Source organism: Oncorhynchus nerka, linkage group LG2 (assembly GCF_034236695.1).
Source record: "Oncorhynchus nerka isolate Pitt River linkage group LG2, Oner_Uvic_2.0, whole genome shotgun sequence".
NCBI lineage: Eukaryota > Metazoa > Chordata > Actinopteri > Salmoniformes > Salmonidae > Oncorhynchus > Oncorhynchus nerka.
The window spans coordinates 70391436-70463524 of NC_088397.1; the positions used below are offsets into that span (position 1 = coordinate 70391436).

The window sequence follows — 72089 nt, forward strand, 5'->3', positions numbered from 1 at the left end:
GTATTCTAGGCTGCTTCTTTTAACTACAGCGCACACAATGTAAAACATTCCCCATCTGACCACACTATCACCCTCTTCCTCTCCCCCAGAGTCCTCTCTCTCACCCTGAGAGGTGCTTTAGTCACGGGAGGAGGTTATGTACAGAATTCCACACACCAAGAATGTTGTGAAGGGGGCACGACAATGCCTTTTTCCCCTCTGGAGAATGAAAAGATTTGTCATCGGTCTCCAGATTCTCAAAAAGTTATACAGCTGCACCATCGAGAGCATCCTTAACGGTTGCGTCACCGCCTGATATGGCAACTGCTCCGACTGTAAAGCACTACAGAGGATAGTGCGTACAGCCCAGTACATCACTGGGGCCAAGCTTCCTGCCATCCAGGACCTATATAAAAATACCAGGCGGTATCAGAGAAAAAGTTGTCAGACTCCAGTAATCCAAGTCATAGACTGATCTCTCTGCTACCACACTTACGGCAAGGGGTACCAGAGCGCCACGTCTAGGTCCAAAAGGCTCCTTAATTAACAGCATGGTCCCCAAGCCATATGACTGCTGAACAATTAATCAAATGGCTACCCGGACTATTTGCATTGACCCTAGTCTTTGTTTTTACACTGCTGCTACTCGTTGTTTATTATCTATGCATAGTCACTTTACTCCTACCTACATGTACAAATGACCTCGACTAACCTGTACCCACACACATTTACTCAGTACCGGTACCCCCTGTTTATAGCCTCATTATTGTTTTTTTGTTACTTTTTTATTTATAAATGTTTTTTTGTGTTTTTTTTACTGCATTGTTGGTTAAGGGCTTGTAAGCAAGCATTTCACGGTAAGGTCTACCTGTTGGTTAAGGGCTTGTAAGTAAGCATTTCACGGTAAGGTGCCTGTTGGTTAAGGGCTTGTAAAGTAAGCATTTCACGGTAAGGTGCCTGTTGTATTCGGCGCATGTGACAAATACAATTTGATGATCTTTTCCACCACAGGGAAGGAGATGGATAGAGGGTAGTCTAAGAACAGCCATGCTCGAAGACATTACTTTCCCTCCCCTTTCTAATCCCAACATGCCCCATAGACTGTAAATCAATGCAAAGATTCCAACCCAACCCTGCTGTCTGACAACAGGGCCAAAATAGGGTCACAGTAGAATAAATGGTCTTTTAAAAGAAATGTAATATCTTTATATGGGCGTGTATGGGAGTGGTTTGTCCGTGTGGTATGACCGGTTATGTGAAAGGTAGATTCCAAACATTGAGTGCTGTAGTAGAGTTGCAAATTCCCTATTTGACATAGTTCCTAGGGAGGAAGGGCAGTCATGTGGTTGTGACAGCAGCAGGGTGGGCCCAGGATTCAGGACCACATAGCATCAATGAATAACCAGCATTCCAGATATGTAATTAGGCTATAGTGGTGGGGGTTTGGTGTGGTGGGGGTTTGTTAGGCATGTTCCATGTTTAGGGGCTGGTGGTGATGTGGGTGTTCTCTTCCAGGCACTGACAGGCTGACAGTGTGTGGCTGTGACAGACAGACACACACACATACACACTAAGGTAAAGATGGTGACAGGTTGTAGCCTACAGCCTGCCACCATTTTTACCTTAAGTATGTAGTAGCCACCTGTCTTGGTGGGGAGGAAATGTGTCTCTACAACAGAACATGTCTCTACACCAGTCTAAATCCATCTCTGCACCCTCAGCGTATGGTCCATGGAAAAACATTCTGCGGCCGGTAGCTTATTCACCTTTCACCCCTCATCTATTTTTAACTGTTATTATATTTCGCAGCCGTATTTTAATAGATCTAAGGTTAAAGTAGCCTGGAGCTTGCTCAATAGATGAAAGACAGTTTAATCTACAATTGTAGAGTTTAGAAAACCTCCACTCTGTGGCCTCTCCCCTTCAGTTTATAATTCCTCTTATTCCTTACAGATTAAAAACAGAAATGTTACATTATCGATTCACATTTATGAGCGCTCCACTTCCGCATTCAAGTCATTGTGCGTGACTTTTATCAGACTGCAGCCTCTCCTTTTCAGGGGCTGGAAATGCTCTTAACTGGCAGCCCCCTGTCCCGCTCAACTCAAAATGTGTGGATGGAGCTGGGCGGATGTACACTACACTCCCCTCCCCAGGCTTTGTCTCTCATTGGCTGTCCCTCGCTTCATATCCGTCGCCAAACCCACTGGCTCCACGTCATCTAAGTCGCTGCTAGGTAAAGCCCCACCTTATCTCAGCTCACTGGTCACCTTAGCAGCACCCACCCGCAGTACGCACTCCAGCAGGTATATTTCACTGGTCACCCACAAAGCCAATTCCTCCTTCAGCCGCCTTTCCCTACAGTTCTCTGCTGCCAATGACTGGAACGAACTGCAAAAATGACTGAAGCTGGAGATTCATATCTCCCTTACTAACTTTAAGCACCAGCTGTCAGAGTAGCTCACAGATCACTGCACCTGTACATAGCCAATCTGTAAATATCCCATCCAACTACCCCATCCCCATATTGTTATTTATTTAGCTCCTTTGCACCCCAGTACCGCTACTTGAACACTCATCTTCTGGACATTTTATGACTCCACTGTTTAATTTGCCATACTGTAATTATTTAGCCACTATGGCCCATTTATTGCCTTTCCTCCCTTATCCTACCTCATTTGCACACACTGTATATAGACTTTCTCTATTGTATTATTGACTGTATGTTTGTTTATTCCATGTGTAACTCTGCCAGGTCGCAGTTGTAAATGAGAACTTGTTCTCAACTAGCCTACCTGGTTAAATAAAGGTAAAATACAATTGTCAATAGCTAACCCCCTTTTCTTTCTTTGACTTCCCCCTTCCCTACCTGCTCCCTCCCTCCCTGCTCCCCCCCAGCCAGCCAACAGTTAGAGTTAATTCTGGGCTCAAGGAGAGGAGGAGGAGCAGCACACAGGGGCTTGTAGTTGGCAGGGTTTGTCTGAGTGGAGGAGGGCCTCTCTCTCTCGCATGCTCTTATGTGCTTTAGCGCTGGTTAGTGTTCTCTCATGGCTAGGTCTCTGGAACAATGGCAGTCGCTACTGCAGACACCTACAATAGGGCAGCATTGCTACTGCTGCACTAGGATGCCCCTGACGTCTCAGCACTGAGCCTCAGTTGGAGAGATCTAGAAACAACACACGTCCCCTCCTCCTGCTCCTCCTCTCTGGGTGAGAACAGAGGGAGAGAGGCTGTCACTGCAGCACGAGGCTGGCCCAGCTGACACTGTGACTGGAGCAGTGGCTGCCTGGCAGAGGCATTCTGTGCTGTGGATATTATCTCATTCCTGTACGTAGGGTTTATTCCATATTGATCCCAGTCATTCCCCAGTGGAGGAACAGGAGCTCTGGAACGTCTAGTGACCTATGAGGTGATGATGGGGGAAGAGGGGCGATGAACTGGAAGAAAGGAGGGAGATATTAATTTTGTGTGTGAGTATTTTATAGTGTATTTTCAGAAGAGGATGGAATTGTGTACTTCTGTGTTAATGTGCATTTGTGTATGTGTTTATTAGATTGCTGTATACAATTTTTTTTCTAGAACACACAAAAATGTTTCCCTGTACTCTTATACATGAGTGCTTTTCTTTGCTTTGTTGTTTTTTCTCTCTGTGTGCATCTAATTTTGTCAGCGGGCTGCAAATCCGCGGGTTGGCAGGTTTTTGCCTGGGTTTTGTGTCGGGTGGGGATCAGAATCTCTGTACACGATGAGGGGGAGCAGGATGGTAGGCAGAACAGCTGGGCTGCTGTGGAGAGGGGCAGGCATGAGGGGTCACTCATTGGCATGGATCAGCTACTAGCCCCTAATACTCAATTTGGCGTAGTCATAACCAGACGCCCTCAGGGGGACTAATTCATCTTTGGGTCGGTGGAAAGGGGGCACTGCAGGCTACATTTGATATTGCTGCTCTACTTAGTCAGCAGTGTGATATTATACTGTGTGTAAGTAGTGTCAACAAAGCTTCAAGCAACTGTTTATAGAGTAGAGTTGGCTTGGGCATGCTTAGTGTACACTACAGGCACATGGTACATTATAAGTACAGCTCTATCACTGTACTTAGAGAAAATATGGGAAAAACAGTGAAAAAAATGAGGGTCCTATTCCAATTATTACCCCCATCACCATAAAGCATTGACTAGAGTCAGATTAACCTGGAGTTTGTGGTGAAACAGTGTCCTGCTCTAGCATTCTGTTTGTTTTACATGGTCAAGCTTTATATCATATTTCCATATTAATATTTAACTTTGGTTAAACAAACAATCCAGTGATTTTTAAGTGTTGTGGGTGCCTCCATACTGCTTAATTAACTGTCATAAGCACTGGGGAAGTGGTACTCTGGTGTATTGACACAAGGCTTAGCAATGAGAGTAGTGTTGTGTGCGTGTTTGTGCACACATAGTTAGTATGTGCCTCAGTGTTTTGAACACTGGATTTTCCTCTGTCCTCACTAGGTATTGAGTGTGCTGATTTTTACTATTATTGCTTGCTGTTTTCACATACTGAGAGAGGTTCACATTTAAAAACAGAGATTTTAATGGACAAACTCTGGTCTCGTCAAAGTGACCAGGAAGAGACATGGAGTTCTTGTTAACGTGTTTGTGTGAGAGCCAGTCCACAGTATTTGATCTTGTTTCAGGAGTCCTCTAAGCATGCGGTATTCATGCCAGTTGGCTGGCCAGTGTTGGTATATATGCCATGCATTTGGATGTGGTCAAAGAGCTAGACATCTTGCTCATTGACTTTGATGACAAGTCCGTGACTTTGAGTGTTGTCAGCAGAGTTTGATTCATGCCAACTAACTGTCATGTGCCTCAACGAATGGCCAACCAACCTTCACAGAGACCGAAGGGCTCAAAATAAAGTGAAAACCTAACACCATGATGAGAATGGTGAATTTACAAGACTCTCACAAAGCCTCTAAAATGTCCTGTATTTTAATGTCTCTTCTAGGACACAGTGAGTCCTCCACTAAAATGCAGACAGATGCTGTTTCTGTTGATAAGCCAGTTTGAAGTATGAGGTTATCTGTCTCCTTAATGACCGGCTGGGATTTTCTAGCTCCTCAGCAGCACCAGCCTAAGTTCTGTTCTGTTCCGCTACGCTCTGTCTGGTGACTTTGCTGACTACTGCAATGTCACAGCACTGAGTCAGTCAGAGATAGACTGTAACTCTCAGAAGAGATCAAACTCTTAGGAGTTTGAGGTAAAGTTGATCAAGATGGTTGCGCTTTAGACTTGGCTGGCTAGTTTGAGGATGCGTCCCAAATGGGACCCTATTCCCTATATAGTGCACTACTTTTGACCAGGGCCCATATGGGTCTGGTCTTAATGTGTGCACTATAAAGGGAATAGGGTGCTGCATCCTAAGTGAGTCTACTCTGTGTCTGGCTGAGGTCTGAGAAACATGGATGTGGGGGTTGTCTGTCTGTTCTGCCGAGTTGGCCAAAATGATTGCAAAGGGGGGTTGATGAGTGATGTCTGGCTCTTTGATAAGCTTGTAATTCTTTGTTAATGTTGGCATCTGTATTTTGTTTAACGATGGGAAAGATTTAGTGTACATGTTATCCAAACTTTGCAGTTCACCCTGTGACTTATAACAAACTGGCACAGCTCTTTTATTGGAGTAGTGATGCACAGTTTTCTTAAAACGCTTGCTTAGCTTTTTCTCTGTAGCTGTACCCTACGGACTCAGTTCCTCTATGCCCTTTCCACGAGTTTCTCCCATTGCCATGACCAATCAGTTTCAACAAATGGTGGTTTGTTTCGGAGAATGTGCAGATTCTTACTCTGCCATGTTCAAAGGGCCCTTGGATCAAATGTATTATTGTTTGACTGATTGATTGTTTCATCTGCTCTATTTTGAACCCCTATAAGCACCAGATTTTTTTTAGCACAGCTAAGATCACTCCCCCTCCCTTTCCACCCACCCGGCACTCGATTAATTAACATTTGCATATATTTGAGTTCTTTTGATGAGCTAATTATGGTGGAATGGGACTTATCATGCATGTGAGTGTGGATTAATATTCAAGTTTCTGTGATCGTACCCTAACCCAGTCTTTGGGGAAAGGAGAGATCCCAAACAGGGGTGGGTGGGGTAGGGGGATGGGGGCTCTTGGCAAGAGCATAGAAATGCCCCAAGGGTAGAATTCTTTTTGATTGCGTTCAGACGGGTAGACGATTCACCCCCACAACCTCCCCCTCCTTCTCCATCTCTATATGGGTCTGTCTCCCATCTTTCTTTCTCTCGTGCCACCTTTCTATCCACTCATCTAGGGCTGGGCGATATGGCCTAAACCTCATATCTACATTTTTTATAACTTATGGGCAATTCACGATATACATCAACATTTAAAAAAATATTTTCTTTAAATAAGCTTTGTTGAACAGTTAAAGGTCAAATACACTGTATTTAAAACAGTCAGCAATAATCTAATGAATTCCGAGCTCGTGGAATTATACCTAGGCTGGATATATGCCTTCCACAACCAAAAGACCCACTAATAATGTCATTATTTTATCAAAATTGTTGTGGCTGCTTTGTTGTGTGTGCAATAATCACTGATCTGGCTTTCAGGTCTGTTTTTATAAAAATGTCCTTTTTGTTATTATTTTTTTTATAGAAACATGCATAATGCACATCCAATAATAATGTAGCAGGCATTATAGAAAATGTATTTATAAAACAGAGTAAACTGCTAGTATAACAATCTTTATTTGACTTAAATGCAGCTAGCGATACGTGGTACCGTAATGTGATGAACTGCGCATACATTTTCCATAATGAATGTTCATTTGTACATCCGTTTTAGTAGTGTCTGCTCGGAATTTCAGGAGTTGAAACAAACTGGGTATTGTTCGAAAAGTTAACAGTCAAATAATGTCTCCATGTGTTTCGGTGTCCATATGACCGATGCTGTTGGACCAAACCTCAAATGCAAATAGCGAGTTGAAACCATTTGTCAGAGAGGATCCCGCCCATCCCTACTGTCATCCTCTCTGTGTATAACTCTTTCGCTTCCTCTATGCCTTATTTCTTTTTTGTGTGTCGACTCCACATACCGACTCTCTCCAAAAAACCTTCAAACCCACTGAGCCTCCAAATGTGAGGCCAACTCCTGGCAGACAATTACCCTCCCTGACACTCATCCTGAAAGAATGTCCCGCCTCCTGCCCGCCCGCCTGCCTTACCCCCCTTACCAGCCTCCAGGTGCACAGTGACAGAGTGGTTTTAGACTGTCTAGCCCAGTGTTGCTGAGGCTGCTGGTGAAGGCAGGCCTCATAGGTCTGGCCCCCATTCCCATGCATTGTCAGCTGATGCCTCAGGGCATATTATCATTGCAGTGATTCACAGGATCACAGCATTGGAATCAGCCCATACATAGTCTTGTTCAACAGCCGTGTGTGTTGGGGAAAAACTGGCACGTTAGGCTATAGCCCAACCCTCGTAATTGTTGTCTGTATTTGCCAGATGCAGACACACTGTAGACTTTACCTTGTAGATTAGAGATTAGATTAAATATATGTAGAGCCCACTGTAGATAGAACACTGTTATTAGGTAATCTACTGCAAGATAGCATTCTGCTGCATAGATATATCAATACTATTCAATTATGTTATTAGCACCTTTGCATTATCTATTTTGATATTGATGTGTTGGATTATCTCGATTAGGTTTGAAGGGAGACAGCCAGAGCTGTCTCCCTTCCTTATCTTTTTAGGCATTCCCCTAACATTTGACTGCTTAATTAACAGTACTGTATGCCGCTGCAGTCTTTTTGGTTTTTGGAGGCAGCAGCACCTGATGTCGAGTCTGAGACAAGTGAGGAGCTCCTCTGAAGCACCTGTTTGGTGGTGTGAACTTCCATCCCACCTGGCAGCCCTGCCTGTCTGTGCTGTCTATAGAGGGAAACCCTGGGTGGATATGGAAGATGCTCTCAAGTGCTAATGTAATTCTGGGAAGGGTTGACATGATTTAACAGGATTAAGTATTGGCCCCTGAAGGGGTCTGTGGGAGTCCAGGGGGGCTGGGATGGTGAACTGCCTGTCAGAAGTGATGTGGGACAGACAGTGAGAGGAACATGGTCTGGAGAGGGGGGAGTGGATAAAAATGCTTGACAAGCATCTTTCATTGCAGAGTTTTTTTTTTTTTGCCTTTGTTTCTCTCCTCGCTTTTCACACTCGCTTTTCACACTGGTCTATCAGCTTTCACTCTGTTGATGAATCAGCTTTTTGCTCTCAATCGGTAACATAAGCTTCCATATTTGGCAATGCTTTCTGTCCACAAATTCCTCTTTCCTGACGTGTGAACGCTATGCATTACATCGGGCCGAAACCGAAACATCTGATCCACTCCCAATGAGATCTCAGACCGCAACCACATCTTTGAACTTACCACCCCACATAATCATTAGTTCACTAACCACTTAGAATTTTGCCCTGCAGGTAAAGTGCAAACCCTGAGCTTTGAGTTAGGTACTGCTTTTACAGGGTTTGAGCTAATGTGAAACAATGCATTGTGGTGTCCTGCTTTACCATCTGCGGTACTATTAGCTTCACGCATACAAACCTGCTGTGATTTACGCTCTGCAGTGTGTCTGTTGTTCCACCGACCAAAACATAGTGGGAAATGGGCGGGAGCTTTTATTGCTATAAAGTTTTTATTTGGAGAAGGTTACTCAAACTAAACATTGGATAAAATAGTTAAAGATGTATCACTTATCTGGTGATTTGGAAATGCCAGAGAAGACCAGCATAACGGATGGATCAGTTAAGTGAACCTAATATCACATAGTGTCTCATGTCTGTAGCTTTATTTCAGTTATTTATCTGCCCGGTTGGATAGAGGATGTCGTGTATGTTTATATGGCTAATATAGGGCACTGTAAATGTCAATGACGTGGACTGGCTGTGATAGGCTGTTTTTGGTGTGTCTTGTTTCACATGTTAAATGCCACATGCTATGGCAAACACTCAACTAGGATCGCTGCGAAGATGGTGAAAATATTAGGGCTGTCCCTGAAAAGAAAATCTTGGTCGACCGTGTAATTTTCTATGTTTGAATAAATTCAACTATATGTAAGCTACTGAGCATGTCTGATTCTTTAAGCACTGAGATTTAACATTTAAGTCACAAATTACTAAAGAGGGAGCCAGAGATCAATATAGCCTAACCAGAAGGAAAAAACCTGTTCCCGACTCACCTCCCGCTGCTGCTGGCCTCTGCAGATTCTGCCGTTACATACACCTTAGCTAAATACATTTAAACTCCGTTTTTTTACAATTCCTGACATTTAATCAGAGTTAAAATTCCCTGTCTTAGGTCAGTTAGGATCACCACTTTATTTTAACAATTTGAAATGTCAGAATAATAGTAGAGAATTATTTATTTCAGCTTTTATTTCTTTCATCACATTCCCAGTGGGTCAGAAGTTTACATACACTCAATTAGTATTTGGTAGCATTGCCTTTAAATTGGGTCAAATATTTCAGGTAGTCTTCCACAATAAGTTGGGTGAATTTTGGCCCATTCCTCCTGACAGAGCTGGTGTAACTGAGTCAGGATTGTAGGCCTCCTTGCACACACACACTTTTTCAGTTCTGCCCACACATTTTCTATAGGATTGAGGTCAGGGCTTTGTGATGGCCACTCCAATACCCTGACTTTGTTATCCTTAAACCATTTTTCCACAACTTTGGAAGTATGCTTGGGGTCATTTTCCATTTGGAAGACCCATTTGTGACCAAGCTTTAACTTCCTGACTGATGTCTTGAGATGTTGCTTCAATATATCCACATAATTTTCCTTTCTTCATGATGCCATCTATTTTGTGAAGTGCACCAGTCCCCCCTGCAGCAAAGCACCCCCACAGCATGATGCTGCCACCCCCGTGCTTCACGGTTGGGATGGTGTCCTTCGGCTTGCAAGCCTCCCCCTTTTTCCTCCAAACATAACGATGGTCGTTATGGCCAAACAGTTCTATTTTTGTTTTATCAGGCCAGAGGACATTTCCTCTGTACGATCTTTGTCCCCATGTGCAGTTGCAAACTGTAGTCTGGCTTTTTATGGCAGTTTTGGAGCAGTGGCTTTTTCCTTGCTGAGCGGCCTTTTAGGTTATGTCGATATAGGACTCGTTTTACTGTGGATATAGATACTTTTGTACCGGTTTCCTCCAGCATCTTCACAGGGTCCTTTGATGTTGTTCTGGGGTTGATTTGCACTTTTCGCACCAAAGTACGTTCATCTCTAGGAGACAGAACACGTCTCCTTCCTGAGCGGTATGACGGCTGCGTGGTCCCATGGTGTTTATACTTGTGTTCTATTGTTTGTACAGATGAACATGGTACCTTCAGGCATTTGGAAATTGCTCCCAAGGATGAACCAGACTTGTGGAGGTCAAAAAAAAAAATCTGAGGTTTTGGCTGATTTCTTTTGATTTTCCCATGATGTCAAGCAAAGAGGCACTGAGTTTGAAGGTGGAAAAGAAATTCTAATGGGCTACATTGACAAACTTGTCATTCTCAATGGATGTAAAAACAGACTTTGTTTACTTGCTGTTTGAGGTGAAGAAACAATAACTTTGAGAAGCTCTGCAGTGATGGGGAGTTAAGACAATCAGAAATAGTATCAGATCCCCAACCGTGCACATTTATAGGCCAACATTTGCATGTAGGCCAGGTAGCTTATGCCTACATTTGCATGCAGGCCAGGTAGCTTATGCCTACTTCAATGCAGAATCAGGTGCGTGTCCTTACTCAAGATTGACAGGAGCGCTTCAAACAAAAGACCAATTAATAAATTGACAACTTCTAAATGGAATGAAATAAATCAAAACTGTTTACTCACAAGTGTAACCTAGGTTGTGTGCTCTGCAAAAAAATATGTCCACTCCTACAATGACAACGGTAAGACTGTAACAATAAAATATTGAATGCATTAACAGAAATTACCGTAACCAAACAAAAGTAGGTGAGAAATTATGGTAATTAAAGGTAAATGTACTACTGGTGATACTGGTGTGCCATCCCCACAGTGTCTGCAATGGATTAGTTCACTATTTTTGTATAGTTGTCACTGCTCTAGTAAAAGATCTGTCCACCAACAGCATATCTACCAAACAATCAACCAGTTGACTACATGGGATCAGCCCTAGAAAATAGTTTTAGCTTTTTTTGTGACACAAGTTAATGCAATTCTTGACCTTTGGGGAATTACACTGTTGTTTTGGTGTGTATTTTAGGTAAGATGTTAAACTAAATGATTTACCCTGGGAATACTGTGAGACTAACATTTTGTCTTTTTGTGTGTTTCTCAGGTAAATTGCGGAGCGGGGCTGAACGGCATCATTACTGACCTTTCTGCACATTGTTTAGCCAGCCTCACCGGTGGGTACCCCCTCCTACACACGTACACCAGTGGTGGTGGGTACCATTTAGGATTAGGGAGGAGGATTTTTTTTTTTAATGAGCATGGCCTTATTTCTATTACAGCATATTGGATGAATGTCATTCATATTCCGTCCACGCCGCTCAATATAACATTGATAGATTTCATTGTCCTATACCCGTCATGAGGTTGCTACAGCCTACGAATGAGTTTACATCGTAGGTGCACAGACAGTGACACATTCATTACACGCCTTACACAATCTTGCCTGCATCTAGCTGATCTAGGGTGTAATCATTAGTCCAACAGTTGCAAACGAGAGTTTCTATTAGACAAATTCAGGTATATTTATCCCAGTGGCGGTCAGTGCTGTTTAAGATGCGGGAGGAAGATAATTTTTTTAATGAGCATGGCCTTATTTCTATTACAGCATATTGGTTGAATGTCATTCATATTCCATTCACCCAGTTACATGTAACAGCAATAGGTTTAGGCTATTACATTTTCCCTATACCCATCATGAGGTTGCTACAACCTAGCCTATAAATGAAAGTTTACAACGTATGTGCGCACAGGTCGAGAGAAATTTGAGGTGATCGACACATGGACAACACCACCTTGCACACTCTTGCCTGCATCTAGCTAACATAGGGTGTAATCATAGTCCAACAGTTGCAAGCGAGAGTTTCTATTGGACAAATTCAGGTATGTTTATCCCCATTTGTTTCAGTTTAAGAAACATTTTAACAGAATCGGCAGGAATGAATACAACCCCTGATCACGCATAAACACAGTTCACTTTCATAACAGCCGCATTGTATTCCTTCTCGCAACTATGCTCTCTCCTCCTCATCTTTTCCCTTCATCATGTGTGGACGTCAATGCACAACACATCAGCTGTATGTGACCAGGCAAAAAAAACTTTCCAAGCCAAACCATATCAAAACTGCTACACACAGCCTACATCATTGTCATCATATTAGCTAAAGTAACATCATAGTCAACATAGCTAATAGAACTAAGGCATTAGTGAACCTGCTGCAATAATGCAGTAATGTTAGTGTACAGTCAGTAAGCCATTTTGCACCTAAACCCACGGGCCACAGTGGCAATACATTTGTAAAACCAAAAGCTTACCTTAACACTGCAAATCTTCCAAGTCGTGTTGGATAGTCATAGCCAGCTAGCTAACATAGCATCCCTCTGTCTGATCAGGGTGTTTGAGTAGGCTAAACTAGATAGCTGCATTTGCTAGCTATGTGGGGGAAAAAATAGACTCTATCTTGCTTCTCCTTCATTTTGGAAGAAATGAATTTAACTGTTCAACTATTGTCTTTCTCGCTGAGTCAACTACTCACCACATGTTATGCACTGCAGTGCTAGCTAGCTGTATCTTGTGCTTTCAGTACTAGATTCATGCTCTAATCTTTTGATTGGGTGGACATGTCAGTTCATGCTGCATGAGCTCATAATTACTGTGGAAGTCTGTGGAAGGGGATAACCATGTGCCTCCTAGGTTTTGTATTGAAGTCAATGTACCTATGGTGCTACCCTACAGTGATGTTGAGCCTACTGTAGACCTTCATTGCAAAATATTATGTTTTAATAGATTTTTTGGTGACATGATTATATTTAGTATAGTTTTATCTAAAAAGTATAACTAAGTGTTTTACCATTTTTTTTTAAATCACTGAGGATGGTCCTCCCCTTCCTCCTATGAGGAGCCACCAATGACGTGCACATGTTCATCACCATGAGTCTATTTGACTGAATCTACTAAGTCTATTTGAGTTATTCTTCTCTTATTTATATATATATTTTGTTGTTGTAGGTTTTATTTATTTTATTAAGATAGGAGAGATTGAGAGTCAGAAGGGTAGTGGGTCTGATACGAATCCATGACTACTCTGGTAGGATATACAATATATGTCTGCTGGGGTCCACGACACTAATCGCTGAACCACACCGGCCATATCGATTTATATTCTTAGCTGAATCAAAACCCGAAACCTAAGCTCTCTCAAGTCAGTCAGACATCCATCACAAAATAAGAAGGGAACAGCGCACTGATCTGCGGAAAGATAGGGAAAGACAGATAGGAAAGGTGAAGGATGGGAAAATGGGAAGGAACTGTAGCTGTTAGTAGAGCATGGTCTTGCAAAACCAGGATAGTGGGTTTGATTCCCGGGATCACCCATATATAACAAATGTATGCATGCAAATGGAATATATTACTAATTTATAAAATGTCAGTGTTCTCTTTTTACCTTTTTTATGTGGCTTGGTGAAAATAAGCCCCTACCTACCCAAGTCTGGATATACAACTGCCCTGTTTATTTTGGATTCTCAGAAAGAGGGATACATGGGAGAGGAGGAGGCTGCAGCGCCATCAATGTATTGATCCAAGCCGGCATGTGGCACAAATCACATGTCCCTGAGAATACTTTATCTGTTTGGCCTAGATAGAGTGCGTCCCAAATGGCTCCCTACTCCTTATAATAGTGCATCTTCAGACTCTGGCATGCAGCCTCGTTCTCTTTGATCCTTCCTTACATTAATCCCCTGTTCAAAGAATCCGTTACCTCAGCTCTAAACAGCTGCACTGGACAATAAACCAACAATTACTGCTGGCTGTCGCAACCCTGGCAGTCATGCAAAGGAAGAACTCTTGCCTTGAACCGACCCGAACAGTCTCTCTGAAGTGTGCTTCAAAGCGGCACCTTGTGCACTCTTCATCTGAGAGAGTTTCTCTTTACTTCTCTCTGGCACCCCATACCTTTTTTTTATGAGACTCATGTGTTCTCCATCATTATTAAGCTTTTTGTGACTTGTTCTAACATATTATCGGCATAAATATGGCTTTGTATTGCAACACCCACTAGTCATGTTGGGTCGTTCCACGAAATCAGTCCCTTTTGGGTAGTGTAATTTGGTGGGGAAAACAAATAAATCTTCGCATAATTTTAACATTGTACTTTTCCATCTCAAGGTTAAATTTAAAAAATGACTATAGTAAGTGCCTATTAAGTGCCAAATAAAGTATCAGAGTTGACAGGTTGATTTAATTTTAAAGGCCCAATGCAGCCATTTTTAATTCAATATCAAATAATTTCTGGGTAACAATTAAATACTTTTCTATAATAGATTTAAATGAAAATGGACAAACATATTTGTCAAACAAGACATTTGGTAGGACTGTCTAGGAGTGGTCTGAGTGGGGAGGGGAAAACTAAAAACTAGCTATTATTGGCAGAAAGGCTTGGAACAAAAATAATGTATTGGTCTATTAACCAATTTACCACATGGTGATGTCACCATGGAAAGCCAAAACTTCCACCCCATGCGAACCTGCTGATTTAGAAGCTCCTGTGTAGATTGTATTTTCAAACAGCAACTATCGGAAAATAACACATACTTTTACAATGTGTGTTTCATCTGTTGTGTACAATATGATACAAAACACAGAAATACAATATGATACAAAATGCAGAAAAAAATGCATTTTGACTGCACTGGGCCTTTTAAATCAGCCATAAATCACCTTGTGACAGGGGGAATGGAAGCTTGTTTTGTGTAACAGGGAGGGGCAATTGAAGACAAACTTTGCAAAATATTTCAAATGAAAACATTTCTAGCCTGTCTACCTATGGGTAACATAGATAGGTAACATGGTTGACATGTTATGCTTGACCCACTCAGTTGTCCCATCACAAAACACCAGAAATTGCCAAAAAGAGTAGAACCAGCTCACTTGCTTTTACACTATGATTTAACTATTAGATGTTCAATGTTTCTTTTGGGATTTTTTTCTTCTCAAAAGGAATCATTTCACCATATTAAAAATAGAGTTAATTTTATGTAAGGGTTGAACTTAAAATGTTTTGGTTTTTTTACCTAATAAAATGATTAACTAATCACATTAAATAAATAATCATCTTCAGAAATTACTTTGTTAAAGCAACAAAAGGAACTTTATAACTTGGGCAAATGTTGGAGTTAAGTCAGTTAAAATTCCTAGACATCAGAGTGCAGAGAGACATGCCAGAATTTTTGCACATTAGCAAGTCCGTATTCATGATTTATTGGATTTTCTATGTTGTACACTTTAAAAAAAATGTGGGGTTCAACAAGGGTTCTTCTAAGTTCCTCAAAGTTCTTTGAAGAACCTTAGGGTTCTTGACACTGAAAATGGCATCTAAAAGGTTCTTCCAAGAACCCCATAGGTGGGGTTCATCGAGGAACCTCCTTAGTTGGTGGGGGTTCTTGCAGGAACCCAACTGAAACATTTTGATTTGAAAGGACAGCAGGTGCAGGCACTTAACTGAAAAATCTCCTCAGTTTAAGGTAAGGTTTGTCCCTTGTATGACCTACATTTATATTGTTTTATGATGATACCATCTATCTTTTTATATTTGTGACAATCTTTCTAAAACAGAAAATGGACACAATTCAATGGATATCAATCAACAAAGAGGTAAGAATATGTTGAAGGCTAACTGTATTGCGTGCAGATGACTGAACTGCTCACTTTTGTGTCGATCTGCAGGTATACGAGGAGGCATGAAAAGGTATGTAAGTAGGTATTGGTATGTAATGCAGATCACATTTATCATCCTCCTCCCTTACCTCTTCAATGAATATCCCATAGGCCTCTACATTATGGACACGGTATGTGTATGAAAACCGTTATCAAAACATTTTTTAAAATTCACATTCACCACAAAAAGTTATGAATTATGTTGTGTGCATCTTTTGTTAATCATTTATATAATGTCTTTTTGGGGGGGGGGGGGATTCCCAGACTTTACCCTTCCTATACCTGAATATAACAGGAAACCTGTTCAATCACCATGCACTGCAAAATCGTTCTGGCTGTGGATACGGAGAACATCAACACATTAACATCAATACGCCAGAGGATAAACCCATTGGACTTGGTGCTCTGTTGGGAGTTTACCTCATATTTAGATTTTTTTATTCTGCTTTTCCACTAAAATCATAAACACCGACAACTAAAATATTGTGTCATTGTTATACGTATTATTATTATTATTAATAATAAGGGACCGGGGGGGTAGTTCCAAAATGAATCCCAAACGGTTCTTTGAGGGTTCTTCTCAAAGGGTTCTTTGAGAATCCATTAAAAGGGGTTCTATGAAGAACCCTTTTAAAGGGTTCTCGGAAGAACCTATTAGGGTTACGCATGTCTTGTATTCAAGATCCTAAATGGCCTGGCTCCCCCTCCACTCAGTATTTTTGTTAAACAGAAACCCCAAACATATGGCAGCAGAGCCACAAGGTCTGCCATGAGAGGTGACTGTATAGTTCCCTAAAGTAAAAGCACCTTTGGTAAATCCGCTTTCTCTGTGAGAGCTTCCCATGTCTGGAATACACTGCCATCAGACACACATAACTACACCACATATCACACTTTCACAAAATGCATGAAGACATGGCTAAAGGTCAATCAGATTTGTCAACATGGTCCCTAGCTGTGTTTTGCCGCATTCTATGTTGTCTGTTGTCTGTAGCTTGTGAGGTGTGGAAACACTTTGTTGCTTTTATGAATTTTGTCTTGCTGCTTTTTGTTCTATGTTGCTCTGTCTGTATGCTACGCCTTGCTTGTCCTATGTTGCTCTGTCTGTATGCTACGCCTTGCTTGTCCTATGTTGCTCTGTCTGTATGCTACGCCTTGCTTGTCCTATGTTGCTCTGTCTGTATGCTACGCCTTGCTTGTCCTATGTTGCTCTGTCTGTATGCTACGCCTTGCTTGTCCTATGTTGCTCGGGCTGTACGCTACGTCTTGCTTGTCCTATGTTGCTCTGCGTGTGCTCACTGCTCAATGATTGGTTATTGGTTATTAATTGTTTTTAATATCCTGCCCAGGGACTGCGGTTGAAAATTAGCCGGCTGGCTAAAACCGGCACTTTTACTGAAACGTTGATTAATGTGCACTGTCCCTGTAAAAATAAAATAAACTCAGCTAATGTAAACCCCATACAGGCCAGAAGAGGGCTGTCTACCCCACGTACTTCACTCTTTAGATCCTTCTGCCAATACTGAATAGGTCATTTTGGATGGGCAGAGAAAGAGGTTAGATAAGGGTGGAATATGCTTTAATTTACCGCCCATCATCTGGATACAATAGAGCGATTGGTTTATGTCCTGAGGGAGAGGGCCTTCCCACTAAAGCACAAGACTGGGGAGGAGAAAAGACTGGTACTCTGACGTCACCGCATTGAAGTGAAATTTAAAACTGTTAGGTTAGGGCTGGGGTAGGTGTTAAGGTTAGGGTTAAGGGTATGGATGTCCCAAGGAACTCACTTAGCATCAACCAAGAAAATACACAAATGTTCTATTTTTTTAACATCAAAGTATGGCCTAAATTTAGAGCTAGGAATAGACTCTAGGAAGTGTTAGGGAATCAAAAGGACAGTCTTCCTCTATTCCATTAAAATATATATATATATTATTTGTTTGTGTTTTTAGGTCTATTGTTTTTATAATTCCCATTAGACATTCATTACACATCCCTAACTGAAGCCCTGTTAATGTTATTTCTACTGAATACCTTTATTGTTTTCCTTATCAATGGTTATGTTACATGAGATCTCACCTTTACATGGATAGTGATCGATGGCTTAGATAAAGGACTCTGAAGCCTTTGTTGGAAACTGTCTTAGCCTCGTACGAACCATCCTGATCTCGAGAGCTTAAATTCTGTTTTGTTACAGATCTGTGTAGCGAAACATAATGTAAGCTTGTGAGATCAGGATGGTTCGTACGAGGCTGAGTCTGGCAACTTTGTAAAACCACAGAGCTTCTGATGCCATGGGTCTTGGCACCTCTCGCTCAGCCATGGTTGACCTGGAGAGTAAAATAAACTGTAATATCTAGACGACCATCCCCTGCTTCATTCATGTGATCGCCATGCGTGTGCTCAGAGGTGTTAAAATAGATACGTAAAGCTTTTTATAATTCAGCCTCCGCGTTCTTCATTTAAATCTCAGTTAATCCTCTTTTCATTGTCACTATCACTATTGAAAACAGTCACCGTTACCAAAAGCAGAGAGAGTGGAAAGGTGAAATGTAGTTGAAAATATAAAAGCCTCTTTAATTATCACCCTGGAAAGAGTGTAAAACCATGACAAGTCCCCATGAGATGTTGTTATTGTGTGGAGTGACATTATTACCAACCGTGTCCCCAACCTCTCTCTCTTAAGTGTTCCAGACCATGTCCCCAATACTAAGCTTCGGGTTGACTTTACCCCTAGGTATAGGTCCCCTCTCCCAATGCTAACCTTAAAGGGGCAACAATGGCAGGCAGTAAGCTTTGTTCTTTTTTCAACAGCTGATTGCCCCATTAACCCTTTAGCTGGAATATGCTCAATTTACCCAGTATCAGCTTCTAGGAGCAACTTCACCCTCTACCAGGTATTCCCAAACTGGAGTAGGGTGAAGGGGTATGCGCAATACTGTCGGGGGTGCGCCAAGTAAAAATTGTGATTCACTTTTTTTTTTTTCAGTGTATATATATATATATTTTTCCCGCATTTTCAAACGGTCCAATTATATTTTCCAACGGGGCTATACATTTGGGTGAGGTTTTTTTCTCGCCTGAGTAGCCTCGTTACCCTGCCAAAAATCAAATTAAACCACCTAGTGTTTAGCGAAATAATAACACAATGTCAAAAACAGGTAGCCTAGACCAAATAATTAACATCCAGTCACATTCTGTCCCCAATGCACACACATCTCTGGGGGTCTTCTTTTCAGTTCACTGCAGCTAGCGACTGGAACGAGCAGCATAGCATCAAACTGGATGGTTTTTATCTCAAACTCTTCATTCAAAGACTCAATCATGGACACTCTTACTGACAGTTGTGGCTGCTTTGTGTGATGTATTGTTGTCTATCTTCTTGCCCTTTGTGCTGTTGTCTGTGTGTCCGTTGTGCTATTGTCTGTGTGCCCATTGTGCTGTTGTCTGTGTGCCCATTGTGCTGTTGTCTGTGTGCCCATTGTGCTGTTGTCTGTGTGCCCATTGTGCTGTTGTCTGTGTGCCCATTGTGCTGTTGTCTGTGTGCCCATTGTGCTGTTGTCTGTGTGCCCATTGTGCTGTTGTCTGTGTGCCCATTGTGCTGTTGTCTGTGTGCCCATTGTGCTGTTGTCTGTGTGCCCATTGTGCTGTTGTCTGTGTGCCCATTGTGCTGTTGTCTGTGTGCCCGTTGTGCTATTGTCTGTGTGCCCATTGTGCTGTTGTCTGTGTGCCCATTGTGCTGTTGTCTGTGTGCCCGTTGTGCTATTGTCTGTGTGCCCATTGTGCTGTTGTCTGTGCCCAATAATGTTGGTAGCTGCACAAAACATGGTGCAATGTTGTGTTCCTACCATGTTGTTGTCATGTTGTGTTGCTACCATGATGTGTTGTCATGTGTTGCTGCCTTGCTATGTTGTTGTCTTAGGTCAATCTATATGTAGTGTTGTCTCTCTTTTCGTGATGTGTGTTTTGTCCTTTATTTATTTATTTATTTTGTAAATCCCCGTCCCCGCAGGAGGTCTTTTGGCTTTTGTTAGGTCGTCATTGTAAATAATCATTTGTTCTTAAAAAACATCTTAGGGCTAGGCGTCCCACTAGCGGGACAACTTCCGGTTAAACTGGAGGGCGCGCGATTCAAATAAATAATCATAAGAATGATGGATATTAAACATGTAGGTACATACAATTGTCTTATCGGTTGAAAGCTTATATACTTGTTAATCTAACTGCACTGTCCGATTTACAGTAGCCATTACAGCGAAAGTATGCCATGAGATTGTTTGAGGACGGCGCCCCACTTCAAAATATTTTTCCACCGGCAGAGGTTTCATAAATTCACAAATAGATCAAATCCTTCTTTATATCCTTAAAACTCATTCAACATGCAGAGAAAGGAATCCAAAAATCTACCGCTATACTTTGTTAAAACAAGTCAAAATAAGTTTCTATTGACTCCTCAGATACCCTAAAATGTAATCAAACTATAATATTTCATACGGAAAGAAGTATGTTCAATAGGAAACCGATATTAGCAGGTGCGTCTTCCTCGGGCACCCAAACACGAATTTCCAATAGTGTGTCCCAGTACTACAACTCATTATTCTTACCTGTTTTGGAAGAAACCAGCCTGAAACCTTGAACATAGAGTTCTGACACCCTGTGAAAGCCAATGGAATTGCATACTGGGAGCTAGATTTAATTATTTCCCTATACCTTCCATTGTAAGAGCATGGGCTCTCAAAAAAGAAAACAATTCTGGTTGGTTTTTCTTTCGATTTTCTTCTACCATATCTATTGTTCTATTGTGTTATAGTCTCCTACATTATTTTAACATTTCTACAAACTTCAAAATGTTTTCTTTCCAATGGTACCAATTATATGCATATCCTGGCTTCAACTGCCTGTTGCTCAGGCCCTAACTTTGGGCACGGCGGAAATTGAGAAAGAAGGACTCTAGCTGGAAGTTTTTCATTTTAACTGACTTGCCTAGTTAAATAAAGGTTAAATAAATCAAATTAACCGTCACTCTCTCACGGGAATTCCACTAACGGCCCCGTATGAAGCCAAACGTAGCTGCTGCTCATGTTCTGTACTGATGCCGCAAAAGCCATGACAGGGAGACATAGTGGAGTGGTAACGTCACTTGAGTGGGTTGAGTCACTGATGTGATCTTCCTGTCTGGGTTGGCGCCCTCCCTTGGGTTGTGCCGTGGCGGAGATCTTTGTGGGCTATACTCGGCCTTTCCTCAGGATGGTAAGTTGGTGGTTGAAGATATCCCTCTAGTGGTGTGGGGGCTGTGCTTTGGCAAAGTGGGTGGGATTATATCCTTCCTGTTTGGCCCTGTCCGGAGGGTATCATCGGATGGGGCCACAGTGTCTCCTGACCCCTCCTGTCTCAGCCTCCAGTATTTATGCTGCAGTAGTTTGTGTCGGGGGGCTAGGGTCAGTTTTTTATATCTGGAGTACTTCTCCTGTCTTATCCGGTGTCCTGTGTGAATTTAAGTATGCTCTTTCTAATCATCTCTCGGAGGACCTGAGCCCTAGGACCATGCCTCAGGACTACCTGGCATGATGACTCCTTGCTGTCTCCAGTCCACCTGGCTGTGCTGCTGCTCCAGTTTCAACTGTTCTGCCTGTGATTATTATTATTTGACCATGCTGGTCATTTTTGAACATCTTGGCCATGTTCTGTTATAATCTCCACCCGGCACAGCCAGAAGAGGACTGGCCACCCCTCATAGCCTGGTCCTCTCTAGGTTTCTTCCTAGGTTTTGGCCTTTCTATGGAGTTTTTCCTAGCCACCGTGCTTCTACACCTGCATTGCTTGCTGTTTGGGGTTTTAGGCTGAGTTTCTGTAGAGCACTTTGAGATATCAGCTGATGTACGAAGGGCTATATAAATAAATTTGATTTGATTTGGTAACGCGAGTGCAGGCAGTTGCTCTTGACGCAACTTGGGTACACTGCAGCATCTACCGAGAAGCTCTTGCTGCCTAGGGAATGCCTGACAGCTTGAAAGACGTTTTGGACACTTTGTTAAAGCAAGGCCCCTGAACTGTTGTGTATTTTCTGCACTGTGCAATGATATGGGCAGCGACCATGTAACTCTTTTACAACATACAGAGTGTGCTGATTATCAAGAGGCAAAGCATTGACGCGTTTTTTAAAATTGGGAGACGGCTTAAAGTTTATTTTACTGACCATAATTTTCACTTGTCAGGCCAGTCGTGTGAGAAACGGTCAATCTGGGTGATGTTTTTTCTCGCCTGAATGATCTGAATCTAGGATTACAGGGACTCTCCGTAACTATATTCAATGTGCAGGACAAAATTGAGGCTATGATTTAAGAAGTTGGCGCTCTTCTGTCTGCATTACAAGGACACAGGTCTTTACATCATTGAATTATATTTTTGTTTGCAAATGAACTCAAGCTTACGGACAATGTTAAATATGATATAGCGAAGCACCTGAGTGAGTTGGGTGCGCAATTACACGGGTACTTTCCCGAAATGGATGACACAAACAACTGGATTCATTATCCCTTTCATGCCCTGCCTCCAGTCCACTTACTGATATCTGAACAAGAGAGCCACATTGAAATTTCAATTTAATCAGAAGCCACTGCCAGATTTCTGGATGGGGCTGCGCTCAAGAGTATCCTGCCGTGGCAAATTGGCTGTTAAGACACTGTTGCCTTTTGCAACCACATACATATGTGAGAGTGGATTCTCAGCCCTCACTAGCATGAAAACTAAATACAGGGACAGATTGTGTGTAGAAAATGATTTAATACAGACTCTCTCTCCAATACAACCCAACAGAGTTATGTCCATCCTTTCAAGCACACCCTTCTCATTAACCTGTGGTGAGGTATTCACAATTTTCGATGAACAAATAAGGATTTATATGGAAGATGGTTAAATAAAGAGTGAAAGTATTGATTAGTATATAATTATTTGTGCCCTGGTCCTATAAGAGCTCTTTGTCACTTCCCAGGAGCAGGGTTGTGACAAAAACTCACTCGTACTGATGTTTAATAAATGTATTGTATAGTGTGTGATTGTTTGTGGTAGGCCTACAATGATGGCAAATAACATTTGAGTGTGCTGAGCCTGGTGCTCAAGGGGCTATGCAGCTGGAGGTTGAATATTTGGAGGGGTACGGGACTATAAAACGTTTGGGAACCACTGCCCTACACCATTACTAACCGTATCCCTGACGTCCTTTCTGCACCGCAGGTGGTGATGGAGTCTGAGGAGCCAGAGCTGAGGGAGTGTGATGAAGCCTTTGAGTCAGATGAAGGCAATGTAGAGTCTTACGTGGAAGAGCCAGAGAGCAGCAGGGAGCTCCTGGAGAGGCTCAAGGAGCTGGAGGTGAGGCCCAGGGAGGGGGAATTCAGGGCTTGTCTAGGCTATATCTCATTTTGTCTGTCTTTGATTCCTCGCACCTTGTCTCCTCAACTGTATTGGAGGAGAAGGTTCAAGGTCCCTCCACTCTGACCTTCTTCAATGGGTTTTGAGAAGGAGACAAGATGAGGATGAATTAAAAAAGAGCTCAAGTCTTGACCCCTGGAGCTGTTGGGTACACGCCTTTTCTCATTTGGGCAAAAGTCCATCTTCCACCCTCTCTCCTCCATCCTATCTTCTTCATGACCCAGAAACCGATAAGTGGTCGAGGAGAGTGTCAATTAGGCGAACGGAAGAGTGTCTTCCCCTCCTCGATGGCCACTTTTCATCAAGTATAGTCATGTGCATCCTACCGGAGTCCTTCACCGAAGAGTTTTTAAATCTGTCATACCCCATTTGAATCAGCTTTTGTTTTGTCGGAGGAGAAGAGCATGCATACATTTAAAAACAATATTCTACTTGTTGTTTTATCTATAAAATGTCTTGCACAGCTAACTTCCTTTTAGTTTTTATCACTTTACAAATTAATTTTTGGATCCACCCCTGTAAAAGTAATTTGCCTGAGTGAAAATTCATTCAACACATTCGGCATACAGTCTGGTGAACTTGGATTGGTCCAGAATAATAACGATGCTTAAAACAGTCACTCAATATTACATCACCCAGTACTTTTGAATGATCTGCAAGTGGAGGAGTCTCATTTTCGTGCATGTTCCTTCCTTTCCGCCTCTCCTCGATTACCTTTGATATTTTTTCAAACCGAGGCACGAGAGGACGGAGGACGCAGGAGTTGAGCAAATCTAGTTGAGAAAACACCCTGGAGACAGAGCTGCATCAGACAAAGCAATCAATGAAAACGAATAACCGTTTGATTGATGCAGTTGGTTGTTTTGACTGATAACTGCACCTGTCAAAACGATTACCTGCTTCAGTCCAAACAACCAAACTCAATCAAATAATTAAAGTATTTGATTCATCCTAGGGATGGAGCAACCATGATACTATTTACTATTAATATCATCACTAGTAGAATATTAATATTAGTAGAATTTGTATTTCACTATTTCAAAATGTATGCCAATTTGATAGATGTGAACCTGAATCAAGTGTCTCAGTGTAGGAGTGCTGATTTAGGATCAGTTTTGCCTTTTCGATCATAATGAATAAGATTACATGGACTAGGAGGACCTCCTAGATCAGCACTGCTACTCTGAGACTCTTGATACATACAGACCATGATTTCAGGGCTATGCATCTGACTGTATTATAGTCCACCAGGTGTCTCCCTCCTCCTGTGAAAGAAGTGGTTTTGAGAGTCTATCATGGCAAGTGAATGTCATTTTATATGCTGAATAATGGTATTGGATTTGAATGGTTTTGTCAGTCAAGGATCCCTCCCTACATTATGTATGTTTGTTTCTTCTGGTGATTAGGGTATTTTGGAAGGGATGTTTTGCGAGTCAAGGGCCACTCCGTATGACTTGCATCCACTCTCCTTTCAGCTTAGTACCGAGACAGATATCCAGTGCTTAATTTGTAAATCGGGAGGTGCTGGAAGAAAAAGTGATCGCGAGAGTGGGGTAAACTGGGGAGTTCTGAGGTACCGGAAAGCATGGGGAAAAAAGACATCACCTTTATAATAAAGCATTGGATGCAAATCATCACATTTGCGTAGTGGCATAGAACAGTAGAGTAGAGGCACTTACAGAAGTTGCACACATGGGAAAAAAATGTGTGGCCTGGGAAATGTTAGGCCTTTTTATAAACACATTTCGTGCAATTCTACATTTTACATGACTGAAGACTTTAGCATAATATTTCTTTAAAGCCACGTTCAAAACAACTGGGAAGTCGAAGCTGGGAAATCACCGACTTCAGTGCATTCAACACAACTGGGAAATTATGAAAACTAGCTCTGACTGGAAAAATGTGTTTTTAATGGTCATCCAACTCGGAATTCCAAGTGGGGAACTTTTGCCTCTTTCTAGAGATCAGACTTTCTGATCTGAAGATCACTGACGTCATGATTCAACCTCGTTTTTTTAGAGTTCCCAGTTGTCTTGAAAGCGCCATAATACCGCACAAGTGATGGAAATGACAGGCTACTTTGACACTGACAAACTAAGAATCTGAGATCAATAAAAACGACCTTTGTCTTGAATCCATCAATAGCCTAGGCCTAGCTGTGTGGAGACACCTATTGTAGGATACAATCTGAGGAGGAAATTATAGTCCTAAAAATGCTTTCCAGTTTCACTGACTCACACAATGATGTGCAGCTCATTCGCTGGTGATGGCTGATGCGCTCCTGACAAAAGCGTAATATTGCAGATAGATTTTATATTCATATAGATTGTAGCTTCCATCAATGTAATTGCATAATTTCCAATCCCCCATATATTTTGGGGTAAATATATACAGTACAAGTCAAGTTTGGACACACCTACTAATTCTCAGGTTTTTCTTTATTTTTTACATTGTAGATTAATAGTGAAGACATCAAAACTATGAAATAACACATATGGAATCATGTAGTAACCCAAAAAGTGGTTACCTCATGAAGATGGTTGAGAGAATGCCAAGAGTGTACAAAGCTGTCATCAAGGCAAAGGGTGGCTACTTTGAAGAATCTGAAATATAAAATGTATATATTATATTTAGATTTGTTTTAACAATTTTTTGGTTACTACATGATTCCATATGTTATTTCATAGTTTTGATGTCTTCACTATTATTCTACAATGTAGAAAATAGTACAAATAAAGAAACTCTTGAATGAGTAGGTATGACCAAACTTTTGACTGGTATTGTGTATATATATATATAAAAACATATTGGGTATCTTAATTTCCACAATTAACAAATAAAATGCTTAATAATGTAGGCAGTTCATGTGAAGGATTGTTACATATAACCAGGATTTCCATTACAAAATGTACCTTTTTGGCAAGTAATTATTATTTTAGCAAACAATTATTGTGATTCATCCTATATTTTCCCTAACATAATTACCCCATAGCAACAGATATGGGACACACACACACTCATACACACTTCCCACCCTTCCCCCACAAACAACCACAAGCTCAGATGTTCAACAGTTGTTCCATCCCTGAGCCCAACTCAAGAAAGGACGTGATGTGCAAATGCATATACAGTTGTAGCTGTTTGAGATGGCATGCAAGAATGGGCAGATTTGATTAACCAATGTCAAGTCCTAGCTGATGGAGCTCAGATACATCCCCTTCCCCTGAAACACACACGCTGGTCCTCCGTTGTGACCATTTTCCCAAGCATCTCTGTGCAGTCAGACCTTTGATTATTTGGTGCCACCAGGGCGACAATTTGCCCCCTCTGATTTGTCTGAGTGTGACCCCCTCCCCATGGGTTATTGCAGCTAGTGTTGCCAGCACTGCCACAACCTGGGTGGGGGCACCCCACCGGAATCGTACAAGGTTGTCAAGGTTCTCATTAGCAGCTTTGAGAAATTCCTTGTATATTATGCTCACCCGGGCCTCCCGAGTGGCGCTGCGGTCTAAGGCACTGCATCGCAGTGCTAGAGGCGTCACTACAGATCCGGGTTCATTCCCGGGCCGTGTCGCAGCAGGCTGAGACCAGGAGACCCATGAGGCGGCACACAATTGGCCCATTGTCGTCCGGTTTAGGGGAGGATTTGGCCGGCCAAGATGTCCCATTGCGCTGTAACGACTCCTGTGGCTGGCCGGGCGCATGCACGCTGACACGGTCGCCAGTTGGACGGTGTTTTTCATTGGAGCGGCTGGCTTTCGGGTTAAGCGAGCAGTGTGTCAAGAAGCAGTGTTACTTGGCAGGGTCGTGTTTCGGAAGACGCATGGCTCTCAACCTTTGCCTCTCCCAAGTCCGTACGGGAGTTGCAGCAATTCGACAAGACTGTAACAACCAAATTGGGGAGAAAGAGGTATGAAATTATTTCAAAATATTATGCTCACCCATCAGGGGGCTTTGGCTTCGTAAGGCCAACCCTGGCAGGCTCAGAACCTTCAGAGGGTGGTGCTGATTTAGTAGGTCTCTGAATAAAATTAACGAAGAGGCATCTCGAATGAGCTTTGATCCCATTTAATCAAATTTTTACATTGCAAATAGTGACAATTCTTTTTCATGCCACAAGAGCTACCGGATCCAGCCAAATAGGAATGAAACAGTCCAAAACAAAACTGAGGTGCCGGATCCTGTTCCGGCTCAAATTAAGCACTGCGGATATCACGTGACTGAGTAACCTGCAGCTTCTCTTGGGCCTTTGCTTTATAAAGCAATTTAAAAGGCTCTTCTATTAGAGACTGTGTTAAATCTCCTAACTCAGCACAATGGACCCTTGCGGCACCTTTTCAGGTGTTGTGAAAACTTTTAGTCTCCCAGCGCTCCCGGCCATCATCTCCTGAGCCCTAGTGGCAGAATGAGAGGTGGGAAAGAAAGTTCTTTAAAACACTTTTCTCAGAGCACCTGTTTGAAAACAGTGTTTAGTGTTTATAATCATGCCACTGTGATGGAGAGGGCTCTTAATGTTACTGTGGTTAAATTCCCTTGGCTGAGGCCTTACAGCAGAATCAGGCCAAGGTCTTCTGCCTTTTGCCAGCCCACACTTTGTATAGAATACACTATTGAAACGTAATGCACGTATTGCTCTCAGATTGGATAGTTGAGTGACAGATTGAGTTTCACACGTGACATTAGGATCACACACATACATGAACACACATGAACACACACACAGTCAATTCCATACACACTCTATGAAGATGAAACCGTCACAAAATGTCACACACTCTCCCTGTCCCTACTGTATACACATGCAAACACCTTCACCCGTAGCGCAGCTGCGTATTGATGTGTGAATCAGGCTGTAATTACTGCTGCGTCTCTTCCCTGTGCTGGGGTGTCTCTGGGTAATATCTCTGTAAATATATTCATTGTGATCATCTTGTTCTGCTGACTGAGGGCCCCACCCCGCTCAAATCAGAGGCAGAACCAAATCTCAATAAGATTATACAATGACGTGGTAGGTGCTGCAGGTCACTGACCACCAAAACAGAATGTTTTTAAAACCGTTTTCCCCCCACAGCAGTCAGAACCTTGAACTCCATTCACTAGCCCCCCCCCCCCCCTATGGCTGCTCTCTCCCGGACTTTATGAATGGTTGATATTTATGAATTGTGGTGATGCTATTCTAGCTGCTTGGCACATTTGTGAATGTAAATCCTGTATATGTCAGTCGAGGCTGCTGAGGGAGGACGACTCATATTCATTGTTGGAATGAAGCTTATGAAATGGCATCAAACGAAACCATGTGTTTGTATTTGATACCATTCCACTGATTCCACTCCAGCCATTACCATGAGCCCGTCCTCACCAATTAAGGTGTGTGTGTGTGTGTGTGTGTGTGTGTGTGTGTGTACAGTGGGGAGAACAAGTATTTGATACACTGCTGATTTTGCAGGTTTTCCTACTTACAAAGCATGTAGAGGTCTGTTATTTTTATCATAGGTACACTTCAACTGTGAGAGATGGAATCTAAAACAAAAATCCAGAAAATCACATTGTATGATTAAGTAATTAATTTGCATTTTATTACATGACATAAGTATTTGATCACCTACCAACCATTAAGAATTCCGGCTCTCACAGACCTGTTAGTTTTTCTTTAAGAATCCCACCTGTTCTCCACTCATTACCTATATTAACTGCATCTGTTTGAACTCGTTACCTGTATAAAAGAAACCTGTCCACACACTCAATCAAACAGACTCCAACCTCTCCACAATGACCAAGACCAGACAGCTGTGTAAGGACATCAGGGATAAAATTGTAGACCTGCACAAGGCTGGGATGGGCTACAGGACAATAGGCAAGCAGCTTGGTGAGAGGGCAACAACTGTTGGCGCAATTATTAGAAAATGGAAGAAGTTCAAGATGACGGTCAATCACCCTCGGTCTGGGGCTCCATGCAAGATCTCACCTCGTGGGGCATCAATGATCATGAGGAAGGTGAGGGATCATCCCAGAACTACACGGCAGAACATGGTCAATGACCTGAAGAGAGCTGGGACCATAGTCTCAAAGAACCATTAGTAACACACTACGCCGTCATGGATTAAAATCCTGCAGCGCACGCTAGGTCCCCCTGCTCAAGCCAGGGCATGTCCAGGCCCGTCTGAAGTTTGCCAATGACCATCTGGATGATCAAGAGGAGGAATGGGAGAAGGTCATGTGGTCTGATGAGACAAAAATAGAGCTTTTTGGTCTAAACTCCACTCGCCGTGTTTGGAGGAAGAAGAAGGATGAGTACAACCCCAAGAACACCATCCCAACCGTGAAGCATGGAGGTGGAAACATCATTCTTTGGGGATGCTTTTCTGCAAAGGGGACAGGACGACTGCACCATATTGAGGGGAGGATGGATGGGACCATGTATCGCGAAATCTTGGCCAACAACCTCCTTCCCTCAGTAAGAGCATTGAAGATGGGTCGTGGCTGGGTCTTCCAGCATGACAACAACCCGAAACACACAGCCAGGGCAACTAAGGAGTGGCTCCGTAAGAAGCATCTCAAGGTCCTGGAGTGGCCTAGCCAGTCTCCAGACCTGAACCCAATAGAACATCTTTGGAGGGAGCTGAAAGTCCGTATTGCCCAGCGACAGCCCCGAAACTTGAAGGATCTGGAGAATGTCTGTATGGAGGAGTGGTCCAAAATCCCAGCTGCAGTGTGTGCAAACCTGGTCAAGAACTACAGGAACGCCTCCCGGGTGGCGCAGTGGTTAAGGGCGCTGTACTTCAGCACCAGCTGTGCCATCAGAGTCCCTGGGTTCGTGCCCAGGCTCTGTCGTAACCGGCTGCGACCGGGAGGTCCGTGGGGTGACGCACAATTGGCCTAGCGTCGTCCGGGTTAGGGAGGGCTTGGTCGGTAGGGATGTCCTTGTCTCATCGCGCACCAGCGACTCCTGTGGCGGGCCGGGCGCAGTGAGCGCTAACCAAGGTTGCCAGGTGCACGGTGTACCCTCCGACACATTGGTGCGGCTGGCTTCCGGGTTAGATGCACGCTGTGTTAAGAAGCAGTACGGCTGGTTGGGTTGTGTATCGGAGGACGCATGACTTTCAACCTTCGTCTCTCCCGAGCCCGTACGGGAGTTGTAGCGATGAGACAAGATAGTAGCTACTACAACAATTGGATACCATGAAATTGGGGAGAAAAAAGGGGGTAAAATAAAAATAAATAAAAAAGAACTACAGGAACATATGATCTCTGTAATTGCAAACAAAGGATTCTGTACCAAATATTAGGTTGTGCTTTTCTGATGTATCAAATATGTCATGCAATAAAATGCAAATTAATTACTTAAAAATCATACAATGTGATTTTCTGGATTTTTGTTTTAGATTCCGTCTCTCACAGTTTAAGTGTACCTATGATAAAAATGACAGACCTCTACATGCTTTGTAAGTAGGAAACACTGCCGATTTTGCAGGTTATCAAATACTTGTTCTCCCCACTGTATATATATGTGTATATTAGTTACTTCAGAGCTACAGTACTGTAAACAAATACCACCAACCTTGGTTGCATGGCAATAAAGTATCTGGTTTACAGTGGTGTAAAGTACTTAAATAAAAATACTTTAAAGTACAACTGAAGTAGGTTTTGGGGGAATCTGTACATTTTATATTTTTGACAACTTTTACTTCACTCCTAAAGTGCTTTTTACTCCATACATTTTCCCTGACACCGAAATGCTTAGCAGGACAGGAAAATGGTCCAATTCACGCAGTTATCAAGAAAACCTCCTTGGTCATCCCTACTGCCTCTGATCTGGCGGACTTACTAAACACAAATGCTTATTTTGTAAATTATGTCTGAGTGTTGGAGCATGCTCCTGGATAGCCGTAAATAAATGAAAGAATTGTGACCTGTTTTTCTTAATCTAAGGAATTTTAAATGATTTATACTTTAGTTTGGATAATTATGTATATTTAAAACCAACTACTTTTAGACTTGTGTTTTACTAGGTGACTCCAGTTTTACTTTCAGGTATCTTTACTTTTACTCAAGTATGACAATTCGGTACTTTTTTCACCTCTGCATGTTTCTCTTTAGGAGGTAGGCTATCCACAGTCCAAAACTGAAAATCTTAGAAACAATGTTGCAACTGATCTGAACTGGCCTGACTTGCCCACACACTCTCCCTCTTTCTGTCTTACACACACACCCTCCACTGGAGAATGCAATGATTACTGACTAAGCGACAGTCATCGAGCCTCAAGCTAGACTGTTTGATTCCTATTCTACTTCGAAACCTCGTAGACAAGCAAATTGAAAACTCTGTTTTCTCTGCTCGGTTGCGATGGGAATCGATGTTGCCAAAATAATTTGGTCTCCTGTCCTCCCGTTCCCCTCACCATCCACCATTCCCTGATCATTGAACACTTGGGACCATCACAGCTTCCGTGACGCACTGTAGAGGGAGCGTTAAATGTGTTACTGCTGTTTTTATGTGCAATCACACCCCAGTGTTAATCTGCAAAATTGTATTATTCTTATGCCTTTTGTTGTATATAGACTGCCCATTTTTTTCTATTTCTATGAAGTGTAACTCTGTGTTGTCTGTTCATGTTTTTATCTTGTTCAAATGAGAACTTGTTCTCAACTAGCCTACCTGGTTAAATAAAGGTGAAAAAAAAATAAAAATCACTGGTGGCTTAGGTGCCTCTATTTCTATGAAGACATGTTTTGTTCTTTCGCACCTTCTCTCCCTCTATTGCCTCACACCCTTTTTATTCCAATCAGCATGTTGTTCATTCTCATTCCTCCTACTAACTCTCTCCGTCTTGTCTCTGTTTCCCTCCCATTTCATTCTTTCAATCTTTCAGAAACGATCTCTCCGCCCCTTTGTTTCAGTCCCCATCACACCTTTGATTTCATAGTTGCCGTGGTGACACGTTCCCACCTTTGATCATGGCGAATAAGACATTGATTCTCTTTTGAATGAGTTCACCAGTTTACACCTATTACAGCAAGGATATATATCTATATTTTTTATAAACGTTCCTTGTTCAGATGTATCAAACCCCTTTGGAGATCTACCTAATCTTTTGCTCTTTCGTTTATTCTTTCGCATTGTCAAATTCTCCATGGGGACGATTGTGAAATCAACTGATTTTGTTCATTCTCGGCCACAAAGAAGCTTGCTCTTCTAGGTGTAGACATTGAAATGCACTGTGATCATATGAGACGGGTGGGGATGAATCTCCCGAGGTTGATTGTTGTCAAATTTATGCTTTCGATAGATGTATGTAATTGGTCTCCCTCTCTCTTTTCTCTGTCTTTGTCCTTTCTCTCTCCTTTGTAGACTGAGAATTCGGCCCTGGCCCTTGCGAATGAAAGCCAGAGAGAAGCCTATGAAAGGTGTCTGGATGAGGTGAGTTTCATATAGAGAAGGAGAAGGTCGTCCTGACAGTGTCTCACACTATGTTTTGTCTGTCTCTGTAACCACTACATAAGTTCTCAGCTTTTATACACTGCTAAGTTTACTATTCTTAAGACTCCAAAATCATTCTCCATTTATGACCAAAGACTGTAGTAAAGATAACTTTAATTCTATCTTTTTCAGGTGGCCAACCATGTGGTACAGGCCCTTCTGAATCAAAAGGTAAGACATAGTTCATGAAGACATATCGATGACGTTCAGGCTCAACAGTCTAACAAGTTAATGAGCAGTTAATTTACACAACACGTTTAGTGTGTGTTCGTGTGTGCATGCCTGCGTGTGTAAATGTGAAGGTTTGTTGATTTGTTTTGTGTGTGTGTTTGTTCTAGGACCTGCGGGAGGAGTGTATTAAGCTGAAGATGCGTGTGTTTGACCTGGAGAGACAGAACAAAACCCTGACTGAGCTCTTTGCCCAGAAACTACACCCCCAAGCCAGCCATCTGCAACAGGTACAGAATGTGTGGTGTGTTCTGTGTTCATGAAATTGATTTCTCTGTGAAGATTTAGAAATTACACATAAATGAACAAGTTGCTTTTCATTTTATTTCGGTTGCTTAGTTTTTGCAAAACTGTAATGAATTTGACAAGATAAAGGATAATTAGGCATGAGTTAATTATCTGCCAAAATTGTTGCAACCCCAATTACTAGCCTATTCAACCTCTCTTTCGTATCGTCTGAGATCCCCAAAGATTGGAAAGCTGCCGCGGTCATCCCCCTCTTCAAAGGGGGAGACACTCTAGACCCAAACTGCTACAGACCTATATCTATCCTACCCTGCCTTTCTAAGGTTTTCGAAAGCCAAGTTAACAAACAGATCACCGACCATTTCGAATCTCACCATGCCTTCTCCGCTACGCAATCTGGTTTCCGAGCTGGTCGTGGGTGCACCTCAGCCACGCTCAAGGTCCTAAACAATATCATAACCGCCATTGATAAGAGACTACTGTGCAGCTGTATTCATCGTCCTGGCCAAGGCTTTCGACTCTGTCAAATCACCACATTATTATCGGAAGACTCAACAGCCTTGGTTTCTCAAATGACTGCCTTGCCTGGTTCACCAACTACTTCTCAGAGTTCAGTGTGTCAAATCGGAGGGCCTTTTGTCCGGACCTCTGGCAGTCTCTATGGGGGTGTGTTAACTAACCTCCAAACGAGCTTCAATGCCATACAACTCTCCTTCCGTTTTTAGTTTAGTTTATTAATTCGACCATTTAAAAAAAACAAGCACACATAAAACTTAAAAGCAATACATGCACATGAATAAAATCATTGAGGATAACACACAAAGTCTGGGACTTATTTCCATTCATAGATAGCCAGATAGCCATTCTGGGCTATCTGGAGCTTCCCCTTCATAAGTTTAGATAAGCCCCCAAACCAGGAAGTACTAGCATAGTCAAAATGGCATTGAATGAGGGCAGTAGCTAGCACTTTCCTTATCAAGCATCTTGGACTTTCTAGCCATAAACTTAGTCCTGGCATTAACCTTCCCTAGCACCTTATTGCCCATGCTCACACCCCCCAAGCTTCCATCAAGGATACATCCCAAGTAGCTAACAGAGGTTTTCGTAGTCAGCACCTCACCCCCTAACTTCACTCTGATAAGCGTTTAAATCTGATCTGATGTTAAAAGCAATGTCTGATCTTACAAACGCATATATTCCCCCACCGTTCCGATTCCGATCCTTCCTGACAACAGAGTAATTACCTATCTCAATTTCTGAGTCACAAACAGATGAATCCAACCATGTCTCAGTAAAACATAAGACACCCAGACTCACATTAAGCATCTCCAATCCAAAATTAAATCTAGAATCTGCTTCCTATTTCGCAAACAAAGAATCCTTCACTTATGCTGCCAAACAGCCTCGTAAAACTGACTATCCTACGGATCCTTGACTTCGGCAATGTCATTTACAAAATAGCCTCCAACACTCTACTCAGCAAATTGGATGCAGTCTATCACAGTGCCATCTGTTTTGTCACCCAAGCCCCATATACTACCCACCACTGCGACCTGTATGCTCTCATTGGCTGGCCCTCGCTTCATATTCGCCGCCAAACCCACTGGCTCCAGGTAATCTAGAAGTCTTTGCTAGGTAAAGCCCCACCTTATCTCAGCTCACTGGTCACCATAGCAGCACCCACCCTTAGCACGCGCTCCAGCAGGTATATTTCACTGGTCACCCCCAAAGCCAATTCCTCCTTTGGCCGCCTTTCCACTATGGCCTATTTATTGCCTTACCTCCCTTATCCTACCTCATTTGCACACACTGTACAGTTGAAGTCGGAAGTTTACATACACTTAGGTTGGAGTCATTTAAAACTAGTTTTTCAACCACTCCACAAATGTCTTGTTAACAAACTATAGTTTTGGCAAGTCGGTTAGGACATCTACTTTGTGCATTACACAAGTCATTTTTCCAACAATTGTTTACAGACAGATTATTTCACTTACAATTCACTGTATCACAATTCCAGGGGGTCAGAAGTTTCCATACACTAAATTGACTGTGCCTTTAAACAGCTTAGAAAATTCCAGAAAATTATGTCATGGCTTTAGATGCATCTGATTAGGCTAATTGACATAATTTGAGTCAATTGGAGGTGTACCTATGGATGTATTTCAAGGCCTACCTTCAAACTCAGTGCCTCTTTGCTTGACATCATGGGAAAATCAATAGAAATCAGCCAAGACCTCAGAAAGAAACATTGTAGACCTCCACAAGTCTGGTTCATCCTTGGGAGCAATTTCCAAACGCCTGAAGGTACCACTTTTATCTGTACAAACAATAGTACGCAAGTATAAACACGATGGGACCACGCAGCCGTCATACCGCTCTGGAAGGAGACACATTCTGTCTCCTAGAGATGAATGTGCTTTGTTGCGAAAAGTGCAAATTAATCCCAGAACAACAACAAAGGACCTTGTGAAGATGGAGGAAACTGGTACAAAAGTATCTATATCCACAGTAAAATGAGTCATACAGTGGGGCAAAAAAGTATTTAGTCAGCCACCAATTGTGCATGTTCTCCCACTTAAAAAGATGAGAGGCCTGTAATTTTCATCATAGATACACTTCAACTATGACAGACAAAATTAGAAAATAAAATCCAGAAAATCACATTGTGGAATTTTTAATGAATTTATTTGCAAATTATGGTGTAAACTAAGTATTTGGTCAATAACAAGTTTATCTCAATACTTTGTCATTGCCAACAAAGGGTATATAAGAGGTCAAACGTTTTCTGTAAGTCTTCACAAGGTTTTCACACATTGTTGCTGGTATTTTGGCCCATTCCTCCATGCAGATCTCTTCTAGAGCAGTGATGTTTTGTGGATGTTGCTCGGCAACACGGACTTTCAACTCCCTCCAAAGATTTTCTATGGGGTTGAGATCTGGAGACTGGCTAGGCCACTCCAGGACCTTGAAATGCTTCTTACGAAGCCACTCCTTCGTTGCCCAGGCGGTGTGTTTGGGATCATTGTCATGCTGAAAGACCTAGCCACGTTTCATCTTCAATGCCCTTGCTGATGGAGGTTTTCACTCAAAATCTCACGATACATGGCCCCATTCATTCTTTCCTTTACACGGATCAGTCATCCTGGTCCCTTTGCAGAAAAACAGCCCCAAAGCATGATGTTTCCACCCCCATGCTTCACAGTAGGTATGGTGTTCTTTGGATGCAACTCAGCATTCTTTGTCCTCCAAACACGACGAGTTGAGGTTTTACCAAAAAGTTATATTTTGGTTTCATCTGACCATATGACATTCTCCCAATCTTCTTCTGGATCATCCAAATGCTCTCTAGCAAACTTCAGACCGCCCTGGACATGTACTGGCTTAAGCAGGGGGACACGTCTGGCACTGCAGGATTTGAGTCCCTGGCGGCGTAGTGTGTTACTGATGGTAGGCTTTGTTACTTTGGTCCAAGCTCTCTGCAGGTCATTCAATAGGTCCCCCCGTGTGGTTCTGGGATTTTTGCTCACCGTTCTTGTGATCATTTTGACGCCACAGGGTGAGATCTTGCGTGGAGCCCCAGATCGAGGGAGATTATCAGTGGTCTTGTATGTCTTCCATTTCCTAATAATTGCTCCCACACTTGATTTCTTCAAACCAAGCTGCTTACCTATTGCAGATTCAGTCTTCCCAGCCTGGTGCAGGTCTACAATTTTGTTTCTGGTGTCCTTTGACAGCTCTTTGGTCTTGGCCATAGTGGAGTTTGGAGAGTGACTGTTTGAGGTTGTGGACTGGTGTCTTTTATACTGATAACAAGTTCAAACAGGTGCCATTAATACAGGTAACGAGTGGAGGACAGAGGAGCCTCTTAAAGAAGATGTTACAGGTCTGTGAGAGCCAGAAATCTTGCTTGTTTGTAGGTGACCAAAAACTTATTTTCCACCATAATTTGCAAATAAATTCATTAAAAATCCTACAATGTGATTTTCTGGATTTTTTTTTCTCATTTTGTCAGTCATAGTTGAAGTGTACCTATTATGAAAATTACAGGCCTCTCTCATCTTTTTAAATGGAAGAACTTGCACAATTGGTGGCGAGATTTTGAGTGAAAACCTCCTTCCATCAGCAAGGGCATTGAAGATGAAACGTGGCTGGGTCTTTCAGCATGACAATGATCCCAAACACACCGCCCGGGCAATGAAGGAGTGGCTTCGTAAGAAGCATTTCAAGGTCCTGGAGTGGCCTAGCCAGTCTCCAGATCTCAACCCCATAGAAAATCTTTGGAGGGAGTTGAAAGTCCGTGTTGCCCAGCAACAGCCCCAAAACATCACTGCTCTAGAGGAGATCTGCATGGAGGAATGGGCCAAAATACCAGCAACCGTGTGTGAAAACCTTGTGAAGACTTACAGGAAACGTTTGACCTCTATCATTCCCAACAAAGGGTATATAACAAAGTATTGAGAAACTTCTGTTATTGACCAAATACTTATTTTCCACCATAATTTGCAAATAAATTCATAAAAAATCCTACAATGTGATTTTCAGTTTTTTTTCTTTCTCATTTTGTCGGCCATAGTTGAAGTGTACCTATGATGAAAATTACAGGCCTATCATCTTTTTAAGTGGGAGACCTTGCACAATTGGTGGCTGACTAAATACTTTTTTGCCCCACTGTATTAACCTAAACTGATATCTAATATCAATTGTAAAATAGATTATAGCCTGGAGCCTGAAAGCTCCTTGGAGCTCTTACTGTCCATTTTGGCCTTGTTGAAAGAAACCAAAAAAACGCTACAGGGTTTTTTTAATCCCCTGCTGAGACTTTTATTTAACCTTTCTTTAACTAGGCAAGTCAATTAACAAATTCTTATTTTACAATGATGGCCTACCCTGGCCAAACCCTCCCCTAACCCAGACGACACTGGGCCAATTGTGCGCCGCCCTATGGGACTCCCTATCACGGGCGGTTGTTATACAGCCAGGGATCGAACCAGGGTCTGTAGTGACACCTCTAGCACTGAGATGCAGTGCCTTAGACCGCTGCGCCACTCTGGAGCTTAAAGATGATTATACAACGACTCTGAAGTTTCTGTGAATTTGGCTTCAAAAGAACAGATGCAGAGATCATCTTGTCTTTGATAAAGATGTTCAGTGACCTTGGTCATCATTTTTCTTCTTCTTTGAAGTGTATGACACTTGGCACCTCTCTCTCCCGTGCCACTTCTCCATCTCTATCCCTTTCCATTCCTCTCTTTTTTTCACCTCTGTTTGTTTACACCAACTCCCTCTCTCTATTTTCTATTAGTATTTCACCCACTCCACGGTAGAGGGGATAGGAGAGAGAGAAGCCATCTGCTGCAGAAATATCAATACAGCATTTCATCTAAAATAAATTGCCTTGTAATTCACAGGAGGGCAAAGTGGCACATTCTATTACTGTAAATGGAAGCTGTCCCCAACTCCCCCAACTCCCTTCTTCCCCATGCCTCCATTTTTCTGTATTCTTCCGTCGCTTTCTTTGCCTCTCTCTTACCTGTCAGGGGAAAAAACCTTTTCCCCTCACATGCAGAGTGAATGCCTCTTCCCCCGCCATCACCTTTCTTTGTGATGAATATTATAAGGAAACCTGATGCCATCTCAATGCCGAAGCAATTGAATTACTCAGCACTAGGATAGGAATGAAACGAGGCCCACTCCGGTAATGCCATTTTCTCTGTCTATTATGAGGCAGGTTAAAGAAAATCAGGAGAGGGTGCAAATAATGACAATAGTCAAAATGGTGCCGTTACTGACATTCTTCTTTCTCTGTCCTCTCTCCTGTTCCAGTTTCAGTTGGTGTCTGTCACAGAGCCCAGCACAGAGCCCAGCACAGAGCCCCTGACCATGGACAGTGACAAATTGCTGGTGTCCAAAAACGAGGGGGAACTCAAGGTGAGCAGCTAGCCCACACACAAACCTTAACCCCCAACTAAAACTTCACTGTGACCATAGAATTACAAATGTATATATGTAGGATATATATACACTGAGTATACCAAACATTAGGAACAAGAACACTTTCCTAATATTGAGTTGCACCCCCCAGAGGAATGCTGGCCCATGTTGGCTCCAATGCTTCCCACAGTTGGGTCAAGTTGGTTGGATGTCCTTTGGGTAGTGGACCATTCTTGATACACACGGGAAACTGTTGAGCGTGAAAAACTCAGCAGCATTGCAGTTATTGTCACAAACTGGTGCACCTGGCACCATTACCATACTTTGATCAAAGGTACTTAAATATTTTGTCTTGTCCATTCGCCATCTCAATGGCACACATACACAATCCATGTCTCAATTGTCTCAAGGCTTAAAAATCTTTCTTTAACGTGTCTGCTCCCCTTCCTCTACACTGATTTGAAGTGGATTTAACAAGTGACATCAATAAGGGATCATGGCTTTCACCTGGATTCACCTGGTCAGTTCTGGTCAGTTTTTAATGTTTTGTATACTCAGTGTATTTGTATATTTATAGGATCTCTATGACTGTGACCCTTAACCCAGATCTCAAAGCCAATCGTAAACCCCATTCCACTATCGCATAGGATACTGTCACAATGTCAATCAGCCCTCTGTGCCACCTTATGCAGCTCAGCAAAGTCATATTTGGTTTACCTCTGCTTCACCAGCTTTGGACCCCTGCTGTTAGTAATCACAATGTTGATTTTCATACTCATATGTTCCAAGGAGGTCCTCCAGTCACCCAAGTCCGAAATTCCCATTCCCAGTATCAATTGAACCACAAATCAATATAATTGACAGGGGCTTGGCTTGCTCAATGTTCTAGCGCCACCATTCAATTTTATGCTGTGAAAGTTCCACCTGTTTTTCCCCTACACTCACCTAAGTAGCCCCAACGGCTCTCACCAAGCCCCTCTAATGTTCTCAAAATAGGCCGCTGTAATCACTGCCCGATGAGCAGCACTAGACTCCTGCTGACAAATGACTGAGAAACAAGTGGAAGAAAGGAAAGAGGGAGAACCAGTCATTTCAACACGGAGGGAAACTGATTGGTTTTTCATTGTCAGGCAGGTACAGAGGTGTCAAATTGAATTTAGATGTTTGTTTCCCTCTGAACAAACACTCAACCTATGCACTCCTTTCTTTCTCTCCCTTTATTTTCATCAGAAATCCTTGGTTTCTCTCTGGCCCCAAGTCTCAAAGCAACCAAGCCATCATCCCTTAGTCTTCAGATTGCATTTTGTATACCCTTCATATATCCCTGGGGTGTTACACAATAATGTAGTGAGGGGGAGATTTTGGGTCAATTTATAGTTAATGCAATATCCCTTTAGTGAACCCATTAACACAAACCTGTGAAGTCCACTGTTGAAATGCTGCTTTAGAATATAAAGGCTCTCACAGGGATAATGGGAGCTGAAGAGGTGTTATTTAGCTTTATCTCAATCCAAATGCTATTTCTTCTCTCCAGAGCTTTGGATAACCAGCTAATGTAATGCAGAAGCCCCTTGTCTCTGTGGTCTTAATGAACCATGGTTAGAGTAGATACATTTATTGACTGACTGAATACAGTTACATCCTCAGCTAAGCTCTGCACTGCTCCCAACTCCCCCTAGCTCCACTGATCCAGGTGCAGCTCCCATCCAGATTGTATATACAGTGCCCTGAAAAAGTGTTTGTCCCCTTTCTGATTTTCTTTTTTTCATATATATATTTTTGACACGGAATGTTATCAGATCTTCAACCAAAATCTAATATTAGATAAAGGGAACCTGAGTGATCAAATAACACAAAAATGTGATACATTTGTTTATTAAATAAATGAAAAAAGTATACAACACCCAATGTGATAAAGTAATCTTCTGTTCTCTATCCATGGAATTAGTCCTCTGCGCCATGTTTTTTTTACCAATACCATTTCAAAGGAAACAAGCACTCATTAAGACCCGGTGTGGCCAATTAGTGGGCACAGCCAACACACTTAACAAGATAGAGGATGGAGAGTTTTGTTGATGCTGAGAATGGAATGTCTGTTTTTAAATAACATTCTTAGAACATTCTCTGAACGTTAAAGGTTTTCTTGTGGTTTTTATGGAACATTTTCTTAACTTTCTCGAAGTACTGAAATTCCCACAGAAAAACGTTGTTTGTGTTAACATTCTTGACAATTTGAGAACATTCCCAATGCCAAACCAGTTAGAGAATGTTCATAGAGCATTACCAAAATGTGAATGAAATGTAACCATGTTTTTAGGAATTGTTCTGTTAAAGTAATGAAATAACAAGAAAAAAGTTTATTTTTATTTTTTTATGGTAAAGTTCATTAAATGTGCTGAGAATGTTCCAAAGCCACTATCTTGCACCATTCCCAGAAAGTTGTGGGAAGGTTGTATGTAGAGTAACCATATGACAACCAAACTTTCACCAAGCTCTAAGAAACAAATGGTTCTCTGAGTGTTATGTGCTAGCTGGGTGGCTACTCACACTGAGTGGAGACAGCCAAGCAGTTAATGGAAGAATTTATTTCTGATTTCTGCACAGGATGGGAGCAATTGTTATTGGGCGAGACTGTAAAGTTCCGTGGTTAGGGAACTGTTGCGGGATTAGGATAGTACGGGGGGGGGGGAATAATTCACTCCTGTGTCGACCTCTAATTGCCACTTCAGGAAGAGGTAATGAGGCGGGCGGAAGAGAGCAGAATACATTTTCTCACTGATTACAGAATTAATTGCATCTTTAATTAAAGATAAATACAGCTTCCTAAGGTTGGCAGGCCATGTGTAACCAAAGTAGCTTCAGTCGCCTCTCCAGTCTTCTCTCCTTCCCAATCTGTCGTTCATTTATTCCTCCCCCTGTCAGGACTAGTGTGCTCAGAATTCTCAGGATGTCCTCTGTTGCTGAGACATAGTCATTGGTGACTTGGACTGTTAACTTGAAACAAGTACATTCACTTGAAACATGAGTTGCAGGCTCTCTAAGTCATTACTTATCCAAGAAAAAACAGTAAAAAGGAACCTCCACAATCGAGTGTCTGCGTGAAATCAATGCATATAACTCCTGGTGCACCGTGCATGCAATGTGTTAGATGTTGGAGGCATTGTGCACATCTTCAGATAGCAGTTGTACTGTACTTAACTTGAAGTGTTGTTCTTAGTTTGTTGTTTGATGAAGATGTAACAAAGTTCCATCCTGATGTCCTTGTTTATGCAGAGCAATGGGGACCGCACACAGAACGGGTTAGCCACATCTGTCCGGGCCACTGCCACCTCTATGGAGGCCCTGTCTCCATTTTTCAAGAAGAAAGCACACATCCTAGAGGTCCTGCGCAAGCTGGAGGAGTCAGACCCACTCAAGTTCCACCCCTCCTCCTGCCTGTCCCCCCACCATGACCTGGGCCAGGCGCCGGTCTCCATGGAGAGAGACCAGATATCCCTGATGTCCTCTGAGGCGTTACCTGCCCCACAGCGCCCGGTGGCACACCCATCGTCACGCTGCCACCACTCCAGCTCTGACTCGGACATTCACGATTATGCCAATGGAGAAGAGGCTCTCCAGGAGGACCATGCCCAGCTTCAGCAACAACAACACGGGAGATGTCAGTCCTGCCACATACTCTCCCAGAAGAGCAGCCTGGACAGCCTGCTGAAGTGTGCCCAGGGCCACAGTGCCTCACACCAGGCCAGAGTGGAGATCCTTAACAGGCAGGCCTGTGCAGAGGACCAGGGGGCATCGGCACAGAGCACAACCCCTCCCCAAGCAGCGGCTCTTTCCCACCTCCTCTCTGCTGACAGCACAAACCAGTGCTACATGCACAAAACAGCTTTGGACTTTCTAGAGCACACTCCAGAAGGTCTGGGTTCTTCTGATCCTTTCCTCTCCTTGCTAATCCAAGCCAACCTCAACGGGATGCTAGGGCAGGAACCCAGGAAGTTACAAAAACACACAGACAAGCATCCGCCCGGCAAACCTCCGCCACAGGCGGAGGTACAGCCCTCTCACGGTGAGGATATAAAGCACATAAAGGCTGTCATGGCAACATCGCAGAGCCAGAACGAGGACAGTCTGGAAGAGTGCTGCTACCTAGAAGTAGAGGCAGCGGCACACAATGTGAACAACAGCCTGCACTCTTCTACCTCACACACAGACCATGTTGAGACGGAACCAGAATATCCCAAGGAGCAGGAAGTGAGTGATCAGATCTGCAACGGGCTCTACTTCTCCAATGAAACATCCGTCTCCAAGAAGGTGGCAGTGGAATCTTATTCTCCAGCCCCAGTGCCTGAGAGGAACAGCTCAGCTCAGGCCCTGAATCCCTCTGGGAAGAGCAAGCTTGCACTCAGCCCCACCTCTCCCTCTTCAGGTCTGAGTGAAGTCAAGCCCTCCCCTATCTCCTCCCCGTCCCGGCTGCTCAAGTTCCTGAAGATCCCTCCGGGGATCAACCAGGCACAACCAGGCAACCCCCTCCGTCTAAGTCCCCAGCTCACCCGCAGCTCCAAGATCCCCTGCAGGAACAACAACAACTATGAGGTGTACCACTCTCCCGTCCTGACCCGCAAAGCCACCACCACAGAGAGGGAGAAGCAGCCATCCTCATCCTCCTCCAAAACAGACCCCTACCCTGCCACACACTCCGCCCCCACCTCCCCACCCAAATCAGAGGACATTGTGGACACCCCTCCCATGGCCAAGGAGATTGTTTTCAGCAGCCACTTTGCGCCCAAACCCAGCGACAGCACAAAGGCACCCCCTCCTCTCATGCACAAAGGGGCTCTCAGAAGGTACACCAATACGAGAATGTCTGCCCCTCAGATGGGACGCCCCAGTTCCTGCAGGGACTTAAGAAGTCCCAGTACCTCCCTTACCCCCAACACGAGGGTCCTGTAGAGAAGCATTATCAGCAAGATGAGAGCCTCCTCAGCCCCCCGTCTTCACAGCACCCTGACTCGTCCCCAGGGACGGCTGACCAGGACTTCTCTGACCAGGACACTGACTCAGAAAGCCCCGTCTGGCACAAGCCAAACCAACACTTTAGCCTCCCCTCCTCGTCCTCCTCCGCTGCCAGTAAAGCACAAAGTAGTCACCCCAGCTACTCCAGCATGAGGGACAGGCACCAGGAGCACCGTGCAGCTCCAGAGCCCAGCCAACAGAACTGTGAACCTGCCCAGCCAACTCAGTCTTCAGCCAGGCGAGGTGACCCCAAGAGACTGGTGCAGGGCAAGACTTCCCAGAGTGAGTCCAGTCACCACCCCTTCAAAGAGCGCCTGGCTGCTTTGGGGAAACTGAAGAGCACAGAAGATCTGCCAGTAGGTGCACAGTCTGTGGACAAGAAGGATGTACAAAGTAACCTAGGCAAACCCCCCACCAACAATATTGAGAAAAGCAGGACCGCTGAAAGGCAAGTTGAGCGAACTGGAGCAGAGCAGCACAGAAATCAGAAATCCACTGATTCCCTGGATGGGAAGCCCTACCCCAAAACCAGCCTCGGCAGTCACACTAGGGTGATAGGTCCAATACATGAATCGGGCACCAAATCCTCAGCCACCCCATCAATGATACCCAAGGGAGAGCAGGATACACTGTTTTCTCCCAGGATATATGTAGCAAAAGCAGAAGGTCCAAAGATCAAGATGGGCCCATCATCCTCCAATACAGAGACTCCTCCAGTGGTGCGGAGCTATGGGAAATGCCCCATCACCCAGAGCCACCACAGTAAAACTGCCCCCAGCCCACAAAACAGCCCCACTAAAGTCCCGTCAAAGTCCCCTTCAAAGGTAGGTCAAGCTTCCTCTTATCCCAGAGGGGTCAAACCCATTCCTGAGGACCGTGCCATGGCTCAGAGAAACCCACTTCGGCCAGAGGACAAAACCAAGCTCCCGGCCGGCAAGAAAAAGACCTTTGGCCATGCAGAGAGCTTCCCGCCTCCCCCTCTGCCACCACGGCCATCTACTGAAGCCATCGCAAAAGAGGACAAAAAGCCGTACTCGTCTGGCCCATCCGTGCTCCAGTCTGCCATTGAGCAGAAGGTAATGCGTGGCATCGAGGAAAACATGCTGAAGCTGCAGGAGCAGGACCAGGGCCAGGTGGCCGAGCCAAAGCAGAAGGCCTCCAATGGCATCGCCAACTGGTTCGGCTTGAGGAAGAGCAAGCTCCCCGCCCTCAACCGCAAACCGGAAGTGTCCAAGTTCAAGATCAACATGTCATCGTCTGCCTCTGGCGGAGGGGCTAAGGACCCTAAGACAGGTGGTCCCCAGAAGGTGGTGGAGAGCCTGAACATCTCCAAGCTGATGGAGAAGGCAGAGGACCTGCGGAAGGCGCTGGAAGAGGAGCGGGCATATGTGAACAGGGTCGGGATGGACTGCTCTGGCAGAGGCCACTCATGTGAGGTGGTGATGGACCAGGCCCAAGGCCAACTGTCACTCATGTGCAGAGGATTGACCGCAGAGAACTTCATGCAGCAGCTCCTCAACAGGTAATAATGATATGTATTCCTAAATAACCTGATCATTTACCTGAGAATGAATGACATACAGTGGGGCAAAAAAGTATTTAGTCAGCCACCAATTGTGCAAGTTCTCCCACTTAAAAAGATGAGGTCTGTAATTTTCATCATAGGTACACTTCAACTATGACTGACAAAATGAGAAAAAAATCCAGAAAATCACATTGTAGGATTTTTAATGAATTTATTAGCAAATTATGGTGGAAAATAAGTATTTGGTCACCTACAAACAAGCAAGATTTCTGGCTCTCACAGACCTGTAACTTCTTCTTTAAGAGGCTCCTCTGTCCTCCACTCGTTACCTGTATAAATGGCACCTGTTTGAACTTATTATCAGTATAAAATACACCTGTCCACAACCTCAAACAGTCACACTCCAAACTCCACTATGGCCAAGACCAAAGAGCTGTCAAAGGACACCAGAAACAAAATTGTAGACCTGCACCAGGCTGGGAAGACTGAATCTGCAATAGGTAAGCAGCTTGGTTTGAAGAAATCAACTGTGGGAGCAATTATTAGGAAATGGAAGACATACAAGACCACTGACCATCTCCCTCCATCTGGGGCTCCACGCAAGATCTCACCCCGTGGGGTCAAAATGATCACAAGAACGGTGAGCAAAAATCCCAGAACCACACGGGGGTACCTAGTGAATGACCTGCAGAGAGCTGGGACCAAAAGTAACAAAGCCTACCATCAGTAACACACGACGCCGCCAGGGACTCAAATCCTGCAGTGCCAGACGTGTCCCCCTGCTTAAGCCATTAAGCCAGTACATGTCCAGGCATTTGGATGATCCAGAAGAAGATTGGGAGAATGTCATATGGTCAGATGAAACCAAAATTGAACTTTTTGGTAAAAACTCAACTTGTCGTGTTTGGAGGACAAAGAATGCTGAATTGCATCCAAAGAACACCATACCTACTGTGGGGCATGGGGGTGGAAACATCATGCTTTGTGGCTGTTTTTCTGCAAAGGGACCAGGACGACTGATCCATGTAAAGGAACGAATGAATGGGGCCATGTATCGTGAGATTTTGAGTGAAAACCTCCTTCCATCAGCAAGGGCATTGAAGATGAAACGTGGCTGGGTCTTTCAGCATGACAATGACCCCAAACACACCGCCCGGGCAATGAAGGAGTGGCTTCGTAAGAAGCATTTCAAGGTCCTGGAGTGGCCTAGCCAGTCTCCAGATCTCAACCCCATAGAAAATCTTTGGCGGGAGTTGAATGTCCGTGTTGCTCAGCAACAGCCCCAAAACATCACTGCTCTAGAGGAGATCTGCATGGAGGAATGGGCCAAAATACCAGCAACGGTGTGTGAAGACTTACAGAAAACGTTTGACCTCTGTCATTGCCAACAAAGGGTATATAACAAAGTATTGAGAAACGTTTGTTATTGACCAAATACTTATTTTCCACCATAATTTGCAAATAAATTCATTAAAAATCCTATAATGTGATTTTCTGGATTTTGTTTCTTGTTTTGTCTGCCATAGTTGAAATGTACCTATGGTGAAAATTACAGGCCTCTCTCATCTTTTTAAGTGGGAGAACTTGCACAATTGGTGGCTGACTAAATACTTTTTTGCCCCACTGTACATCCAAACTCTGTCTAGGATATATTGGACTGGGGCTGTCAGTGTACTAAATTTGTGATCATAAGATAATTATAAAACTTGGCCAGAGGGTAAACTCTTTCTCTTATGATTTATATCTGATCAAATTGGATTTGTAAATGGAGTTTAAGTCGAAAGCTAGTTCCCCTATGATTTTGTTGTAACGTCTTCCTCCTTAAGTCCCTCGACGTCTTGTTCTGGAAACAGGGTGGACGAGAGGGGAGCTATACCTACCACCTTTGGAATGACACACAGACGCCTCTCCTTTGACTCTAAGAGGTCGCGGCCCAACTTCAGTCACCAGAGGAACGGGATCAGCCACACCAAGAGCAGGGACGAGATAGCCCAGGTAAACTCTTTTCTCTCTGTCGTATTCCTCTGATACACTATAGAAAGATTAATAAACTACACATGTAGTGTCAGTGATATATATGATTGTCATTAACCCTTGCTGTTTCAGGGTTCGGTTATGATCGGCAAGTGTGAGGTCACATCAGAAGACAGCTTGGCAGAGTCCATTAGTGCTCAGCATTTTACAGGTAGCATGATGCTGAGTCATAATAATGCCAGTCGTCTATTTTCCTTGAGTAGCTCTGACTCTAGTCTCACTTGATTGTTCCTTCCTCACTGTTTAGGTTCTGGGGCCTCCATGCGCACCCTCGACAGTGGCATTGGCACATTCCCCATGCCAGACTATGCCAGTAGCATGGCAGGGAAGAGCATCCCTAAGGGGAAGCCACAGGGAGAGCAAGGGTTTTCTTGCTCCCAGGGTAAGCATGGGGCCATGATGAAGGTTCCGCGTAAGGCCCATACACTGGAGAGAGAGCTGTCATCTCTGGATGAAGTCAACCCGTTTGTCCTGTATGGCTCAGGGCTGGAGGGAAAAGGTACCAACATGCACCTGTCCAGTACAATCCACAAGGGTAAGCTTAGACTTTGTATTACCATAGGACTTGTTGTGTTCCCATGTAGACCATTTCAATGCTGACATTTTACACAACAAATAAATATGTCGAAAGTTCATATTTTATCAGTTGTGTTAATATAATGATAAATCCTGCAAAACAAATATGTTGTGGCTCATTAAAACTGAACCAACTATACACACAAGTTTAAACCTTCAACAAAACACCTGAGGTACACTCTTTTTTTCCATTTTGAATTTAACTTGCTCTTATGCAGATATAGATGCTTATGGAGCTCATATGCAAAATCCCCTCACCAAGAACTGGACCTTTCCCAATCTGAAAGGCTCTGCGGGAGCCACTGATGTTTACCTGGATGTGCAGGGAGACCTGGGGACCCCATCCAGAAGGGTGAGTGAGTCAGTCAACTCCATTCTAATGAGAACTTTTGAAGAAGACCACATCCATTTACTCTGTGCTGACATGTTACATCTTAATAATCTATGTACAATGATGAAAGCGCAGCTCTTTATTCATATTTGAAGAGATACGGCTGATAGAAAGATAGCTGGGGCCTTGAACACTGTCGCCTGTCAGTTGTTATCCCTTGTCAGCACCAGAGTCCCATTAGCATTGTGAGTGAGTGAGAGCTCATCCTGCCTTTTCTCGGGTATGGGGGCGTTGCTGTGAAAACGAGAGGGTGAAGGGGTTTTGACTAACTTGTTTTTGACTCTCTCCCTTTGAATGGGCTGCTTTAATGGCAGACCGGAACTGAAATGCACAGAAAGTCCACAGCTTTTAATGCCAAGTTCTCCCTTTTTTTGAGAAATTTGAAGTTTATTGAGGGGAAAGAGTGCACAAAGAAATATGTGCATTTTAACAGCAGTGTTTCCATCAAACTGGCTTGTTACGAATGAAGAGCTATGCGTAATGACGTAGTGCACATAAGTATAACTCGTATAACTTTTAATTCACCGAATTAAAAAAAAAATAGAAGTTATATGTTTCCATCCCATTTGGCATAAAAAGTCCTGCGAAAACAGCAAATGTGCCCACTTGGCACAGATACTCTAGCAAACAGCTCATTGATACAGTGTAGAGGGTACATGGGGCGGCAGGGTTGCCTAGTGGTTAGAGTGTTGGACTGTAACCGAAAGGTTGCAAGTTCGAATCCCCGAGCTGACAAGGTACAAATCTGTCGTTCTGCCCCTGAACAGGCAGTTAACCCACTGTTCCTAGGCCGTCATTGAAAATAAGAATTTGTTCTTAATTGACTTGCCTAGTAAAATAAAGGTTAAAAAAAATAAAAAAACATGATGAGATTATGAATAAACAGCAAATGTGCCCACTTTTAATTTGTCAATTAGCAGCTAAGCACCAATCATCATCATCATCATCATGTCACCAGCATACAAATTAACCCTTTACAGTGGCATATTTGGGCACTAATAGGTACCTAAATTGGAATGTAGTGGCTGTACAGTAACATGCTATACATGACATCAGAGCTCTGGCTCTGCACTTCACAGCGCAGTATGGATTTTTCCTGGCAGCCGTTGTGAACTTGAGCACCGCACGTGACAACAAGTTGCCCCCATCCCTCCCGGTAATTGGGCAACTTTTGCATCAACAAAAAAATGTGTCTGTGTGTGGGAAATGTTAATTAAGATGACTCAATGTATTTTGAAAGATACATACAAGCAAGCCAAAGACCCGTGAGTCCAAATGTGCACTTCACATTTCCAAATCATAAAACTCCTATACATATACAGTGTCAAATGTTTATGATCACTATGTCTGATGTACAGTTACAAGATGACATGGCGTCATACCCTGGGTTGTTCTGAACAGAATGAGCTAATGTTTGTTTGTTCTTGAAGAGAATCTGCTGCAGCACACGAATAATTGTGTGATTGTATGATGGTGGGAATGCAGGGTTGTCTTCAAAATGAAGTCTGCTCTAGATCCTTAACAGCACAACTAGGAGAGCTAAAAAAAAAAATGTTTTTAATTAAAGTATCTTGCATTGAAATTGCACACTTTGGAGAGGTTAGTCCTCTCACTCAAACCCTTGACATTTGTTGTCTTATGTTGGATCTAACCCACATTTTCCAGGAATAGTCTTATCATGCTACTGAAAGTATCCAGAGTATTTATAAACAAATGTGGCAAAGTACAGTAAATGTCAAATTAATATAAAATCAATAATGTAATGTTTGGATTCAGTCTTGTCAAGTGAACTGTTGTATTCTTACCTTTGATCTAATAATTTTCCCATTATCTCCAAACTGTCCCTTTCAATTGTTAACATGGTTATGCATTTCATATTTCTTCTATAAGAAAAATTTCAATTTAGCCCTATCCATATAGACCAATTCTAACGAGTGTAAAGGGTAAAGACCTTCGATATTTATTAGAAAGGAAAATCAAACTTATCGCCGTGCACACAGAACTCATTTAATCCGTAGCCTAATAAACTGTGCATGCTTTTCCATGTCGTAGTGAGTTGAATGGAAGCATGGTTACTGACTGTCGTGGAAATTACCACCAGGGACACCTGAAGTCAATATTAAATGAATCATTCTTTATTATCAGAAAGCTGGAGAGGTTCCAACAAACTTAATGCACCAAGTAGTACTTGTCTGTCAAATGCTCCCCTGGGGCAGTCCCGTTAATTCTCTTATACTGCTTACACAGACAAGTTATATTTGCATGATTTAGCTTATTTATCATTCATAATTTATTATTCATTAACATTTGGTTCATGCATGTGACCAACCAATGCCCCAATACGAGGCTTCTTCTCTCCAAGCTGAGACCTTGAAACTGGGACACCCATTTCGGTTCTCAAAACAATGTTCTGGGCATACTGCCAAATTGCATTATACTGATAGTGAGGATTTATCCCAGGCATGATCAATCAATAACTTGCATGAACCCAGTCAAATGCAACGGTGCACATGTTGCCTTAGAACCTGTTAAATCTCACCTTGTCCTAAAATAACTAACTATAGCATCATTCTGTCCCCCTGTCCCTCCCTACCATCCATATCCTCGCCTGTTCCCCTCCACCCTCCCCCTTCTTCATGTGCTCACCTTTCCTCTCCCCCAAGAGTTTGAAACAGTGTTCCCCCCAGCGCCCTCTGGCCACTGACCCAGGCAGCCTGCCACTCCAGACAGGGCTCAGCCAGCGGGGTAAGGGGCGGACGCCCAGCGCCTCGGAGGTGGGGAAGGACGGAGGGCTGGAGCTGGTGAAGGAGAGACCAGAGGACCTCCTGTCCCTGAGAGAGACGCCTGAATCCCTCAGTGACTCCCTCTACGACAGCCTGTCCTCCTGTGGCAGCCAGGGCTAGGACCCAGGGACAGATGGGGGAACAGAGGGAGAGATGGACCAACCGACACCCTTTAAACCACGGCTAATGATGCACATCCATCCCTCCTTGTAATGGTGGCCCAGCCCATAAGGCAGACCAAGTTGAAGTACCTCCTTCCCTCTTCCACACACACAGCTCTCTCTGCTGACCCTGTCTACTTTGCTGAGATTTGGTTAGTACTGCTGGAAAACTCACCCTCAGGTTGACTGATGTTCACACACACACATCATTTGTGGAACTAGACTGAGAATTGGGCACTGTTTTTCTCCAAGCAACAAGCATCTGATGACAGACCAGCTCAACTCAAATGTGTACACACACCGACGAGATGCATGGGAAAATAACATGTTCAAGACAGCCACACGATCACCATGGTCTGGATAATCTGAAGAATTGTTGTTAAATAACTTAACCAGACTCCTGAGGTCGGCCCCAAGAAGTGGCTGGTATCAGGGGTTTTTCAAGTCTGTCCTGGATGTGGACATGTTTCAGTCTAGGAAAATTGGGCAGCCATTAATGCCAGAAAACAACCACATTTTACTGCCCACTAAATATGTCGCAATGCGGGGATCGACTATAATAAACTTCCCTGTTTTCAGTTATGTTTTTTAATTTTTTTAACTGTTGCGCTTTGTTACATGTTATGTATCATGTAATTTTAAGTTAAATAAAAAAGTGTGGGTATGAATGGAAGGATGTGTGTATGTGTGTGAGACTTAAATGCAGGGTCTCCACACTAGCTATGACTATGTCAATGAGCTTCTGACCGGGGAAAAGAAGTTCACACTTTCTCTGAAGCTGCCATATAGTGTACTGTTTCACAACCTACTGTAACACATAGTGGCAGATCATGACAACAGCCATTATATTACACTTATGACCAGACATTACCTAGTACTGTATGTGTTATGGACAATGAAATGCGAAGAATCTCAACCAAGAGTCAAATGTTTTACATGTGTTTAATCCATTGTCAGACTGTTTTACGTAGTGAAACATTTGTCAGGAATAATGCCATTATAACAGCATTATATAGGCAGCCTGTGAATGCGCCATTAACAATGAAGTTCTAAACTGAGCTGCTATTTAATACTCAAAATAGTTTGACAAGCTGAAAGAGTGAGTAAGTAACACGATCCATCCACCTTTTATGTACTATAAACTGAGTTGGCATACATGAGCCAGGATTCAATTTAAGACGAGTTAAAGAACTGTACTTTAACAGACTTTTTAAAGGTCATTTGTGCTTAACCTGACATGCACAGCGTTTCCCATGAATGCGACCTATGTGAATGTCTGGGGAAAATGCCTTTAAAAGGCTCATTGTCGGCTTTTTAGTCCACTGCTCTATAACGCACCCTGCCAAATATCTCGTTTGGCACAGGTTCCATATTTATCTTGCCAGAAACGATTGAACCGATAACTCTACTTTGTCTAAAATGCTCCACTAAAGCAAAAAGATGGATGTAGGCCTTCCTTGTGAAGAAGTAACGATCCAGCCCCACTGAACAGAGTAGTTGCTTACTTCTGCAATATGGGCCAATGTTTGCCTTTAACAGGCACAGACAGACACGCATTCAATCAATTTACTGTTGTACAATTAAGAAAGACAAAATGTCTGTGCTATAGGAATGTTAGACATGGATCATTGTACGATCACCATTGCTGTACTGCAGATGCTACACCATGATGTACACGCAAGTGTTTTGGCAGGCTTACAGATATGTTGCAGGAGGAAGAGTATGGTTTCTAAACACATTTAGCATTCGTAAGAATCAGAGGTTATCCTAATGGAGAAGTGCTGTATTTAAATGTATTTCCTAAAGTGCACTACTCTGGTTAAAAGTAGTGCGCTATATAGGAAATGTGGTTCCATTTGGAATGCACCCCTTGTTTAAACAGCCACTTCAGAACAGCACCAAGAGACACTAAGAAGGACATGGACTCCTCCCTCCCTCCCAGCCCATGTACTTGATTATGTCCTCATAAGTCGTTCCATCCGCTTCATAACTCCCCACAAACGTCTTCAGGGATAAGACATCCTTGTGCTTCCAAACTCTGCTTTCAGAAGCATGTGATCTTTCCAAACTGACATGGATTTGACTTTTCTCGAGTTCACATTTTTTCATAATCCCACTTTGAACATTGCTTGTCCTTCAGACCCCCCCCCCCCCCCCTGGAGTTAACATAATAACTACTGTGTTATACCATGGAAATGGAGATCTGACTGTTACTGTATATACCCTTCTCTGTGAGAGAAGTTGAAGAGTTGAAGAGGTTGTCTTCCAGAATATCTGCTACCGTTCCAGCCTTTCAACCCCATCTGAATCATAGCTAAATGAAAACAAGTGTGTGACATGAAGCCCATTCTCTTTTACAATCATCTCATAATAAAAATGTTTCCATGGGACATATTTAACACAATCATTTTGTCTTGGATTACTGTGTTCTATGTTGCGACCAAACCATATACAACTAAATAATAACTAACCAACTACAGTACTTCAGATGGTAGCATTTTTCATTCCACCAGATTCCATTGGAAGTAACTGGGAGATCCATAGGTAGCTACATGTTAACTCCATGGTAACACACGTCATCTATCTGCAGGGAAGCCTTTATGGACTCCCTCTCTGTCAGTCAAACATGGGTCTTAGCAACACCATACACCTTAACTATGGCAATGCTGACCAGGATGGAGTGGCATAGAGGTGAAATCTTTACTTAATATGTTTGCTTTATGGACTCAATTTATCTCACTTCATTCAAAGAGGTTGTTGCAGCTCTATCTATTTGTTGTATTTATTTATTTATTTTTGAGGGCAAATCATAATCAATGAACTTTTTGTTATTGTTGATGTTGTTGACATTGTTGTTATAGACGTTTTTATTCTGATACCGATTTATTTTTGTACTATACTCCTATTTAATTAAAGTTATTTTTTTTCCATGAGAGGTCTGTGTTTGGTGTTCTGTTTCCTGGGGTATTCTCATGTTATTACTCTGATTTGGTAAATAGTATTTCAAGTGATGTATATACCATTTCCACTTAAATAAAGCTTCATAAAGCTTAAACTTAATCTATTTTACGGTTTATGGCTTTATTTATCAATATTGTAAAAACAAAATTATGATGATTGTTAATTTATGGCTCTAAACAAATGCAAGAACCCAACAAATAAAAATCTGAGCTCGCTTGCCATTCTTAATTTATTCATTCAAGGCTCTTGATTGAATGCCTCTTTCTAAAACCTCACAATATCCATGAAACATCAGAGCATGCTATGATTTTGAAACAAACAAGACTCTCTTGCTGTTTCAGTACTCTGCAAATGCAATACTCTGGATTAGAGTTAGGGTTATGCCAAATTAGGGTTGAGGCAAGAGTTTGGGTTAAACCAGGTTGTGGACATAAAGCTAGGGTTGTGTTAAGGCTAGGGTTTGTGTTGAACTGAGTGTAGACATGAAGCTAGGGTTGTGTTAAGGCTAGGGTTTGTGTTGAACCAAGTGTAGACATGAAGCTAGGGTTGAGTTAAGGCTAGGGTTTGTGTTGAACCGGGTGTAGACATTATGCTAGGGTTGTGTTAAGGCTAGGGTTTGTGTTGAACCGAGTGTAGACATGAAGCTAGGGTTGTGTTAAGGCTAGGGTTTGTGTTGAACCGGGTGTAGACATAGAAGCTAGGGTTGTGTTAAGGCTAGGGTTTGTGTGTTGAACCGGTGTAGACATGAAGCTAGGGTTGTGTTAAGGCTAGGGTTTGTGTTGAACCGGGTGTAGACATGAAGCTAAGGCTAGTTTGTGTTGAACCGGGTTAATGAAGCTAGGGTTGTGTTAAGGCTAGGGTTTGTGTTGAACCGGGTGTAGACATGAAGCTAGGGTTGTGTTAAGGCTAGGGTTTGTGTTGAACCGAGTGTAGACATGAAGCTAGGGTTGTGTTAAGGCTAGGGTTTGTGTTGAACCGGGTGTAGACATGAAGCTAGGGTTGTGTTAAGGCTAGGGTTTGTGTTGAACCGGGTGTAGACATGAAGCTAGGGTTGTGTTAAGGCTAGGGTTTGTGTTGAACCGGTAGACATGTAGACAGGGTTGTGTTAAGCTAGGGTTGTGTTGAACCGGGTGTAGACATGCTAGGGTTTTAAGTGTTGAACCGAGTGTAGACATGAAGCTAGGGTTGTGTTAAGGCTAGGGTTTGTGTTGAACCGAGTGTAGACATGAAGCTAGGGTTGTGTTAAGGCTAGGGTTTGTGTTGAACCGGTGTAGACATGAAGCTAGGGTTGTGTTAAGGCTAGGGTTTGTGTTGAACCGGTGTAGACATGAAGCTAGGGTTGTGTTAAGGCTAGGGTTTGTGTTGAACCGGGTGTAGACATGAAGCTAGGGTTGTGTTAAGGCTAGGGTTTGTGTTGAACCGGGTGTAGACATGAAGCTAGGGTTGTGTTAAGGCTAGGGTTGTGGGTTGGGTTAAGGCTAGGGTTTGTGTTGAACCGAGTGTAGACATGAAGCTAGGGTTGTGTTAAGGCTAGGGTTTGTGTTGAACCGGGTGTAGACATGAAGCTAGGGTTGTGTTAAGGCTAGGGTTTGTGTTGAACATGAAGCTAGGGTTGTGTTAAGGCTAGGGTTTGTGTTGAACCGGGTGTAGACATGAAGCTAGGGTTGTGTTAAGGCTAGGGTTTGTGTTGTGTAGACATGAAGCTAGGGTTGTGTTAAGGCTAGGGTTTGTGTTGTTGAACTAGGGTTGTGTTAAGGCTAGGTTTGTGTTGAACCGGACATGAAGCTAGGGTTGTGTTAAGGCTAGGGTTTGTGTTGAACCGGTGTAGACATGAAGCTAGACATTTGTGTTGAAGCATGAAGGGTTGTGTTAAGGCTAGGGTTTGTGTTGAACCGAGTGTAGACATGAAGCTAGGGTTGTGTTAAGGCTAGGGTTTGTGTTGAACCGGTGTAGACATGAAGCTAGGGTTGTGTTAAGGCTAGGGTTTGTGTTGAACCGAGTGTAGACATGAAGCTAGGGTTGTGTTAAGGCTAGGGTTTGTGTTGAACCGGGTGTAGACATGAAGCTAGGGTTGTGTTAAGGCTAGGGTTTGTGTTGAACCGGTGTAGACATGAAGCTAGGGTTGTGTTAAGGCTAGGGTTTGTGTTGAACATGAAGTGGGTTGTGTTAAGACATGAAGCTAGGGTTGTGTTAAGGCTAGGGTTTGTGTTGAACCGAGTGTAGACATGAAGCTAGGGTTGTGTTAAGGCTAGGGTTTGTGTTGAACCGGTGTAGACATGAAGCTAGGGTTGTGTAAGGCTAGGGTTTGTGTTGAACCGGGTGTAGACATGAAGCTAGGGTTGTGTTAAGGCTAGGGTTTGTGTTGAACCGGGTGTAGACATGAAGCTAGGGTTGTGTTAAGGCTAGGGTTTGTGTTGAACCGGTGTAGACATGAAGCTAGGGTTGTGTTAAGGCTAGGGTTTGTGTTGAACCGGCTAGGGGTTTGTTAAGGCTAGGGTTTGTGTTGAACCGGTGTAGTGTAGACATGAAGCTAGGGTTGTGTTAAGGCTAGGGTTTGTGTTGAACCGGTGTAGACATGAAGCTAGGGTTGTGTTAAGGCTAGGGTTTGTGTTGAACCGGTGTAGACATGAAGCTAGGGTTGTGTTAAGGCTAGGGTTTGTGTTGAACCGGTGTAGACATGAAGCTAGGGTTGTGTTAAGGCTAGGGTTTGTGTTGAACCGGGTGTAGACATGAAGCTAGGGTTGTGTTAAGGCTAGGGTTTGTGTTGAACCGGGTGTAGACATGAAGCTAGGGTTGTGTTAAGGCTAGGGTTTGTGTTGAACCGGGTGTAGACATGAAGCTAGGGTTGTGTTAAGGCTAGGGTTTGTGTTGAAGTGTAGACTAGCTAGGGTTGTGTTAAGGCTAGGGTTTGTGTTGAACCGGTGTAGACATGAAGCTAGGGTTGTGTTAAGGCTAGGTTTGTGTTGAACCGGGTGTAGACATGAAGCTAGGTTGAACCGGGTGTAGTTGTGTTAAGGCTAGGGTTTGTGTTGAACCGAGTGTAGACATGAAGCTAGGGTTGTGTTAAGGCTAGGGTTTGTTTGTTTGAACCGGTGTAGACATGAAGCTAGGGTTGTGTTAAGGCTAGGGTTTGTGTTGAACCGAGTGTAGACATGAAGCTAGGGTTGTGTTAAGGCTAGGGTTTGTGTTGAAAGCTAGGGTTGTGTTAGACATGAAGCTAGGGGTTGTGTTAAGGCTAGGGTTTGTGTTGAACCGGGTGTAGACATGAAGCTAGGGTTGTGTTAAGGCTAGGGTTTGTGTTGAACCGGGTGTAGACATGAAGCTAGGGTTGTGTTAAGGCTAGGGTTTGTGTTGAACCGGTGTAGACATGAAGCTAGGGTTGTGTTAAGGCTAGGGTTTGTGTTGAACCGGTGTTGAAGCTAGGGTTGTGTTAAGGCTAGGGTTTGTGTTGAACCGGACATGAAGCTAGGGTTGTGTTAAGGCTAGGGTTTGTGTTGAACCGGGTGTAGACATGAAGCTAGGGTTGTGTTAAGGCTAGGGTTTGTGTTGAACCGGGTGTAGACATGAAGCTAGGGTTGTGTTAAGGCTAGGGTTTGTGTTGAACCGGTGTAGACATGAAGCTAGGGTTGTGTTAAGGCTAGGGTTTGTGTTGAACCGGTGTAGACATGAAGCTAGGGTTGTGTTAAGGCTAGGGTTTGTGTTGAACCGGGTGTAGACATGAAGCTAGGGTTGTGTTAAGGCTAGGGTTTGTGTTGAACCGGGTGTAGACATGAAGCTAGGTTTGTTAAGGCTTTTGTGTTGAACCGGGTGTAGACATGAAGCTAGGGTTGTGTTAAGGCTAGGGTTTGTGTTGAACCGGTGTAGACATGAAGCTAGGGTTGTGTTAAGGCTAGGGTTTGTGTTGAACCGGGTGTAGACATGAAGCTAGGTGTTGTAGGGTTTGTGTTGTGTTGAGGCTAGGGTTTGTGTTTTGTGTTGAACCGGGTGTAGACATGAAGCTAGGGTTTAAGGGTTAAACCGGCTAGGGTTTGTGTTAACCGGCTGATGGGGTTTTAAGGCTAGGGTTTGTGTTGAACCGGGTGTAGACATGAAGCTAGGGTTGTGTTAAGGCTAGGGTTTGTGTTGAACCGAGTGTAGACATGAAGCTAGGGTTGTGTTAAGGCTAGGGTTTGTGTTGAACCGGTGTAGACATGAAGCTAGGGTTGTGTTAAGGCTAGGGTTTGTGTTGTGTTGAAGCTAGGGTTGTGTTAAGGCTAGGGTTTGTGTTGAACCGGGTGTAGACATGAAGCTAGGGTTGTGTTAAGGCTAGGGTTTGTGTTGAACCGGGTGTAGACATGAAGCTAGGTTGGTTGTGTTAAGGCTAGGGTTTGTGTTGAACCGAGTGTAGACATGAAGCTAGGGTGTTAAGGCTGTTTGTGTTGAAGGCTGAGGGTTTTAAGGCTGTTTGTGTTGAACCGGGGTGTAGACATGAAGCTAGGGTTGTGTTAAGGCTAGGGTTTGTGTTGAACCGGTGTAGACATGAAGCTAGGGTTGTGTTAAGGCTAGGGTTTGTGTTGAACCGAACATGAAGCTAGGGTTGTGTTAAGGCTAGGGTTTGTGACATGAAGCTAGGGTTGTGTTAAGGCTAGGGTTTGTGTTGAACCGGTGTAGACATGAAGCTAGGGTTGTGTTAAGGCTAGGGTTTGTGTTGAACTAGCTAGGTTGTGTTAAGGCTAGGGTTTGTGTTGAACCGAGTGTAGACATGCTAAGCTTAAGGCTAGTTTGTGTTGAACCGGTGTAGACATGAAGCTAGGGTTGTGTTAAGGCTAGGGTTTGTGTTGAACCGGGTGTAGACATGAAGCTAGGGTTGTGTTAAGGCTAGGGTTTGTGTTGAACCGGTGTAGACATGAAGCTAGGGTTGTGTTAAGGCTAGGGTTTGTGTTGAACCGGGTGTAGACATGAAGCTAGGGTTGTGTTAAGGCTAGGGTTTGTGTTGAACCGGTGTGACATAGACTATTGTGTTAAGCTAGGGTTTGTGTTAAGGCTAGGGGTTGTGTTAAGTAGGGTTTGAACCAGTGTAGACATGAAGCTAGGGTTGTGTTAAGGCTAGGGTTTGTGTTGAACCGGTGTAGACATGAAGCTAGGGTTGTGTTAAGGCTAGGTTTGTGTTGAACCGAAGCTAGGGTTGTGTTAAGGCTAGGGTTTGTGTTGAACATGTAGACATGAAGCTAGGGTTGTGTTAAGGCTAGGGTTTGTGTTGAACCGGGTGTAGACATGAAGCTAGGGTTGTGTTAAGGCTAGGTTTGTGTTGAACCGGGTGTAGACATGAAGCTAGGGTTGTGTTAAGGCTAGGGTTTGTGTTGAACCGGTGTAGACATGAAGCTAGGGTTGTGTTAAGGCTAGGGTTTGTGTTGAACCGGTGTAGACATGAAGCTAGGGTTGTGTTAAGGCTAGGGTTTGTGTTGAACCGGGTGTAGACATGAAGCTAGGGTTGTGTTAAGGCTAGGGTTTGTGTTGAACCGGGTGTAGACATGAAGCTAGGGTTGTGTTAAGGCTAGGGTTTGTGTTGAACCGGGTGTAGACATGAAGCTAGGGTTGTGTTAAGGCTAGGGTTTGTGTTGAACCGGTGTAGACAGACATTTGAACCGGTGTAGACATGAAGCTAGGGTTGTGTTAAGGCTAGGGTTTGTGTTGAACCGGTGTAGACATGAAGCTAGGGTTGTGTTAAGGCTAGGGTTTGTGTTGAACCGGGTGTAGACATGAAGCTAGGGTTGTGTTAAGGCTTTTGTGTTGAACCGGTAGACATGAAGCTAGGTTGTGTTAAGGCTAGGGTTTGTGTTGAACCGGTGTAGACATGAAGCTAGGTTGTGTTTTGTGTTGAACCGGTAAGGCTAGGGTTTGTGTTGAACCGGTGTGTAGACATGAAGCTAGGGTTGTGTTAAGGCTAGGGTTTGTGTTGAACCGGTGTAGACATGAAGCTAGGGTTGTGTTAAGGCTAGGGTTTGTGTTGAACCGGGTGTAGACATGAAGCTAGGGTTGTGTTAAGGCTAGGGTTTGTGTTGAACCGGGTGTAGACATGAAGCTAGGGTTGTGTTAAGGCTAGGGTTTGTGTTGAACCGGTGTAGACATGAAGCTAGGGTTGTGTTAAGGCTAGGGTTTGTGTTGAACCGGTGTAGACATGAAGCTAGGTTGTGTTAAGGCTAGGGTTTGTGTTGAACCGGGTGTAGACATGAAGCTAGGGTTGTGTTAAGGCTAGGGTTTGTGTTGAACCGGGTGTAGACATGAAGCTAGGGTTGTGTTAAGGCTAGGGTTTGTGTTGAACCGTTGAGTGTAGACATGAAGCTAGGGTTGTGTTAAGGCTAGGGTTTGTGTTGAACCGGTGTAGACATGAAGCTAGGGTTGTGTTAAGGCTAGGGTTTGTGTTGAACCGGGTGTAGACATTGAAAGCTAGGGTTGTGTTGAAGGCTAGGGTTTGTGTTTGAACCGGGTGTAGACATGAAGCTAGGGTTGTGTTAAGGCTAGGGTTTGTGTTGAACCGGGTGTAGACATGAAGCTAGGGTTGTGTTAAGGCTAGGGTTTGTGTTGAACCGGGTGTAGACATGAAGCTAGGGTTGTGTTAAGGCTAGGGTTTGTGTTGAACCGGTGTAGACATGAAGCTAGACTATTTGTGTTGAACCGCTAGCTAGGGTTGTGTTAAGGCTAGGGTTTGTGTTGAACCGGTGTAGACATGAAGCTAGGTTAAGCTAGGGTTTGTGTTGAACCGGGTGTAGGCATGAAGCTAGGGTTGTGTTAAGGCTAGGGTTTGTGTTGAACCGGTGTAGACATGAAGCTAGGGTTGTGTTAAGGCTAGGGTTTGTGTTGAACCGGGTGTAGACATGAAGCTAGGGTTGTGTTAAGGCTAGGGTTTGTGTTGAACCGGGTGTAGACATGAAGCTAGGGTTGTGTTAAGGCTAGGGTTTGTGTTGAACCTAGGGTGTAGACATGAAGCTAGGGGTTGTGTTAAGGCTAGGGTTTGTGTTGAACCGGGTGTAGACATGAAGCTAGGGTTGTGTTAAGGCTAGGGTTTGTGTTGAACCGGTGTGTAGACATGAAGCTAGGGTTGTGTTAAGGCTAGGGTTTGTGTTGAACCGGGTGTAGACATGAAGCTAGGGTTGTGTTAAGGCTAGGGTTTGTGTTGAACCGAGTGTAGACATGAAGCTAGGGTTGTGTTAAGGCTAGGGTTTGTGTTGAACATGTAGACATGAAGCTAGGGTTGTGTTAAGGCTAGGGTTTGTGTTGAACTAGGGTTGTGTTAAGGCTAGGGTTTGTGTGAACCGGGTAGACATGAAGCTAGGGTTTGTGTTAAGGCTAGGGTTTGTGTTTTGTGTTGAACCGGGTGTAGACATGAAGCTAGGGTTGTGTTAAGGCTAGGGTTTGTGTTGAACCGGCATGAAGCTAGGGTTGTGTTAAGGCTAGGGTTTGTGTTGAACCGGTGTAGACATGAAGCTAGGGTTGTGTTAAGGCTAGGGTTTTGTTGAACCGGTGTAGACATGAAGCTAGGGTTGTGTTAAGGCTAGGGTTTGTGTTGAACCGGGTGTAGACATGAAGCTAGGGTTGTGTTAAGGCTAGGGTTTGTGTTGAACCGGTGTAGACATGAAGCTAGGGTTGTGTTAAGGCTAGGGTTTGTGTTGAACCGCATGAAGCTAGGGTTGTGTTAAGGCTAGGGTTTGTGTTGAACCGGGTGTAGACATGAAGCTAGGGTTGTGTTAAGGCTAGGGTTTGTGTTGAACCGGGTGTAGACATGAAGCTAGGGTTGTGTTAAGGCTAGGGTTTGTGTTGAACCGGGTGTAGACATGAAGCTAGGGTTGTGTTAAGGCTAGGGTTTGTGTTGAACCGGTGTAGACATGAAGCTAGGGTTGTGTTAAGGCTAGGGTTTGTGTTGAACCGGGTGAACATGAAGCTAGGGTTGTGTTAAGGCTAGGGTTTGTGTTGAACCGGTGTAGACATGAAGCTAGGGTTGTGTTAAGGCTAGGGTTTGTGTTGAACCGGTGTAGACATGAAGCTAGGGTTGTGTTTGTGTTGAACCGGTGTAGACATGAAGCTAGGGTTGTGTTAAGGCTAGGGTTTGTGTTGAACCGGGTGTAGACATGAGCTAGGGTTGTGTTAAGGCTAGGGTTTGTGTTGAACCGGGTGTAGACATGAAGCTAGGGTTGTGTTAAGGCTAGGGTTTGTGTTGAACCGGGTGTAGACATGAAGCTAGGGTTGTGTTAAGGCTAGGGTTTGTGTTGAACCGGGTGACATGACATTGTGTTAAGCTAGGGTTGTGTTGAACCGGGTGTAGACATGAAGCTAGGGTTGTGTTAAGGCTAGGGTTTGTGTTGAACCGGTGTAGACATGAAGCTAGGGTTGTGTTAAGGCTAGGGTTTGTGTTGAACCGGGTGTAGACATGAAGCTAGGGTTGTGTTAAGGCTAGGGTTGTTTGTGTTTGAACTGGGTGTAGACATGAAGCTAGGGTTGTGTTAAGGCTAGGGTTTGTGTTGAACCGGACATGTGTAGACATGAAGCTAGGGTTGTGTTAAGGCTAGGGTTTGTGTTGAACCGGTGTAGACATGAAGCTAGGGTTGTGTTAAGGCTTTGTGTTGAACCGAGTGTAGACATGAAGCTAGGGTTGTGTTAAGGCTAGGGTTTGTGTTGAACCGAGTGTGACATGACATGTGTTAAGCTAGGGTTGTGTTAAGGCTAGGGTTTGTGTTGAACCGGGTGTAGACATGAAGCTAGGGTTGTGTTAAGGCTAGGGTTTGTGTTGAACCGAAGCTAGGGTGTAGACATGAAGCTAGGGTTGTGTTAAGGCTAGGGTTTGTGTTGAACATGAACATGAAGCTAGGGTTGTGTTAAGGCTAGGGTTTGTGTTGAACCGGGTGTAGACATGAAGCTAGGGTTGTGTTAAGGCTAGGGTTTGTGTTGAACCATGGTGTAGACATGAAGCTAGGGTTGTGTTAAGGCTAGGGTTTGTGTTGAACCGGGTGTAGACATGAAGCTAGGGTTGTGTTAAGGCTAGGGTTTGTTTGAACCGTGTAGACATGAAGCTAGGGTTGTGTTAAGGCTAGGGTTTGTGTTGAACATGACATGAAGCTATTGCTAGGGTTGTGTTAAGGCTAGGGTTTGTGTTGAACCGTGTAGACATGTGCTAGACATGAAGCTAGGGTTGTGTTAAGGCTAGGGTTTGTGTTGAACCGGTGTAGACATGAAGCTAGGGTTGTGTTAAGGCTAGGGTTTGTGTTGAACCGGGTGTAGACATGAAGCTAGGGTTGTGTTAAGGCTAGGGTTTGTGTTGAACCGGTGTAGACATGAAGCTAGGGTTGTGTTAAGGCTAGGGTTTGTGTTGAACCGAGTGTAGACATGAAGCTAGGGTTGTGTTAAGGCTAGGGTTTGTGTTGAACCGGGTGTGATGAAGCTAGGGTTGGGTTAAGGCTAGGGTTTGTGTTGAACCGGGTGCAGACATGATGCTAGGGTTGTGTTAAGGCTAGGGTTTGTGTTGAACCGACATGAAGCTAGGGTTGTGTTAAGGCTAGGGTTTGTGTTGAACCGTGTAGTGTAGACATGAAGCTAGGGTTGTGTTAAGGCTAGGGTTTGTGTTGAACCGGTGTTGCTAGGGTTGTGTTAAGGCTAGGGTTTGTGTTGAACCGGGTGTAGACATGAAGCTAGGGTTGTGTTAAGGCTAGGGTTTGTTAAGTTGAACCGGGTGTAGACATGAAGCTAGGGTTGTGTTAAGGCTAGGGTTTGTGTTGAACCGGGTGTAGACATGAAGCTAGGGTTGGCTAGGGTTAAGGCTGAGGGGTTTGTGTTTTGAACCGGGACATGTAGACATGAAGCTAGGGTTGTGTTAAGGCTAGGGTTTGTGTTGAACCGGGTGAACATGAAGCTAGGGTGTGTTAAGGCTAGGGTTTGTGTTGAACAGACATGAAGCTAGGGTTGTGTTAAGGCTAGGGTTTGTGTTGAACCGAGTGTAGACATGAAGCTAGGGTTGTGTTAAGGCTAGGGTTTGTGTTGAACCGGTGTAGACATGAAGCTAGGGTTGTGTTAAGGCTAGGGTTTGTGTTGAACCGGTGTAGACATGAAGCTAGGGTTGTGTTAAGGCTAGGGTTTGTGTTGAACCGGGTGTAGACATGAAGCTAGGTTGTGTTAAGGCTAGGGTTTGTGTTGAACCGGTGTAGACATGAAGCTAGGGTTGTGTTAAGGCTAGGGTTTGTGTTGAACCGGTGTAGACATGAAGCTAGGGTTGTGTTAAGGCTAGGGTTTGTGTTGAACCGAGTGTAGACATGAAGCTAGGGTTGTGTTAAGGCTAGGGTTTGTGTTGAACCGGTGTAGACATGAAGCTAGGGTTGTTAAGGCTAGGGTTTGTGTTGAACAGACATGAAGCTAGGGTTGTGTTAAGGCTAGGGTTTGTGTTGAACCGGGTGTAGACATGAAGCTAGGGTTGTGTTAAGGCTAGGGTTTGTGTTGAACCGGGTGTAGACATGAAGCTAGGGTTGTGTTAAGGCTAGGGTTTGTGTTGAACCGGGTGTAGACATGAAGCTAGGGTTGTGTTAAGGCTAGGGTTTGTGTTGAACCGGTGTAGACATGAAGCTAGGGTTGTGTTAAGGCTAGGGTTTGTGTTGAACCGGGTGTAGACATGAAAGGCTAGGGTTTGTGTTAACCGGCTAGGGTTTGTGTTGAAGGCTAGGGTTTGTGTTGAACATAGACATGAGCTAGGGTTGTGTTAAGGCTAGGGTTTGTGTTGAACCGGGTGTAGACATGAAGCTAGGGTTGTGTTAAGGCTAGGGTTTGTGTTGAACCGGGTGTAGACATGAAGCTAGGGTTGTGTTAAGGCTAGGGTTTGTGTTGAACCGGGTGTAGACATGAAGCTAGGGTTGTGTTAAGGCTAGGGTTTGTGTTGAACCGGTGTAGACATGAAGCTAGGGTTGTGTTAAGGCTAGGGTTTGTGTTGAGACATGAAGCTAGGGTTGTGTTAAGGCTAGGGTTTGTGTTGAACCGAGTGTAGACATGAAGCTAGGGTTTGTGTTGAACCGGGTGTTAAGGGTTGTGTTAAGGCTAGTTTGTGTTGAACCGAGTGTTGAAGCTAGGGTTGTTAAGGCTAGGGTTTGTGTTGAAGGCTAGGGTTTGTGTTGAACCGGGTGTAGACATGAAGCTAGGGTTGTAGACTAGGGTTTGTGTTGAACCGGTGAGACATGAGCTAGGTTGTGTTAAGGCTAGGGTTTGTGTTGAACCGGGTGTAGACATGAAGCTAGGGTTGTGTTAAGGCTAGGGTTTGTGTTGAACCGGGTGTAGACATGAAGCTAGGGTTGTGTTAAGGCTAGGGTTTGTGTTGAACCGGTGTAGACATGAAGCTAGGGTTGTGTTAAGGCTAGGGTTTGTGTTGAACCGGTGTAGACATGAAGCTAGGGTTGTGTTAAGGCTAGGGTTTGTGTTGAACCGGTGTAGACATGAAGCTAGGGTTGTGTTAAGGCTAGGGTTTGTGTTGAACCGGGTGTAGACATGAAGCTAGGGTTGTGTTAAGGCTAGGGTTTGTGTTGAACCGGTGTAGACATGAAGCTAGGGTTGTGTTACATGAAGCTAGGGTTGTGTTAGGCTAGGGTTTGTGTTGAACCAAGTGTAGACATGAAGCTAGGGTTGTGTTAAGGCTAGGGTTTGTGTTGAACCGGTGCAGACATGAAGCTAGGGTTGGGTTAAGGCTAGGGTTTGTGTTGAACCGGTGTAGACATGAAGCTAGGGTTGTGTTAAGGCTAGGGTTTGTGTTGAACCGAAGCTAGGGTGTAGACATGAAGCTAGGGTTGTGTTAAGGCTAGGGTTTGTGTTGAACCGGTGTAGACATGAAGCTAGGGTTGTGTTAAGGCTAGGGTTTGTGTTGAACCGAGTGTAGACATGAAGCTAGGGTTGTGTTAAGGCTAGGGTTTGTGTTGAACCGGGTGTGTAGACATGAAGCTAGGGTTGTGTTAAGGCTAGGGTTTGTGTTGAACCGGGTGTAGACATGAAGCTAGGGTTGTGTTAAGGCTAGGGTTTGTGTTGAACCGGTGTAGACATGAAGCTAGGGTTGTGTTAAGGCTAGGGTTTGTGTTGAACCGGGTGTAGACATGAAGCTAGGGTTGTGTTAAGGCTAGGGTTTGTGTTGAACCGTGTAGACATGAAGCTAGGGTTGTGTTAAGGCTAGGGTTTGTGTTGAACCGAGTGTAGACATGAAGCTAGGGTTGTGTTAAGGCTAGGGTTTGTGTTGAACCGGTGTAGACATGAAGCTAGGGTTGTGTTAAGGCTAGGGTTTGTGTTGAACCGGGTGTAGACATGAAGCTAGGGTTGTGTTAAGGCTAGGGTTTGTGTTGAACCGGGTGTAGACATGAAGCTAGGGTTGTGTTAAGGCTAGGGTTTGTGTTGAACCGGGTGTAGACATGAAGCTAGGGTTGTGTTAAGGCTAAGGGGTTTGTGTTGAACCGGGTGTAGACATGAAGCTAGGGTTGTGTTAAGGCTAGGGTTTGTGTTGAACCGGGTGTAGACATGAAGCTAGGGTTGTGTTAAGGCTAGGGTTTGTGTTGAACATGTGTAGACATGAAGCTAGGGTTGTGTTAAGGCTAGGGTTTGTGTTGAACCGGTGTAGACATGAAGCTAGGGTTGTGTTAAGGCTAGGGTTTGTGTTGAACCGAGTGTAGACATGAAGCTAGGGTTGTGTTAAGGCTAGGGTTTGTGTTGAACCGGGTGACATGAAGCTAGGGTTGTGTTAAGGCTAGGGTTTGTGTTGAACATGAAGCTAGGGTTGTGTTAAGGCTAGGGTTTGTGTTGAACCGAGTGTAGACATGAAGCTAGGGTTGTGTTAAGGCTAGGGTTTGTGTTGAACCGGTGTAGACATGAAGCTAGGGTTGTGTTAAGGGTTTGTGTTGAACCGGTGTAGACTAGGGTTTGTGTTGAACCAGTTGAACCGGTGTAGACATGAAGCTAGGGTTGTGTTAAGGCTAGGGTTTGTGTTGAACTAGGGTTGTGTTAAGGCTAGGTGTAGACATGAAGCTAGGGTTGTGTTAAGGCTAGGGTTTGTGTTGAACCGGTGTAGACATGAAGCTAGGGTTGTGTTAAGGCTAGGGTTTGTGTTGAACATGAAGCTAGTGTAGACATGAAGCTAGGGTTGTGTTAAGGCTAGGGTTTGTGTTGAACCGGTGTAGACATGAAGCTAGGGTTGTGTTAAGGCTAGGGTTTGTGTTGAACCGGGTGTAGACATGAAGCTAAGCTAGGGTTTGTGTTAAGGCTAGGGTTTGTGTTGAACCGAGTGTAGACATGAAGCTAGGGTTGTGTTAAGGCTAGGGTTTGTGTTGAACCGGTGTAGACATGAAGCTAGGGTTGTGTTAAGGCTAGGGTTTGTGTTGAACCGGTAGACATGAAGCTAGGGTTGTGTTAAGGCTAGGGTTTGTGTTGAACCGGGTGTAGACATGAAGCTAGGGTTGTTTAAGGCTAGGGTTTGTGTTGAACCATGAGCTAGGGTGTAGACATGAAGCTAGGGTTGTGTTAAGGCTAGGGTTTGTGTTGAACCGGGTGTAGACATGAAGCTAGGGTTGTGTTAAGGCTAGGGTTTGTGTTGAACCGGTGTAGACATGAAGCTAGGGTTGTGTTAAGGCTAGGGTTTGTGTTGAACCGGTGTAGACATGAGCTAGGGTTGTGTTAAGGCTAGGGTTTGTGTTGTGTTGAAGCTAGGGTTGTGTTAAGGCTAGGGTTTGTGTTGAACCGGGTGTAGACATGAAGCTAGGGTTGTGTTAAGGCTAGGGTTTGTGTTGAACCGGGTGTAGACATGAAGCTAGGGTTGTGTTAAGGCTAGGGTTTGTGTTGAACCGGGTGTAGACATGAAGCTAGGGTTGTGTTAAGGCTAGGGTTTGTGTTGAACCGGTGTGTAGACATTAAGCTAGGGTTTGTGTTGAACCGGTTAACATGAAGCTAGGGTTTGTTAAGGCTAGGGTTTGTGTTGAACCGAAAGCTGAGCTAGGGTTGTGTTAAGGCTAGGGTTTGTGTTGAACCGGTGTAGACATGAAGCTAGGGTTGTGTTAAGGCTAGGGTTTGTGTTGAACCGGGTGTAGACATGAAGCTAGGGTTGTGTTAAGGCTAGGGTTTGTGTTGAACCGAGTGTAGACATGAAGCTAGGGTTGTGTTAAGGCTAGGGTTTGTGTTGAACCGAGTGTAGACATGAAGCTAGGGTTGTGTTAAGGCTAGGGTTTGTGTTGAACCGAGTGTAGACATGAAGCTAGGGTTGTGTTAAGGCTAGGGTTTGTGTTGAACCGAGTGTAGACATGAAGCTAGGGTTGTGTTAAGGCTAGGGTTTGTGTTGAACCGAGTGTAGACATGAAGCTAGGGTTGTGTTAAGGCATAGAAGCTAGGGGTTGGTTAAGGCTTTTAAGGCTATGAAGCTAGGGTTTGTGTTGAACCGGTGTAGACATGAAGCTAGGGTTGTGTTAAGGCTAGGGTTTGTGTTGAACCGGTTTGTGTAGACATGAAGCTAGGGTTGTGTTAAGGCTAGGGTTTGTGTTGAACCGGGTGTAGACATGAAGCTAGGGTTGTGTTAAGGCTAGGGTTTGTGTTGAACCGGGTGTAGACATGAAGCTAGGGTTGTGTTAAGGCTAGGGTTTGTGTTGAACCGGTGTAGACATGAAGCTAGGGTTTGTGTTAACCGGCTGTAGACATGAAGCTTTGTGTTGAACCAAGTGAACCGGTGTAGACATGAAGCTAGGGTTGTGTTAAGGCTAGGGTTTGTGTTGAAGACATGAAGCTAGGGTTGTGTTAAGGCTAGGGTTGTGTTGAACCGGGTGTAGACATGAAGCTAGGGTTGTGTTAAGGCTAGGGTTTGTGTTGAACCGGTGTAGACATGAAGCTAGGGTTGTGTTAAGGCTAGGGTTTGTGTTGAACATGTAGACATGAAGCTAGGGTTGTGTTAAGGCTGAAGTGCTAGGGTTTGTGTTGAACCGACATGTGCTAGACATGAAGCTAGGGTTGTGTTAAGGCTAGGGTTTGTGTTGAACCGAACCGGGTGTAGACATGAAGCTAGGGTTGTGTTAAGGCTAGGGTTTGTGTTGAACCGGTGTAGACATGAAGCTAGGGTTGTGTTAAGGCTAGGGTTTGTGTTGAACCGAGTGTAGACATGAAGCTAGGGTTGTGTTAAGGCTAGGGTTTGTGTTGAACCGCATGAAGCTAGGGTTGTGTTAAGGCTAGGGTTTGTGTTGAACCGGGTGTAGACATGAAGCTAGGGTTGTGTTAAGGCTAGGGTTTGTGTTGAACCTAGGGTTTGTGTAGACATGAAGCTAGGGTTGTGTTAAGGCTAGGGTTTGTGTTGAACCGAGTGTAGACATGAAGCTAGGGTTGTGTTAAGGCTAGGGTTTGTGTTGAACCGAGTGTAGACATGAAGCTAGGGTTGTGTTAAGGCTAGGGTTTGTGTTGAACCGGGTGTAGACATGAAGCTAGGGTTGTGTTAAGGCTAGGGTTTGTGTTGAACCGGGTGTAGACATGAAGCTAGGGTTGTGTTAAGGCTAGGGTTTGTGTTGAACCGAGTGTAGACATGAAGCTAGGGTTGTGTTAAGGCTAGGGTTTGTGTTGAACCGGGTGTAGACATGAAGCTAGGGTTGTGTTAAGGCTAGGGTTTGTGTTGAACCGAGTGTAGACATGAAGCTAGGGTTGTGTTAAGGCTAGGGTTTGTGTTGAACCGGGTGTAGACATGAAGCTAGGGTTGTGTTAAGGCTAGGGTTTGTGTTGAACTGGGTGTAGACATGAAGCTAGGGTTTGTGTTGAACCGAAGGCTAGGGTTTGTTTGAAGCTAGGGTTGTGTTAAACCGTTGAACCGTGTAGACATGAAGCTAGGGTTGTGTTAAGGCTAGGGTTTGTGTTGAACCGGTGTAGACATGAAGCTAGGGTTGTGTTAAGGCTAGGGTTTGTGTTGAACCGGTGTAGACATGAAGCTAGGGTTGTGTTAAGGCTAGGGTTTTGTGTTGAACCGGTGTAGACATGAAGCTAGGGTTGTGTTAAGGCTAGGGTTTGTGTTGAACCGGTGTAGACATGAAGCTAGGGTTGTGTTAAGGCTAGGGTTTGTGTTGAACCGGTGTAGACATGAAGCTAGGGTTGTGTTAAGGCTAGGGTTTGTGTTGAACCGGTGTAGACATGAAGCTAGGGTTGTGTTAAGGCTAGGGTTTGTGTTGAACCGAGTGTTTAAGGCTAGGGTTTGTGTTGAACCGGTGTAGACATGAAGCTAGGGTTGTGTTAAGGCTAGGGTTTGTGTTGAACCGGGTGTAGACATGAAGCTAGGGTTGTTGTGTTAAGGCTAGGGTTTGTGTTGAACCGAGTGTAGACATGAAGCTAGGGTTGTGTTAAGGCTAGGGTTTGTGTTGAACATGAAGCTAGGGTTGTGTTAAGGCTAGGGTTTGTGTTGACATGAAGCTAGGGTTGTGTTAAGGCTAGGGTTTGTGTTGAACCGGTGTAGACATGAAGCTAGGGTTGTGTTAAGGCTAGGGTTTGTGTTGAACCGAGTGTAGACATGAAGCTAGGGTTGTGTTAAGGCTAGGGTTTGTGTTGAACCGGTGTAGACAGACATGAAGCTAGGGTTGTGTTAAGGCTAGGGTTTGTGTTGAACCGGGTGTAGACATGAAGCTAGGGTTGTGTTAAGGCTAGGGTTTGTGTTGAACCGAGTGTAGACATGAAGCTAGGGTTGTGTTAAGGCTAGGGTTTGTGTTGAACCGGTGTAGACATGAAGCAGGGTTTGTGTTAAGGCTAGGGTTTGTGTTGAACCGGCTGAAGCTAGGTTGTGTTAAGGCTAGGGTTTGTGTTGAACCGAGTGTAGACATGAAGCTAGGGTTGTGTTAAGGCTAGGTGTTGAACCGACTAGGGTTTGTGTTTGAACCGAGTGTAGACATGAAGCTAGGGTTGTGTTTGTGTTGAACCGGCTAGGGTTTGTGTTGAACCGGTGTAGACATGAAGCTAGGGTTGTGTTAAGGCTAGGGTTTGTGTTGAACCGGTGTAGACATAGCTAGGGTTGTGTTAAGGCTAGGGTTTGTGTTGAACCGGTGTAGACATGAAGCTAGGGTTGTGTTAAGGCTAGGGTTTGTGTTGAACCGGGTGTAGACATGAAGCTAGGGTTGTGTTAAGGCTAGGGTTTGTGTTGAACCGGTGTAGACATGAAGCTAGGGTTGTGTTAAGGCTAGGGTTTGTGTTGAACCGGGTGTAGACATGAAGCTAGGGTTGTGTTAAGGCTAGGGTTTGTGTTGAACCGGGTGTAGACATGAAGCTAGGGTTGTGTTAAGGCTAGGGTTTGTGTTGAACCGAGTGTAGACATGAAGCTAGGGTTGTGTTAAGGCTAGGGTTTGTGTTGAACCGGGTGTAGACATGAAGCTAGGGTTGTGTTAAGGCTAGGGTTTGTGTTGAACCGAGTGTAG

At 43.9% G+C, this 72089-nt stretch overlaps 1 protein-coding gene across 1 annotated transcript; it reads left to right on the plus strand.

Annotated features, from left to right (window-relative positions):
• Positions 1 to 18196: 18196 nt before the first annotated feature.
• On the plus strand, positions 18197 to 54665 carry LOC115141128 (nck-associated protein 5-like). Its single transcript, XM_029679806.2, is given in 12 exon segments — positions 18197 to 23309; positions 32719 to 32787; positions 32980 to 33018; positions 33186 to 33305; positions 39145 to 39249; positions 42526 to 44062; positions 44065 to 45784; positions 47614 to 47782; positions 47894 to 47972; positions 48069 to 48356; positions 48616 to 48749; positions 51452 to 54665. Coding segments are annotated over 12 exon segments (4629 nt in total). The 5' UTR covers positions 18197 to 23180; the 3' UTR covers positions 51692 to 54665.
• The last annotated feature ends 17424 nt before the right edge of the window (positions 54666 to 72089 follow it).